The 54,525-nt window shown below is 38.0% G+C and overlaps 7 protein-coding genes and 1 non-coding gene across 10 annotated transcripts; 3 read left to right on the top strand and 5 right to left on the bottom strand.

Moving 5' to 3' along the window:
* The first annotated feature begins 1,596 nt into the window (after positions 1-1,596).
* Positions 1,597-3,243, top strand: LOC128202763 (14-3-3 protein homolog 2-like). Its single transcript, XM_052903895.1, has one exon. The coding sequence runs from the start codon at positions 1,706-1,708 to the stop codon at positions 2,441-2,443; it is 738 nt and encodes a 245-aa protein (XP_052759855.1). The 5' UTR covers positions 1,597-1,705; the 3' UTR covers positions 2,444-3,243.
* Positions 3,244-8,821: 5,578 nt separating this feature from the next.
* LOC128245331 (uncharacterized) lies at positions 8,822-22,801 on the bottom strand. The gene is made up of 2 exons (XM_052963456.1): positions 22,491-22,801; positions 8,822-10,923 (listed from the first exon to the last, which is right to left on the bottom strand). Exons 1-2 carry the CDS (start codon positions 22,518-22,520, stop codon positions 9,478-9,480), a joined length of 1,476 nt encoding a protein of 491 aa, XP_052819416.1. The 5' UTR covers positions 22,521-22,801; the 3' UTR covers positions 8,822-9,477.
* Positions 11,216-11,287, top strand: Trnae-uuc (transfer RNA glutamic acid (anticodon UUC)). Its single transcript has one exon. It is a non-coding gene; the product is annotated as a tRNA-Glu (tRNA).
* Positions 14,225-17,484, bottom strand: LOC128245330 (uncharacterized). Its single transcript, XM_052963454.1, has 2 exons — positions 17,365-17,484; positions 14,225-16,604 (listed from the first exon to the last, which is right to left on the bottom strand). Exon 2 carries the CDS (start codon positions 16,589-16,591, stop codon positions 14,597-14,599), a length of 1,995 nt encoding a protein of 664 aa, XP_052819414.1. The 5' UTR covers positions 16,592-16,604; positions 17,365-17,484; the 3' UTR covers positions 14,225-14,596.
* A 7,852-nt stretch (positions 22,802-30,653) lies between the features above and the next one.
* LOC128202776 (L-xylulose reductase-like) lies at positions 30,654-31,037 on the bottom strand. The gene has a single exon (XM_052903913.1). The coding sequence runs from the start codon at positions 31,035-31,037 to the stop codon at positions 30,654-30,656; it is 384 nt and encodes a 127-aa protein (XP_052759873.1).
* A 945-nt stretch (positions 31,038-31,982) lies between these two features.
* LOC128245499 (uncharacterized) lies at positions 31,983-35,501 on the top strand. The gene is made up of 2 exons (XM_052963680.1): positions 31,983-32,090; positions 33,626-35,501. The coding sequence occupies exons 1-2, from the start codon at positions 32,078-32,080 to the stop codon at positions 34,993-34,995; spliced, it is 1,383 nt and encodes a 460-aa protein (XP_052819640.1). The 5' UTR covers positions 31,983-32,077; the 3' UTR covers positions 34,996-35,501.
* A 2,003-nt stretch (positions 35,502-37,504) lies between these two features.
* LOC128246575 (14-3-3-like protein 1) lies at positions 37,505-42,788 on the bottom strand. The gene is made up of 3 exons (XM_052964839.1): positions 41,389-42,788; positions 39,663-39,772; positions 37,505-38,355 (listed from the first exon to the last, which is right to left on the bottom strand). Exons 1-3 carry the CDS (start codon positions 41,480-41,482, stop codon positions 37,813-37,815), a joined length of 747 nt encoding a protein of 248 aa, XP_052820799.1. The 5' UTR covers positions 41,483-42,788; the 3' UTR covers positions 37,505-37,812.
* Positions 42,789-42,924: 136 nt separating this feature from the next.
* LOC128246574 (uncharacterized) lies at positions 42,925-53,820 on the bottom strand. Of its 3 annotated transcripts, none has more exons than XM_052964838.1 (7): positions 53,544-53,820; positions 50,265-51,722; positions 49,745-49,861; positions 49,014-49,171; positions 47,203-47,327; positions 46,765-46,967; positions 42,925-44,796 (listed from the first exon to the last, which is right to left on the bottom strand). In XM_052964838.1, the coding sequence occupies exons 2-7, from the start codon at positions 51,676-51,678 to the stop codon at positions 44,693-44,695; spliced, it is 2,121 nt and encodes a 706-aa protein (XP_052820798.1). In that variant the 5' UTR covers positions 51,679-51,722; positions 53,544-53,820; the 3' UTR covers positions 42,925-44,692. The 3 variants fall into 3 exon arrangements, with proteins under 3 accessions (XP_052820798.1, XP_052820796.1, XP_052820795.1); XM_052964836.1 differs by having other exon boundaries at positions 53,562-53,820; XM_052964835.1 differs by having other exon boundaries at positions 53,566-53,820.
* Positions 53,821-54,525: the final 705 nt, after the last annotated feature.

Below are 54,525 nucleotides of genomic sequence, written 5' to 3'. Positions count from 1 at the left end.
AACAAAACATGCATACAGTTTGTTGTTTTGTTTGAGAATACTTTCAATGATATTACTAAAGACATATATATATTTTGTCAATCGTACCCATATTTTTTCTGAAACCGGCTTGTGACTCGGTGTAAACATAGTAATTTTCTGCCCATGTATTCAATCTATCGGTGCGTAATCGCCTTTTTGAGCAAATCAATATCGATGAGTATGTAGCCTTTTTCAAGCACAGTGCTTTCCCTTGACAAAGGGAAACAACCACTGCGTTTCACCAGCAACCAGACTAGACAAAAGGCGACGAATAAGTTTGTTGTTGTTCGTTAAAACTAACATTTCATTATGAAAAAAAAAAACAACACATTTTTATGAGTGTTTTAGCAATTCATGGATATAAAAATGCCCTTCTTACTGCAAGGAAATATTAAAGTTTAAGGCAGATTGAAAGAAATGTTTTTGATAAGAATTCACTTCTTTTTTTCAATACAAAAAATATCGATAGACCCTTGTCTCTTGAAAATTCTAAATAATTATCCTTATTGAAGACGCGGCTTTTGGACCGAGTCTAATGAAACTTACAGAGACATGCCCAAAAGTCAATATTCAAAATAAACCCTGCCTAGAGGCGTAAACTGGTCCAAAACACAAATGAACAATAGGCACAAACATATAAACACCACATACACGAATACAAACACCACATACACGAATACAAACACCACATACATGAATACACGAATACAAACGCCACATACACGAATACAAACACCATAAACAGACCAAACAGGCATAACAATGGCTTCACCGAAAAATGATGGGATTACCGCCTTGGAATGGCCGGTGAAACACGAGTCCACTCGAATATGCGTCATGCAGGGGGCTTAAGCTAGTAAACTAAAGAAGAATAACCCCATTTTAGTAGTACACCAGATTAGTACACCAGGTGACTATAGTGGCCGCTCCCGAACCTGATCATTTATTAGTCCCAAAATCATGGACCTATAAACCATAGGCTTATAGATCCATGCCATCATGGACATATATAAATAAAAATGTTTTTTAGGTACGTCGTTCAATAATGCAAACGCGTTGCGGTGTACAGGGTTTAATTTCAATCAATGTTAAAAAAAACATTTTAGCATAGTAGGGAATATAACTGCGCAACAGCATATTTGCATATCAAGTTTACAGTGTTTTTTTAATAATAATAATAATAATAATAATAATAATAATAATAATAATAATAGTAATTGACGAAAAAAGAATAGTGTACAATATATTGTACCAGCTAGTATTGATACAAATTTCCATTCTGCTTTACTTTAGAGACACATCTTTACTTGGTCCCGGTTACCGCATAATAAGATAGCTCATACACTATTAAGATATGTTTAGTTTTACTATAAATATGTACACTCTATGGTGTAAATGGATTTGTGGTATGGTATATTTGACATTCTATTTTTTGCTAATTTTATTCACAACCTCTTAATAAACTATTCATAACAAATGCAATACCGGAAGTTACATTTGCTTTACAATTATTTGGGCCTGTAAGTCCATGGAAGCCGGGCTTTACATCAGATTTTGCTTCGCGGTGATTACGGGCGCGTGTTGAGTCATTTCCGCCACACAACCGAAACAGGAAGCGTGTTGCCGACTGAATAAAATACCGGTTTTTCGCTGCTAATTCGTACAGTCGAAGAAGTAATTCAAGATGAACGACAAGGAACGAAACGTACAATGGGCCAAGTTGGCTGAACAAGGTGAACGTTTCGATGACATGGCGAAAGCCATGCGAGAGGTTGTCGAAAACCTCGGAGAGGCTGAACTTAGCGTTGAAGAGAGAAACCTGTTGTCAGTAGCTTACAAAAATGTTGTTGGTGCTAGGCGTTCGTCATGGAGAATGTTTTCTATGATTGAAGCTAAGGAGAAGGATGCTGAAACGATGAAAGCACAGCTGACGAAGAAGTTTCGTGATATGATCGAGGAAGAGCTGGACAAAATCTGTGGTGAGGTTTTGGACCTGTTGGAGAAATACCTGATCCCTAATGCTAACTCCTCAGAAAGCATGGTTTTCTACCTGAAAATGAAAGGTGATTACTACCGGTACAAGGCTGAGTACACTCACGAAAAGATGAAAGACGAGGTGATGGGCAAGGCTGAGGCATCCTACAACAGTGCCATGGAAAATGCCAAGCAAAATATGCCGCCAACTCATCCAAACCGACTGGGATTGGCTTTGAACTTTTCAGTGTTTTATTATGAAATTCAAAATGCTCCGGACAAAGCATGCCATCTTGCAAAAAGTGCTTTTGATGACGCAATCGCTGAACTTGATAGTTTAAGTCAAGAATCTTACAAAGACAGTACACTGATCATGCAGTTATTGCGGGACAACCTGACGCTGTGGACCTCGGACAACCAGCAAGAAGATCAGCAGGTTGAAAACTGAGCTGATCCTGCAAATGCTTGAACATTTTATTGTTGGAATTTTTAAGGCAAAGCTTACCTATTTGAAGTCCACATTTGTGATCATTTTTTACAGAACGGGTTATTTGTTAACATTGTGACTAGTTGATTGTTGTGATTTACAAGCGAGTGATTTAATCATGATAAAGGAGATGATGCAGGGTTGTTATCAGTAGAGAACAAATATTTTATTTGACATTGTTGGTTTAAAACTCACTTTTTTCAATGCAAATCTTGGTAACATCGTAAAATATTTATTGTTTGAATCATATGTTGTTGTTTTTTTAAACATTTTTTTTTATTTTGCACTACACATATTGTCAAATTGTATAAGGTACAAGCATACAGTTAAATTGTTAGTTTTTGTGCTGTCAGAATGTGTTCAGTTATGATGTAAATTAGTAATCACAGCAGATAAGCATCTTCAATCCACTTGCTTTTAGAGTGCTTCATGTTATTGTTAACCATTTTTGTATTCTTTAATTAGAGTAAAATATCTTTGGTAAATGTCTGTTTTTGTATTTTCATTAAAAATAAAATTGACATGAACGGGTGCCTCAGTGCATTACCAAGCAATAGTTGTTTAGTGTGGAATTGAAATTATCTTGAAGAAATAAACCCAGCATAATTGGAGGATTTAATAATCAGTAGGAGTACTAAGGTGCAGAAATTCCATGTCACTTAAAGAAATGTCATTTTATAAAGAATGTTATGTGCTTTAGTTATTTTTTAAATTTTCACAAAAAATACTGCTTTTATATGATATATAAAACTGCAAAACAATGTTTTTCTTGTGGGTTTGTTCGACTTCTTGCCGAGATAGTGGATAGTTTGGGCAACAGACAAGCTTTCTGTAATTTAATTAAAGGTATTGATAGAAGACTGAAATTTAAGTGCTGACTTGTATATATTTAACTACTGGCTGATGTTAATCTCAGCTAATTTCTTTCAATGTCATGATAAAATTGGTACACCATGGGGTTTTTCCTTCATGTTGACGACGATATTCTATAAATAATAATCAGCAAAATTCTAGTAAGGCCTATAACTAGGTCATAAATATAATCTGGGGGTTCTTATGTTCAAGATAAATTAGGACTTCGGATTGAGAGCTTTCTACTTCAGACCATTGTACAGTTGTAAAGATCACTTGCTAAAAATACTGGATGAACGAAGTTGACCCTGCAATTGGCTGGAAACCCAGGGCCACACTTGGACACATGGCATTTTTCCGGAGTGGCTATCGGCTGTTAGAACCCCTGAATCATGTACACATTTCTGTTGCCAATTATAATATTGCAAAGCCTATACCGGTAACTCTTGCCTTAATATAAATTTGATATTGTTTTAAAAAGATAGTTACATTGTTAGCTCTACTGGCCAAAGGACAGGTGTCCTCTGTTCGTGCGTGCATAGTAAAATTCCTCGAGAATGGTATAATTTCCTGTTTGGGTTGTTTCTCAATTAACCTTGTACAGTAGATATTCGAGGACTCGGTTACTTTCTTCAACCACCTAGATCCGCCCTTGCAGGACTTGGTTATGGCCCTTGGAATTGCTATAACCATATCAAGATTTCTCTTAGGGAGACAACCTGTACAGAGTTGAGCATTAATGCAGTGTTTCCTTTTTCCTTTGCCTGGCGTTACCAATAGGTAGAAGTGCTTTCCCTTGATTGTGGGTTCACGCTTTGGAGAAAAATAAGACCAGTAAAGTCATGCTTTTAGAGCATAGGGCCTCGTGAACATCTTGTTTTGAGTCAACATAGTGTTGTTCTTCTAGTGTATAATATAGACAAGCTGCAGGCTTATTTCAGGATGATTGCATTCCAATGGAGTGATGGGCGTTGTATTAGTCTTGTGTGCGAAGTGAAATTTTGGCCGAAACTAGAAAACTTAAACTCCGTACATGTGTTCACAATAATGATGTGCATCACATCTCATCAGTCTAGCTAACATACTTAGATTTGTTCCTTTTCAAACTTAATTTAGAAATGAGGAACGTTTCTATCTACCCATGGGGATTTAGCTCGAATTCCCATCAAAACAACACTTGGCAGCATCATGGGAGATAACTAGGGAAGAAGTTATGAATGTAATCCTTGTGTTCCCGCCCTTCAGAACACCTAATATGGAGATGGGTGCTGAATAGTTGAGCATCATGTTCCGCTAGGCAGGTGCATTTTACGCTCTGACATAGTGAGCTGTTGTGACGTCTCGTCGTTTATGTGAACACTAGCATGTGTATAGATCAGATTTGATGCGCGCATTCGTTTCTCTTTAAAGCTGCACTCTCACAGATTTACCATTTTTACAACTTTTTTTACTTTTTGTCTTGGAAAGAGCATTTTTGCGTATATATCTGCAAAACAATGATATCAGATTGCTGACTAAAATCAGATCGTAGATTTTCATATTTCCGTTCGAAAATGATTGTTTTTACTAATGGTTTAAGAAAAATGCATAAACCATCAATTTTTGAACTTAATATAAAAATCTGCGATCTAAGGTTTGTCAGCAGTCTTATTTAGCTCGTTTCCATGGATCACCCCCCCCCAAAAAAAAATAAAATAAAATAAATAATATATATATATATATATATATATATATATATATATATATATATATATATATATATATATATATATATATATATATATATATATATATTTATATATATAGGAGTATAATAATAAATAAATTAAAAAAAACGCTAACAAGGAAGACATTCTAATACTCTTAAGCATAAACCCTCTTCAGTTTTAAAATGCCATTTTGAACTTTTTTGAACTTCCATTTTTCAAAATAAGGTCCGGCTCGGGTCTATAGTTCATACGTGGAGCTACTCTGTTATATGTCAAGGTCGAGTATTTATGAAGGCTTGCAGGTCAAACATTTGAACAAACACAGAGGAATTCTAGTTCCGTCCGATATCTTTTCGTAAGGGACACGCTTGGGCGAATTTATAGGTTCGAGGCCGCCGTCTTTGTAGTTACCAAGTGATTGATTCAGTAAGCTGTATCTAGCACAGAGAAACAATGCTTACTATAGCTGATCTTCTCTTTATTCTGATATCAATAACTAGCTTAGCCCTCGACTTTGATGCCTATTTTTTCATTTTTCGAATTGATGCTACGCACATGCGAAAGTGCGTAACGCTGGCTACGCCCCTGAAAGCACTTATCTTTATAAAGACAACCAAATTTAACTGCTTTCTACAGAAGATGATCTATATAAGCTTTTAGCTTACGATCAAATTCTTAAAAAAATAATATGTAATATATGTTGTCATTTGTATATTTGCAGGAACTAAATATTGTTAAAGCAACAACTTTAAGGCCTGATTTCGCTTTGGTGTTCATGTGACCCATGTCCCCTTTGATTAAAAGTCAGTTGGGTTAATTCAATAACTGCACAGTCCAAATCACTTGAATATGAGGCTGACCTGAACTACGTTAAGTAAAAGGCATTCGATATTCGATCTTACGAATAAAACCTTTTCCAAGTTAAGGTAAACTATAACACTAATGTTTTGACTTTAAAAAGAAAATGAAAACGATGTAATAGTTGGTCCTTGACTTTTCTTAATAATGTTCTCTCATATTCTATATAAAACCATAGTAAAACACTAGAGCTATCACTGAATGTGATTAATATCAACGCACGCGCAAGTGTCGGAAATACTGCTTGCTAAAAACAATTGAAGAAATCCAGTTTCACTGAAGGTAAACGTACCACAGAATAATTACGAGGAAAATTGAAAAGTATTACTATAGTGTATTATATTTCCATATATAGCAGGTGACCTTGACATGGAAGGTAGGGACACCGGTCTTTAACGCGACACGTCCGCAATATTTTGACGAAACAATTTTAAAATCCAACCCTGTACAAGTTGAGAAGGTTGCTGTGACCTTGACCTCGAAGCTAGGGTCACGGGTAATTTGCGCGACACTGCTTCATACTGTATGGTGGTCACTTCTTTCGGTGTTTTTAGATCCGATATTGCATGACAATTATATGGACCAGTCATTTTACTTCTGCCGAAGTGTTTTTAAATCCGACTTTGCATGACAAAGATATGGACCAGACACATATTATTATCAGTAAGGCTTAGACAGCAAAGCACCCTTAGTTCAGAATGGTGCTGTGACCTTGACCTCGAAGGTAGGGACACGGGTCTTGTGACCGACACATCCTCGTCCTAAGGTGATTACTTCTGCCAAATAATTTCAAAATCCGACATGAATAAGAAAGATATAGCAAAGTCGGAACAGACGGACGGACGTGACGGCGCGCGTGATTCATATATTTGTGGAGCGGGCCCGGGTGTAACTAGTTTCATGTTCGAAATTATTAAATACTTTGTGAAGACACTTTTTGAAGCAATTGTAGGTTGTCATTAAAAGTTCAAAGAAAAATTGTTTTCTTCAGAAATAGTTTAAAATATGACGGAAAATACTTTATTTTACCGAAAAGCGTTTGTAACGCTATTTAAAATTGATAATTTCAGAATATGGTTGTTCATTTTTTGTTTGGCTTTCTTTGACGTCTATTTTGGCATTTAAATACACCTCAAGTCTTGATTTAAGTCGCATATGATGTGCTCATATTTGCATTAACAAGTACAGCTGAAACAATTGTCTCGATTATTGCTAGAAATACTGCAGAATACAAGTATATCCATTAACCTTCTAGACAAGCGAACATTTTAAAATAAACAACGATGTCTCGAATCAAGTTGTTAACTTTAACAAAGACCTGAACAATTGGCCCAATGTGCACCAAACTTAAACAGAGGTTGAGTCATGGCTAAATGGCTTTGCACAACGACGACGCCGGCTCCGACAACGCCAAAAAAGGCAACGACACAAAAGCAACGGCAAAAAGGTACCGACAAAAAGGCACCGACCCTAAGGGGACAACACCAACGCGACGAAACCAAGACAACGACACCAATGCATCATCACCAAGGCAACGTCACCAAGGCAACGACCCTAAGGCGACGACACCGATGCAACGACACCAAGGCAACGACACCAAGGCGTCGATACTTAGGCAACGACACCAAGGCAACGACATCAAGATAACGACACCAAGGCACCGACACTACGGCAACGACACCAAGGCACGGACACAAATGCAACGTCACTAAGGCAACAGCACCAATGCATCGACACCCAGACAACGACACCAAGGCACCGACACCAAGGAACGACACCAAGGCACCGGCACCAATGGATCAATACTAAGTTACCAACACTAATGTAACCGACACCAAGGCACCGACACCAAGGCAACGACACCAAGACACCGACACCAAGGCAACGACACCAAGGCACCGACACCAAGGCCCGGCACCAAGGCAACGACACCAAGGCAACGACACCAAGGCACCGACACCAAGGCACCGACACCAAGGCAACGACACCAAGGCACCAACACCAAGGCACCGGCACCAAGGCACCGACACCAAGGCACGGACACAAATGGAACGTCACCAAGGCAACAGCACCAATGCACCGACACCAGGCACCGACACCAAGGCACCGACTCCAAGGCAACGACACCAGGCACCGACACCAAGGCACCGACACCAAGGCAACGACTCCAAGGCACCGACACCAAGGCAACGACACCAAAGCACCGACACCAAGGCAACGACACCAGGCACCGACACCAAGGCACCGACACCAAGGCACCGACACCAAGGCAACGACACCAGGCACCGACACAAAGGCACCGACACCAAGGCAACGACTCCAAGGCAACGACACCAAGGCACCGACACCAAGGCAACGACACCAAGGCAACGACTCCAATGCAACGACACCAAGGCACCGACACCAAGGCACCGACACCAAGGCAACGACTCCAAGGCAACGACACCAAGGCACCGACACCAAGGCAACGACACCAAGGCAACGACTCCAATGCAACGACACCAGGCACCGACACCAAGGCACCGACACCAAGGCAACGACACCAAGGCAACGACTCCAAGGCAACGACACCAGGCACCGACACCAAGGCAACGACACCAAGGCAACGACTCCAAGGCAACGACACCAAGGCACCGACACCAAGGCACCGACACCAAGGCAAAGACACCAAGGCAACGACTCCAAGGCAACGACACCAAGGCAACGACTCCAAGGCAACGACACCAGGCACCGACACCAAGGCAACGACTCCAAGGCAACGACACCAGGCACCGACACCAAGGCACCGACACCAAGGCAACGACTCCAAGGCAACGAGTCCAAGGCAACGACACCAAGGCAACGACTCCAAGGCAACGACACAAAGGCAATAACACTAATAAGGTAATGACAATACCACGACATTTTGAGTTTCTTGAAACACATAAGAGTGAATTTTATTCTAATAGTTTATAAAAGTAAAAGCCTACAAGATAATAATTCGTTGTACATGTATATAAATAATAACAACAAAAACACCAACAAAAACAATTACTCAGTACAAAATGTAAGTAGTTCATTCCTATCAAATATCAAATGACTGTGAATGAAACCCGTGACCTCTTAGGCGGGGACAGTTTGGACTCGAGAGTCGCCATTTTTGTATGTGCAATATTGGCAGATTGTGCTATACCTAATGTGCTAGCTTTAGCCAGTTGTTTATATATAGTTTCTGAGATAACGTAATTTGAAACCAAATATTGACGGAAGCTGACGGACGACGATACAGACTGCTCACTAGCGAAGTTCGAGCTCAGGTGAGCTATAGATAATCAAGCACGAACATGCAACTTTCTTGCCTTGAAAACACGCACAGATCCTTGCAGACCCAAGGTTGATCCTTGATCAACATGCTTTTGCGCGAATGCTCACGTAGTGTTGATGATCTGATATAATATTGGAATGTGAGAATGAACATACTACTTCTAATAATTATATCAATATGAATTTATGTATATTCACGATCATTCAAATCCATTGTAGCGATTCACTATATGATTTCCGCGCTAGCCACGAAGACAATCATAATTTCCCTTGTCATGGTGAGTCAACACTTGACACGGACGAAAACTGTGAGCCTCGGCGCCGACGGAACAAGGGCGGGATAATGTAGAGGGAGCGAGGGGTGACGGCCGCACTGCCGTAGCCAGAACTGGGCGCCCTTCCATTTTCCGGAGACATTGGGGAGCCGGGGCGTCCGTGTAGGGCTGTGTTGACTCCCGGAAGTTGGCTTATGAAAATCACCATCTTTCGATGGCTCCTGATTTTCAGATCTGAGCAGTAATAGCCCATGACGGCCCAGGGCATGACGGTTGACGTCAGTCCGTAGCGGAACTGCGGGGACGCGCACGCGATCGTTTTCTCTAATAGGAAGAGGATGCCGGGCAGCACATGAGCCGCGTTCAGCGACTTAAGCGAGACGAGTGAACAGTTTCCATCGTCACATCTGTGCATGGACAGGAATATTTCAAGTAGGTCCTTCAAATCCTGCTCGTTTTCACATTTCGCGATGAATGTAGACAATAGCTCGTAAGTATCAAACAATGTTTTGCAAACAATGGGACATTCAGTGTGAATAACCTCCTTTATATTCACGTGACCTGTTGCCCTGTCTAAAGCCAGCTTGACTTTGTCATGGAGCCGCTCAAAAACAAGCCAGACGACATGCGTCCGCAAAGACCAGACGAACAGCCCAGCAAGCGTCTCCCGCCAGCTCGCACCCATGTAGCGACACGGGAGGCTTATTCCAAGCTCCCGAACGACCGTGATGGTCGGACGCTTTTTACACCTGTTATTCACTGGAATTATTTTGCACATCGGCCATGGGTCTTCCTCCAACATAAATTCAACCTCATGACGCCATTTCTTTCCGGCGAAGTTTGTGCACACACGTAAATAATGTATGTCAATGGCTTCCTCTACTTCCGTACTTTCTGTCATGTAAATCGGGCCCCCTGGTTTAAACATGTCGTATTTTTCAAACTCATTATGGCGCGTCTTCGTCACCAGAAGACGAGAAACGGATTTATCCTCAGCCGGGTAGTCTAACACCTCCAAGAAATAAATATTCATGTTGGAAAATATACTTTCATTGTCATGTGTGGCCAGCGAAATAGACAGTTTGATGTTGCCCAAGGAAGATTCATCGTCCGGGCCCAACCTTTCTTCCAAATCGGGCTTAAACCACAGACCTTGGATTTTGTGATAGTCTCTCAACACACTGTAATCATCGGTCGGCCGGAGAGTTGTGCTTTGGCTCGCGAAAATTGGCACAGCATCGTCAAAAGTGAGCGTACTCGTCACACAGTCGAACTTGGTGTAATACGACTGTAGCACAGGGGTCAAGGTCGAGTCTTTCAATGTGCCTGGTATGAGATAGTACTGTTTTCCATCATTCGAAGGCTTCCATAGTGTCAGGGTATCATCCTCTAGGAAAATATCTCGTATTTTGGTGTGAGGAGGCGCTCGAACATTATCTCCAACCTGAAAATACAGAAACGAAACATGGAACATATTTATAAAGGGGCAGTAAATCCTAACTGACTAGGCTTAATTATGATTAGAGTTACCTCTCTTTATTTACAAATTACGAAGGTCACACTGATGAGTATTGGTTTCAGGCTTTATATTACTTAATTATGTCATACCTAAAATAAAATACAGGAGTTCACTTTACGTGCCGCTTATTTCAATCAAAACAATAAAAAAATCATTTCATCTTAGCAGAGATGTTTGTACAATTATTTAAATATTGTTTGTGTGCTAATTTTCACAGTCCCGTGTGGTCTAGTGGTTAGGATTCCTGGTTTTCACCCAGGCGGCCCGGGTTCGATTCCCGGCACGGGAACTATCTTTTGTCAACTTGCAACAACTGATTTTAAATAAGACAACATCAGTGTGTGTTTACCACGTGCTAAATTGCGTCATAAATGCTACGTCGGAAGGCAATATTTTGATTTGAAAAAAAGACTTTAAACAAAGATAACTTCACTATTTCTTCACCATTTCAAATGAAATAAAGCGCAGTCTACGCCGCTTACAGTGCCCCACCTTCGTTTTTTTACCAGAGTTTGAATGCGAGTTTAGTTTCTTAAAACACTTCGACAAACCTTTTCACAATACGGCCGTCTGACGGAGCACTGTCAAAACATTATTTTGACACAGGTTTGTCGAAGTGTTTGATGAAACTAATGACCTTATCAAATTTCGGAAATAAAACAAATGCGGGACTCTTTAAGCAGCATAGACTGCCCTTTGTTTCATTTAAAATGGTGTTGTAAATGAAGTTATCTTTGATTTAAGTCTTCATTTTAAGCAAATTTTTGCCGTCCGACGTAGCATATATGACGTAATTTATCACGTGGTATATACACACTGAACATGTGCATAAATGCGATGTCTTGAATAACATTATTTCTGAGAATGAATAAATATTCTCATATCTTGCGAATGAAGTATCTTTGAATAGTTAACATGTATTAATATTTTGATGAGGAGACTTTTTATAAACAAAACGCTTAAGACTGTAATTTAACTTTTTAAAGGACCCCCCCCATTACTTGCACCATCTTCATTCATAAGATAATAACCCCAAGGGAAAATATTGGGCCTATAAACGTAGCATTAGAGACATAGAGCCGATTGTCCAGAACTTTGTTTTAGTTAACAACGTTGTTAACGTCATCGTTGTTAACTTTCAAATCAATATTTCTCTGTAAGTTTAACAGGTACACTTACGATCTGTAGTATTCTTAACTAGAGTTGAGACAACAGGTTCAGCTGTACTTGTTTTATTTAAATACATGAGCCCATCATCAACTATTTCACCCTGAAAAGTTAACAACGATGTAATTAATCGCGTTGTTAACTTTAACAAAGTTCTGAACAATCGCGCCACAACATGATAATGGAAATACTCGGAAATGGATCGAGCGTTGGTTTTCGACACTGAACTTATAATATTAACATATAATTGAAGTTTTTCTTCTTCTAATTCTCATAATAAAAATGATCATTCATTTATTCACAACGGTTTGCGTGATATTTATGTGTGATTTTTTTCGCATGCTTGTCACTACACTATGCTATTTTGTCAGTAGCAGACGAAATAGCTGCCCGCACCTTGGTCAGGCAATAACAGACGGTGTCAATGTCGTTTGCTGTGAGAATCTGTTCTTGGAATAAGTGATGCATCAAGTCTTTCGGTTCAATATTGTCTAGCAGTTAACAACAGTGTTTCATGTTAATGGAGCATAAACCACTGCTTAAAATCTCTGTCTCAGTAAAATATTAAAAAAAAAACACTCGTGCACTTTCCGGTCCCCGCATAATTCCTTCTGAAAACGGTGTATTTGAATGTAATCCAATATTTGTTTAAATGTCCACTGATTAAGCTGTCTTTTGTGGCTTTATTTTCTTCGCTTTTATCTATATAAACTAAGCTTTTATCTATATAAACTAAGCTTATATATATTTACAATGGACTTTTTTGCGTATAATGTATGATGAATTCTTTATATTCATAAAGAAATAAAAATATTTCAACTTCAGGGCTATCTAACGGGCACTTAGGGAAAATGAACTAATCACACACGCTAACAAGACGATAATCTGGGAAAATTCCATACATATTAATGATAAGTTTTGATTTTTTTGGACGGCCATAACAACATGCTGCTGTTACTACTATGGCAACGACAACAACAGTAACAACAATGATGACGATAACAACGAAAACAACAGCAACAATGATGATAACAACAACAACAACAACGATGATGACGACAACAACAACAGAAATGATGACGACAACGGTTACAACAACATTTACATCACCTTAAACATACTGAACAACAGTTAGCCTTCATAAACGAGGCTTTTACTGTTTATAAACGGGGCTTTTAATGTTTATAAACGAGGCTTTTAATGTTTATAAACGGGGCTTTTAATGTTTATAAACGTGGCTTTTAATTAATAACTACGTAAGATATTTCATAAATCATATATGCTTTTTTATTTTTATCATTTAAGTCAAATGAGTTTAATAAAATAAAGCCCTAAACTAATACGTTTCATTTGTACATCTATCAATGTTTTGTTCCCTTAATTTAACTTCACTCGTTCGACCCAACAAATGCAAGCGAATCTAGCGGGAGGGGGCACCGGCGCCTCTTCTCCCACCTTTATAATTGTCTAAGTCAACTCTTCATGTCAGTATGTTTGGCAATATGGCAGAAATATAAATGAAACAAAAAATGCACCGTATAAGACTGTAGCCGAAATGCCCCCGACCATGTTAAGAGCCTTTTTTGGGGTGGGTGGGGGTTGTGGGGCGGGGAATAGGGGTCCTGAAGAAGGGGGCGCACTCTTACGTGGAAATCATGGATCCACCCCTGACTACTGCTTAAAAAGATATATATATATATATATATACACCATTCTAAATTGGCGGGTTTCCAATTTGTTATAAATGTTACATACTTTTAGTAATTCTTTTTTACATTAAGAATTTTGTTCTCTCTTCGCATAGTAAATAATGTTTATGCTGTTAAAATGATATACGCAACACGTTATACATACGAGGTTCAGGTAATGCACGTCACCTCTTAAAGACGGTCGCTGCATTGGTTTATAATGAGCAGCTTGATTGCACCGACTTCTGATCCGATATGATATTGGATCAGTAAATGTCTATAAAATATTACGTTTATATTTCATAACGAATGCATCCAGGAGTTAACCACACCATATTAAAACGTTTGGAAAGCAGAACACACGATTTTATTATTTGTTTTTATTGATTTCATAATGGCTGAGTTTTTTTTTTACACACAAAGCTTATGACTGTAATGCTACTTTTTTAAAGCGCCCATACCTTTCACCATCGTCATTCATAAGATAACATCAGATGCATGTTTATATCGGGCATGTAAACGTAGCTTTAGAGAAATACTTGATCAAATTGGAAATGGATTGAACTAGTGTAAACGCCAATAAACTGGCAGATATAATAAATAAATAAAATAATTTGTACATGCGCATATATAAACAACCGTTTTCATAATGCCTTCACTTCAGATATTCTATACATCAAACATAAAAGCACACATATTTAATCGCAGTTTTGTTCATATTTACTCAATGAAGAAGAGTTAATTTATTCCTTGATATTTGTTTCCCCTTCGCTCGTTGAATCTTCGAACAATATCCGGTGGACATCTTCTTCCGAAATGTCCTCGTCTGGCCCGGTGAGTGTTTGTTTCGAATTCAGAAATGACATTCTGTTGTGCGCATGCTCAGTGAACTCCAGTAAGTTCATGGTTGTTGCGAGATTGTGAGCCTCTGTAGCGTGCTCGAAGGCTCGTGTAAAATGGTTTCGATGAAAAAAGTAATCACATTTTGCTAATCTCGAATGCATTTCGAGTATTTTTGGAATCGGAATATCTGAGTCTTCCAAATGTCGCATGTATTTTTCAGCGGAAATGACGTCATCGTCAGGAGGTTTGATAAGCCCCATAGTGCGTCCATTATCTCCGCATCTCAGCAGCAGAATCACCAGACGACACAGAGCGTACCCGAATCCGAATGGTCCGTCCTTTCCGCCGTCCCGTTTAAAGTTAGTCATGGATCGCTGGAAGCTTGTTTTCGCAGTGTTGAATATTCCATTGTAGACATTGAAAGCGCCTGGCTTACTGAGATTCAAACACGAGAGTTGAGCTGTCATGTTCCTTGCGTGGTTGATATAGAGCCACCCAGCCGCTCTTCCGGTGCACCCAAGCGGGTCGGTCTCCAGAATCATCATGGCTTCTTCGAGTGTTGTCTGCAACTTTTCCAGTTTCTTCTGCGTAATGTACATTCTCGTCTTTGCTGTGAAAAGTTCTAGTGTGAAATAACGTGGATTGGACGTTTTTGGAACAAGAGCCATTGTGTCATTGATGCGCCGTTTAGCGGAATCGAAGTCGGTTTTGAACAAATCTCTGCTTGCCTGCAGGTAGCCCAAAATACACAACAGGTCGTAATTTCTTGGAAACCGAACCCTTAACTGAGTGGTTGTATCTTCGAACTTCGTGTACTCTCCTTGATTGATGAGCGTGCTCAGATAATTGAAAGCCACTACAAGTCTTTTTTTCGGCTTTTCGGTGTGGATAAAGGTCACCTGCTTACAAACCTGCTCACTCTTTGCCTTGTCAGACTTGTCAATTTTTCTCTCATTGTGACATTTTTTCACAACACTCAATGGCGTCTCATGACTTATCGCCGTATCGACAGCCTTTGATCCATCGGTAACGTCTGTTTCAATACCTTGCACCTCCCGTAACTGTTTTACGTCCGTTTGCTCACAACCAAAGTACTCTTTCACTCTTGTGCGATGACTTTTATATCTCCTTTCTCTGCCGTGGCTTTCTGTACTATTTGCCAACTCGTCAGTCGTGCTAACCTCTTGCTGTTCACAGCGGGGTTCAATGGTTTGCACGATGTATGAGTATTTTTTTGTCAAGGATCTCTTCAGACTTGTCACTACATCATGATCTTTTGCCAGTAGCAGACAAAATAGCAGCTCGCACCTTTGTCGTCTGGTCAGGCAAGAACAAACGGTGTCAATGTCGTCTGCTGTGAGAATATGTTCCTGGAACAAATGATCTATCAAGTCTTTTGGTTCAATATTGTCTAGCAGTAAACAGCAGTGCTGTTCGATAATTGTGAATAATGCACTGTTTGAAAGTGTGGCACTGTTCTCTATTTCAGTGAAATATTTTAAACAACTTGCGCACTTTCCGGTCCCTTCATTATTCCGATGTCGTCTGCGATTTTGGGAAATTCCAAGCTCATCATTTGTCGTTGAACTTCCAAATTCGGCTTCTGGAGTTAACTCGTCGTTTTCAATGCTTAGCTGGGTCGCTAAAAACTCGTAATTTCCCGCGTTGAGAGCCTTTTGGAAAGACCCGTACGCCACCGGACCGCGTGTCGGAAGCACCGAAAGTAGCGCGTGGCAACGTTCTTTCCTCGTGCGCGCAGACGACACGAGTTCTACGTCATTTTCTGTGAGTATTCCTTCCTCAAAAAGTATGTCAAGGACACGTCCACGAGGTTCAAGGTCATTGACGATCTTAACGCGGTTTTCGCGCAGACGATATATTTGCTGTTCGTCCATAACATTTGTTTATCTGAAAAGCAACAACAAGAGTTTACGTAAGAAATTGCCTCGATTTCTCTAAGTTTTCGTTTACATAGACCTCTTTGGTTGAATGTTATCATAATTATTAAGTTTTTTAAATGCGCTCTCACAGATTAACCGTTTAGACAACTTTCTAAAAACAATCTTGGAATGGACCAATTTTAGCGAAAATCATCCTGAAAGCAGTGGTACAAGACTACTGACAAAATATCAGATCACTGTTTACGTTTTTTGCGACAGGTGCGTGATTACTTCAAAATAAATCATATTTACGTTTGAAAAGTGATGTTTTATGGCTTAAAACGTTACTAATGCTGTATGAAAAATGAAGTTTTCGGCAGTTTTTCGAACAATTGAGATCTATTTTATCGTGAATTATCTTATATGACTGCATTCAATGCATTGATACCAAAATCAGCTGATTCTGAGACAAATAAATAAATTAATTAATGTCAAAACTGTGAGAATGCAGCTTTAAAATAAGATGTAACTTTCAAAAACAGGTTTATCTATCAATGCAACACGATATTATACACAAACAAATACCATTTATGATAACGTTTATCTATATCAATGGCAAATCAAAATTGTTTACAAACAATCCTTTATTGAATCAAACATCCTGCTTATACTTTTGTAAAAAAATAGTAACAAATAATTCTCAAAACGTTATATGAATGAAACTATGTACAAAATCTAATAACAGCTTTTTGTAAAAGTAAAAAGATGGAAAATAATTGTTTACTTACAATTCGTGTATATCCCGTAACACTGCTAAACTTATAACCAAGTACGGCTCACGTATTGCATCACTGAATTTCCCACTATATATCTGGGTTTTCCTGAACGCACGCTACAATGACTAGAACGGCTATATTTAGAAACATGTTAAGTGCAAAATATTGTTCTATTTTTATTGTTTGTTTAAATATGTCCTCAGATATCAATTAGTATATACTATCGTAGATCTCCTCTATATAATATGGTTGTTGCTTGTTCCCCCTTTTTATACATACACTACGATAAGTTACAAGGATTTTGCATACATACATGTATATCGTTCGCTTGACTTTCTATTTTTATACAGATAGTTGACGTTTATATTTAACTGCTAATTTTGTCATACGAATATGAATCAATGGTTTTTTCAGTCGATCCTACAAATGAATATGTATAATAAATCATTTGTAGGCTGTCTTATTCATAAGATGTTTTACTGCTTTAAAGGCCTAGTAAATATATCTGAAATGTCTTTAAAAAATGTTATATATTGGAGCCTGGTGACCCCATACCAGGGGCGTAGATAGGCCTCTATTAATGTGGATTAATAATTGTGCTAGGGGGTTTAGGGCATGCACCCCCCCCAAAAAAAAAAAAAAATAAAAAAAAAAAAAAAAAAGAAGAAAGAAATAATAATAATAATAATAATAATAATAATAATAATAATAATAATAATAATAATAATAATAAAAAATAACAGACACATAGGCACCGATTATGTTAATAATTTTCCGTCCCTTTTGCCACTAAACTGTATAATTACGTGTTCGGTGTCACTGTCCATGTCTGTAACAGCATGTATTGTTAAGAACGAATACTGTAACTTTGGCTGATTTTTTTTTTGTCAGAATCATGTTGATTCAGCCGTGTACTCGCGTAAAGGTGGCTACGCGCCTGCATACAGTGATACACTTTCGTATAATTAAAAGGACGTTAGATAAAACATGTTTATTTTACAATGATTGTGAAACAAGTTATTACATACTCTCATTGGCACGATTTTACGCGAGTGTGTGGTCTTGAGTTGAGGGAAAACCAGAGTACCCGGAGAAAAGCCACATGTCCGGCTTGGTGATCACTAAACAAACTCACATGCGCCCCGGTTAGGAATCAAACCCGGGTCGCGTATATGAGAAGCGAGTGCGCTTACCACTGCGCTAACCGGACAACCAATGAAAGGACGTTGCTTGTTGATAATTTGAACGTAAACGTTTGATTCAGGGCATACATGTTTGTTTCCATATAAGAACGTACTATATTTCGCTGATTGAGCACCAAATGCTATATTTCAAGAGTTGCGCAGTCGTGAGTGAACTATTTTTTTTGGTGTTCAAAAGGTAAAAAATAAATAAAATATTATGCGATCCTACACGGAAACAATCAATGTTTCTGTTTATGACATGCCTTAAATGGAAATAAACTTAAAGTTAGACTTTTTTTGATGCAATTTACTGCCTTCTGAAGGCTGTTTCCCCAATTTTTTTATATTGTTTTCCCACTTTGATAAATAAGATTACGTAAATGAATAAAAAAGCAATGAATTTCTTGAAATATAAAAAAAAAATCTTGACAATACTTACTCTTTCACAGCATAAAGTATGCGTAAAAAAGTTAGATCATATATATTTACCATTATATTAGCTATTTTGGCCTGATTTGTAATTTTCCCTAAGTCAATTTGTTTTCTCAATTTGCAAGGCACAGGCGGTAAAAATAATTCCAAAAACATCACTTGAAGTAGTTCTGAGTTAACACCAAGGCCCAAGATATTATTTTATATATAAATACTTAAAGATGCACTCTTACTCCCAAATAAGATTTACCACAATTAATAATGTTGTTTTAATATTTCAAAAGGGATGAATAAAAGTCGAAAACAATGGATATTTTCCATAAATGCATTATTCAATAAGTAGTTATAGGTTTATCAGTCAAAATTGATTTGCTATACATGTATTTTTGAATCAGAGTGTCACTTTAAAAGTCAGTATGGTCACAAAGATGCATGGCATAAATACAAAGAGAAGAGAAAAGTGTAAGTTAGTTAAATTAAAGAACATACAAGAAAGTATCAAAATGAAAAGAAAACTTAAGAGACACATATAAAAATCAAACTGTGATATAAATAGAGTAATAAAATATTATGGGACTTTATAAACATTATTACCAATAGTAGGATTAAACGATCAGCTTATCAAGTGACAATCAAAACATGTCAGTCAGTTCTTTAAAATAGTGTCAGGTGTTTTATTGGATATAAACAGGCGAACATTTTAGAGCCGATATGAACATAAAATATATATCCACATTTATATCAATGCACACAACGTATTAATCTGCAATTAATACTTTAAATTATGCACAATGCCAGTTAACTAATGTTAGGTACTAAACAAACTCATAATTTATATAGTTACACTCAATAAGTACGTGTCTAATGTCAAAATGGTTTTAATTTACAATTTATTAGCATGTTTATTTAAGTCATATTTTTCATATACATATATTTATGTATAGCATTCCTTTTTTATATTTATCGACGAAAATACATAATTTCATGCCTTCCCTGCAATGGTTTTATCTTTCAAGATAATGGTATCAAACTTATTCAGAAGAATTATCGAACTAAACCTTCACGACAGCATATCGAGTTATTTCAGTGTTTGATTGGATTGATTAAGTTGACAATGCGATACATTTACATTTACATTCAAGTATGGGCTCTTGATATAGACTGAAATCTAAGCCCTTCCATTTAGTCGGGCCAGCAAGTACGGTAGATATGTCATCATAAACTTATTAGACTGGAAAAATAATGCAACTGACAATGTTTTGTCCGGTCCAGGGGGCTTGGGTGGGGTAAAAGCTACTCCCAGGATATTTAGATCGTATTTGAACATAAATTTCTAAATTCATTGTTGTTAAAGATCAATGCGTCTGCCTCAGATATACAATGTACTGAAATAAAACGTCCTAAGATTTCGGTATATCTGTAGGTTGTGCCAACCCTCCACCCCAAAATCGTAAGCCTCCAGTCCCCGGATGTATATTATACATGGTTTTATATAAATCATGCAGCCCGTCGCATTATACGCTGGCAGTCGGATCGGGGATTATTTTCATTAGATTTAGAATTAATACATGCTCATGTTTTTTATTTATAACTAAAACAGCAAAATTCAACAGTCATTTGGTGGGTTTGATATATATTCTCAATGCGTTCAAATGACACTGACGTCTCCAAATAACTTTTACGTAAAACTATAGATCGTCAACATTAGACTCGAACTTATTTGGTGTTTGTTGATGGATTCCCCAGAATCCTTCTGCGTAAAATAAATGAATAATTTAAAAAAAATCCTCAATTGTCATTGGCCCAAACTAAAACGCGAACACCAATAGCATCACCCACAGACACATGGATGTATGATGCTGTATGGGCATGAACTTGTATGACCCTAGAGGATATTTAGCTATGCTAGTATGTGGCAATGTTGACGTGGAATCATTGTAAGTTGTTATATTATGTTCCATGACGAGATAAACAGACCATATTTATTATTTTTATTTCCAGGGTCAGGATTAACTATACCAAGCAGAGGACAACTATACAAGAAAGCAAAGGTGTGTGTGGCATTACCCTCAACATGACATCATATAACAATGGATGACTTGGTCATAATTGTGTTAAAAATGAAAACAGACAAAGTGGTGTACTACGAAGTTAAACTTTAATGTGAAATATCCTGGATCCATTTAGCTGAAAACGGTGTATATGTATGCCATGTTTTTATGTATTCCACTATTTGTTTAAATGTCCACTGTTAAAGCAGTCTTTCATGACTTTATTTTCTTTGCTTTTATCTAAATAAACTAAGCTTATATATATTTACAATGGTTATTCCGCCGTATAATTTATTATAATTTATGATAAATTCTTCATTTTCCAAAATAAACGAATTGCGGGCTATCTCCGCGAGTGACCTCGAACATTGATAAAGAATAGCTTAGAGTAAATGTACTAATCACACACGCTAACAAGCCGATAGTCTGGGAAATTCCATATATATTAATGTTTTAAAATTATTAGTTTTGATTTATTTTGACGGCCACCACTACCTGCTGTTGATACTACTACTTTGGCAACTACAACTACAACAATGATGACGCCAACAATGACTACAACTAAATAAACCGCAACTCTTTGCATCTTATTTTATTTCAAAGGTACAAAACTTGAAGCTAAATGTGTTTTTTTTTTCAATTAATAGCTACGTGGCCACGTTCCCCATTTTGTTCCTTTAATATAACTAGAATTGTTCGACAAAACAACTACAAGCGGATCTAGCGGGAAGGGGGTACCGGCGCCTCCTCTCCAAGCTTTTTGTCTAATTTAAACCCATGCACCATTTTAGACTTAAAGGTAGCCCAAATGTCCCCCCAACATGTGAAGAGCCTTTTTTGGTGGTGGTGGTGGTGGGGGGGGGGGGGGGGGGGCAGTGTGAAGAAGGGGGTGCACTCGAATTTCAAATCCTGAATTTGTCTCTGACTTCTGCTTTGAAAATATAAAACAGCCAAAAAGATAAGTGTGTTTCCCATTTTGTTTGATAAATTTAACATTTGTTTAATGATTTACTTTTATAATAATGATTTTTGTTCTCTTCTTGTCATAGAAATGCTGGTATGTGATACGTGTATTCAAAACGTTAACTATGCGGGGTTCAAGTTATGCGAGACACCTCTCATTATGGACGGACTACCTTAAATGATCGCATAGTTTATTAGTAAGCATTGCTTGTAGACTTTGATTGCACCGACCTCTCATCCGATAAACGTATTATGCATATTTCGATTGTAATCTGTAATTGACTTTAAATTGAAAATACGATATTGGATCGCAAAATGTCTGAAGAGATACCACATTTCTTAAGAACGCTATCTTGAATTTTAAAAAAGAACTAACAATATATCTATCGATAGATCTATATCCTTCCAAAGAATCCAAAAAAATCAAGAACACAAATTGGCCTTAAAAACGACAAATGCAAATAAAAAATACGTAACTTAAAAACCAAATATTAAAAATAAACTGTACCTCAAAATCTGGATCCATGTTTATATCCATGATTTTCACTTAGTTTGCAATATGATGTTGTTTTTTTATACACTGATTGTAGTTTTGTTTCATTCCTAAGAAGAAAAATTCAAATCCATGACGCCACGTAAAATCCACAGACGGACCTAATTAGAATTGGATTAAAATTTAATGTGCCTAAATTATCGCACGGGCTGATCTTAAATTGGGCGTCGGTGTTTCACATAACACGCGATATTGAACCTTTTGTTTCTTTCAATCTCTGCACATAGCTCTTAAATTCCATTACATTCTGGCTATACTATCTTGGCGTGAAGTTAACCTTATATTTGACTGCCAATTTTTCCTTTAATAACGCCGGGTAGATATACCAGCCTTGGTGGTTGAACCAATGTATTTGTAAAACAAAATCGAGGCCTTTTAAAGCCAACCGCTATTAGTCCACTGTAGTGATTTAAATAAAATGTTGACGGAACAAAATGTCCTAAAATTTATAAAATATTTTCGAAAAGGCTTATATACGTATAAATTTGCATGTATTTCACTGTTGACATATAATTTGTAATTAAAGTAAATAGTGTTTTGTATACCGGTGTGTTTGCTTAAGCGAAATGGAAAACGGACTGTTTGTTCATTTACCATACTTTTCAGTTTGTAAATTATACCATGCGTAAAACAGCACCGGTAAGTGACTTGTTGTTTTAAGGGTTTTCGGAAGCCCATTTCATGAATTTTGTTTGATATTTTCTTTCAAGAACACAATATTATCATATGTAATGAAATGTACCACTTTACCTAAAAGCTTGCCCAATTAATGACTTAGTTAAGCAAAAATGAACAATAACGATTTTAGTGCTTGGCGCGAAAGGCTCTATGTAAATAAGCGCGCGAGTGCGATCTGCTAAGTAACCAATTAAGAACTGAATTATAATCCGACGGTTGTTTATTTCGAACTCTGTTATCGCCATGTTTTGGTTTTGTCGAAGTTTTTTCGAATGAGTTGAGTTGAGTTATACACTTGTTGTACTTCAGTTATATAGAAAGTTCGTTATCTCGAAGTATTTCCCGAGGTTCCGACGACTTCGACATAGCGAGTTATGACTGTAATTGCAAAATACTTATGTCAAGCATAATCTCAACTTATATTAAAAGCCGAGGATACTGGTCTATCAGATAATATATTGATGGAATATCTTTTGCATTGATGTATACATGTATAATTCTACTGATCAATTATCTTATCTTATCTCCTGAACTATTGTAAATATATAATCCTTATTTTACCACCATGTTTGTTTGTCTGTACGATAATGATGGCAATCCTCTTTTGGTACTTGGCAATGAAATATTTTCTTTCACTTGAATCGATTAAATCAGAATCCGTCAGTCGATGCCATTGGCGGAAACATAAGCGTCAAAACTAATTGATGTTACAATGATGTCATTTAACGGGCAAAAATGTGATTGGTTCATGAGTTTCGCTTCTTTAATATGACGTCACATCATGTATGAATGAATGATTTGAAAAAAGTGGTTATAACGCTACATAAAGACAATGCCACATGTATATGAATCAGTGCATTTTTATGCTATTACGCACCATGTGTTTTAAAATTTATATCAAAAGTCTAAGCTGTGCCGTAAGTTCGAGATATGTTCCATATGAAACACTAGCGGATTATACAGAAGGGTTGGGTGCTACCCCCACGCCACCCCATATAAATAGATAAATTAAAAAATAAAGTAAATGATAAATAAATAACCAAACAATAAATAGTTAAAAACAAAAGGCAATTTTGGTAAAAAAACAACAACGAACATTAAATTAAATACAATTAAATGCACCATTTCAGAGTAAATTTAGCTCATGCGAAGGTCTAAGTTTGAATATCAAATGACCCATCGCATGACATTGTAATGATGACCCTGGGACGTGTGTAGGGACTAAAACATCAACATCTTGAGAATTTTGAAAATGATATATGGCTACTATTGTTTATATATCTTACTTCGTTTAGCCAAAGTACTCACGAAAACTTGTTTTACAACATGAAAATACTCTGTCCTCGACGTCATGTAGATAATTTTCCTAAAAATGTCATAGAACTCTTCACAATGGGAATTTAAAAATTGTACCAAAACAAAAAATATTGTACTTCAAAGACTTAAAGCTGCACAGTCACAGATTTACCGTTTTGACAACTTTTATTATATTTTGTCTAAGAAAGAGCCAATTTTGCGTAAACAATCTGAAAACAAGGGATAAAAGACTGCTGACAAATGATCAGATCGCAGTTTGCCCTATTTCCGTGCGAAAACTTTTGTTTTATGGCTAAAAGCGTTACTAACGCTTTAAGAAAAATGCATTTAACATACGTTTTTAACATAAATATGAAAACCTCCATCTCATTTTTGCCAGCAGTCTTCTATCACTGGTTTCCATGCATTTTCGCAAAAATTGGCTCGTTCCAAGACAAAAAATAAAAAAAAGTTGTCAAAACGTTCAATCCTGGAGAGTGCAGCATTAAGAATGTTCGGAAAGTTTAGGCCGCAGTGCTACGCAATTTTCTAAGACCACGGCGAAGACATGGGGCCAGGTTTCAGCGTCTTCATTCTAAAGTAGATTTAGGTTCATACAATCTGTTGAAATCAAACGGCATTCTTTTCTACTCAAACATTGCCCTGACCCGAAATGACTTTTCAGTCACACGATATTTATCTTAGATTTAAAAGTTAATTCGTCAAATGCATGTGAAAAAGTTACTTATTGATAAGCTTGTTTCATAATACCCTTTAAGACCCGTCCTTAATCAAAGATAACAAAAGTATCGTGCAGATCTTAATTTCTTTGATTTCTTTATCACATTTAATCCTATAAGATTTAATATTGTAAATTAGTTTTGGCAGAGCTTTTATCGGGATCATGTAACAGTCACCAGCAAACCAATCAATTTCTTTATGCTTTCCTTATAATGCCATTATTGGCAGGCACTTGAACAGCTAAATTGCACACTATTCTTTACTGGTTCAACATGTTAACGTTTAATTGAGAGGGTTAGTAGTAAGGGTGTCCACCTCTCATCCAACAGCTTGGGGTTAGATCCCCACCAGGGTGAGACTCGCCTAGTAGTACAGGTGTCCGCCTGCCTCTCACCCAACAGCCAAGCTGGGTTAGACGCCCACCAGGCTGAGAATGGTTTAGTGGTAAAAGTTTCCGCCTCTCATCCAAGAGTTTTTGGCGGGTATGGTCCCCACCAGGGCGTGAGTCGTGTAGTGTCATACATGACCGCCTCTCACCCAAAAGGTTGTGGGTTCGGTCCCCAGCAGGATGAGAGTCGTCTTGTGGTATAAGTTTCCGTCTCTCGCATAAGGGCTTGTGAGTTAGATCACCACCAGGATGAGATGGTCAAGTGGCATAGATGTCCGCCTCTCACCCAAGAGGTTGTGGGTTAGATCCCCACCAGGGTGAGAGTGGCCTAGTGGTATAAGTTTCCGCCTCTCTCCCAAGGGTGTGTGGGTTAGATCCCCACCAGGGTGAGAGTCGTCTAGTGTCATAGATGTCCGCCTCTCAAACAAGCGGCTGTAGGTTCGATCCCCACCAAGGGTGAGAGTTGTCTAGTGTCATAGATGTCCGCCTCTCAAACAAGCGGCTGTGGGTTCGATCCCCACCAAGGGTGAGAGTCGTCTAGTGTCATAGATGTCCGCCTCTTACCTAAGGGTTTGTAGGTTCGATCCCCACCAGGGTGATTGTCGTCTTGTGGTATAGGTGTCTGCCTCTCACCCAAGAGGTTGTTGGTTTGATCCCTACCAGGGTGAGAGTGACTTTATTGTGGTATAGTGGCCACCTCTCACCCAAGAGGTTGTTGGTTTGATCCCCACCAGGTGACCAGAGTGACTTTATTGTGGTTTCAATTGGAATGGTTTTCCTTTTTTACTTGAAAGCACCTTAAACTGAAGAGTGACATAGGTGTCCGCCTCTCACCCAAGGGTTTGTAGGTTCGATTCCCGCCAGGGTGAGAGTCGTCTAGTGATATAGGTGTCCGCCTCTTACCCAAGAGGTTGTTGGTTTGATCCCCACCAGATTGAGAGTGGTCTAATGGTAAAGGTGTCCGCCACTCACTCAAGATATTGTGAGCTTGATCCCCACCAGGATGAGTGTGGCCTAGTGGAATAGTTGTCCGCCTCTTACCCAAGAGGTTGTTGGTTTGATCCCCAACAGGATGAGAGTCCGCCTTTGTCCCAAGAGTTTGCAGGTTCGATCCCCACCAGGGTGAGAGTAATCTAGTGATATAGGTGTCCGCCTCTCATCCAATAGTTTGTGGGTTCGATCCCCACCAGGTTGAGAGTCGTCTAGTGGTATAAGTTTCCGTCTCTCTCACAAGGGCTTGTGAGTTAGATTACCACCAGGGTGAGAGTGGTCAAGTGGCATAGATGTCGGACTCTCACCCAAAAGGTTGTGGGTTCAATCCCCACCAGGGTGAGAGTGGTCTAGTGGTATAAGTTACCGCCTTTCACCCAAGGGTTTGTGAGTTAAATCCCCACCAGAGTGAGAGTGGCTTACTGGTATAAGTTTCCGTCTCTCACCCAAAAGGTTGTGGGTTCAATCCCCACCAGGGTGAGAGTCGTCCAGTGGCAAAGATGTCCGACTCTCACCCAAGAAGATGTGGGTTAGACCCCCACCAGGGTGAGAGTAACCTAGTGGTATAAGTTTCCGTCTTTCACCCAAGGGTTTGTGGGTTCGATCCCCATCAGGGTGAGAGTCGTCTAGTGGCATAGATGTCCGGCTCTCACTAAAAAGGTTGTGGGTTCGATCCCCACCAGGGTGAGAGTGGCCTAGTGGTATAAGTTTCCGTCTCTCTCCAAAGGGTGTGTGGGTTAGATCCCCACCAGGGTGAGAGCCGTCTAGTGGCATCGGTGTTCGCCTCTCAAATAAGTGGTTGTGGTTTCGATCCCCACCTGGGTGAGAATCGTCTAGTGTCACAGGTGTCCACCTCTCAAATAAGTAGTTGTGGGTTCGATCCCCACCATGGTGAGAGTGGCCTAGTGGTATAAGTATCCGCCTCTTACCCAAGAGGTTATTGGTTGGATACCGTCTCATAGCATCTCAATAAATACACCATTAACTAAACAATTTTTGGTGATCTTAAAGCTGCACTCTCACAGATTGAACGTTTAGCCAACTCTTTTTTTTTTGTCTGCGAAAATGCATGTAAACCAGTGATATAAGACTGCTGACAAAACATTAGATCGCAGATTTGTATATTTAAGTTCAAAAATTGATGTTTTATGCATTTTTCTTAAACCGCTTTTAGCCATGAAACATTATTTTTTGAACGGAAATATGAAAATCTGCGATCTGATCTTTAGTCAGCAGTCTTATATCACTGGTTTGCAGATATTTACGCAAAAATTTTGCTAATTCCAAGACAAAAAATAAAATAAAGTTGTAAAAACGGTAAATCTGTGAGAGTGCAGCTTTAAAAAATGGACCTTTGTAGAGCGATGCCAAAAGTCAAGCTAACCCACTCTGTTTTCAGTAAACAATGATACTAACGTACGTTTCCGTATAAGGAATGTCATCATGGGCAACCATTGTACTGTCTTTCAAATTCTGGCGATCTGGGGGACCGAGTTCAATTCGATCTTTGGCTAGAATACTTTTTCTACAGTCTCGTTCAACAGAGTTATGATGTTATGCGTACCACATACGTTAGATTTATCACTATCAAACCTCTGATGATGGAGAATGTTTTATACGGCAAAACAATGGAATGATTGTGTGCATATTTCCGCGTATTACCTCACTGGTTCCTTGCGAAACCCATGAAACTGCCCCATTACTCATGATTACCAGATTTTCCTCGCCAAATCGCCCACGGTACACTACGAAGCAAGGAACGTGTAATCAAGTGACTCTATTGCGGCTTCAATTGGAGTGGTTTTCCTTTTGAATTGAAAGCACCTTAAACTGAAGTGGCTTGGGTTTATTTGCGCTATTCTCTAATATCATGTAAATACATTTTTCGATTATTTTTTGGTTTGTTAATGATCATCGCCTTTCGCCATTTCATTAACACATCTATTTAATATATGTCCGTGGATTATCTTAATCTGTCAAATTTAGCTGGAAAGTTAATAAAAGACCTTGGTGGATATTTTGATTATTTTCACAAGTACGTGCGAGTATTCCTTCTTAGTGATCCGATTCCATGTGAACTTGTTCTGAATTCAGTTAACAATACGGAAACGAACATAACAAAACAAAAGAGGATATACTTTTTTCTTAAGCGCATACAGCATACCGATTTATCAACATCAGTTATAAGCACAACGTCAGTTAATGAGGAAATGAAATACTGAAACATGATTATGAAAGCATACGGCTCAAGACCACAGTTATCTGCCCCCCCGTTGACCAAGATCCGGATGTGAATACAGAAAAAAGAGTGCTTGTGTTCAAGTATCAATATTTTATTAAAGTTGAATGAAAGAGAAGAAACAGGTGGCGTTTTTGCATAGAGCTTTAATAACATAATTGGACACTTATTGCAAAAACTGATAGTTTTCAATGTAAAAAATGGAAAAATCATTGCCTGTGGAACTATGTAAATTGGTTGTTTGCAGCCTTATTCCGTCCTGACCTCAGGGTCATGTATTACTACTCAATTTTGTGAGAAAACGCAATAGTCCACCCTATGTTTTCTTGTTATTAAATTTTGTGTCTTGGATTGTTCTACAGCAGCCAGTTACTTGTTTTTCAATTGGGACTGTTTTAAAATGAAAAGCCAGGTTAGTGTCTATATGAAACATATATAGTAAAAATAACTGTGGTCTCACTTCATACACACACAGCAGTTGTTCGGCTCTTCAGTAATAAAAGTAAAATAAAATATGTTATATTGCACTTAGCCAGCTATGTATTAGTGTGGTTCCCTGCTTACTGATTATATAGTGATATAACGAGAGTGTTAGGGGAAGGTACTCCAGACAAGCTATGTATTTGATTGTTTCCAAATAAGAACATTATGTCTGGTGAAATGACATAATAACAATGTACATTTACCAAATTTATGCAATATTTAGTTTATCAATAACATTGTGCATAACAGATATCTGTTAATACTCATTTTGGGAGGTTATCAGTAGTGATTTAATAATTATAATCAACCCCAAAATAATATTTATAAAACTTTTAACAGGAGACAACATCAAAAAGAAGGCATTCACTGACTCATCAATTGACAATCATTATTTGTTGTCTCCTGTTAAAAGTTTTATAAATATTATTTTGGGGTTGATTATAAACATGATTCCCATTAGTAAGTTATAATCAGACTTAAACATCAACTCTGGATTTTAGTTAATGGTATTTCATGATTGTCACTTATCACAACAATTGAAAACACAATTTAGTAAGGCATAAAAGGGAATGGAAAACATGTTTAATAATTTTCCAAAATGAGCTTATGTTATTTGTGTTAAAAAAGTCAAAATGAAGCCTTATTTACATTTACCAAATGTTACTTTATTGTTTCAAATTATTTTCTGCATTATGTAAACTGTGATTAACATGTCATATAACATGACCCATGATTGAAAATAAAATTTATCTTATCTATCTTTTTTTACAAAAAAAAACTACTTATCGATCTACATGAGGTTAGGCCAAAAATGGTTTGGTAAGGGTTACGTCATTTCCAAAAAAACAGGTAGCCGGGTAGGTTTTTTTTTTACTAGGCTTCATTTCAAAACGTTATTATAATCATTAGATAATGGTGTTTAAGTAATTTATCGTATAAAGCTTTAAAGGTTTTTATCTATATTTTAAAACATTAAGAACAACTTTTTTACCAACTCACTATAAAACGGAAGGGTGGACGCCTTTTTCGTTGGTAGGGTCGGGCAAAATTGGTCCAAAAATGAATGCGAACATTTTATGCTAAATTAGCACTACAATAATTATATTGCCGCTGCTCAGTTTATCGGTTGAAATACAACAAATCACTACAGTAAAGCATTACGTTCTGTACATATAGTCTGGAACCAATATTATATTCCGCAAGCAGCTGCTTGCTACTTTAACATTGTTTGATGACACTTTAGTGTTGACTATTAACATACATAAGTATGGCCCGACGATCAAGTACAGCACACGACTTGGTTCTATACTGGCACATTACTGAGAAGACCTCCGTCCACCCGATGAACACTTCCGGTGACCATGCGTGAGCAGTCGCTGAGCAGGTAAAGGATTGGCTGTACAACATCTTCCATTTCCGCCGGGCGGCCCAGCGGCGTGTGGAACATAAGTCGCTCAAGGTTTTTCGGCGGGTTGGTCCAAGCGCGCATGCCTAGCGGTGTGGTGACAAGAGTCGGGTTGACGGAGTTCACCCGGATATTATGCGGCCCCAGTTCTAGGGCAAACTGTCGGCTGATCGTATCCAGAGAAGCCTTGGACATGTTGTACGCTAGCGAATCCCGGAAGGCGCTCAGCGACTTCACACTGGAAACGTTAACGATAGATCCCGCGATACCAGCCTCTTTCATTTTTCGTGCCATCACTTGTATGACGTTCAACGCGCCATAAACGTTCAGAGCGAATAAATCCTCGCACGCTCCTTTGTTTACATCCAGAGATGATTTCCATGGCAACGCGGTCCCGGCATTGTTCACAACTCCATGCAAAGCAGGTAAGTTCTCAAGTTGTGTACGAGTTGCTTCCCATTCCGTCAAGTCAGCTACTACAGGAAGGATATTTTTACAACATTCCTGAACTAAGGAATCCAAGTCATCCTTACTCCGTGCAAGCGCGTAAACAGTTGCCCCACACCCTACCAGGGCTTAAGCTAAAGCACGCCCTATACCACGAGAAGCGCCCGTCACTTAAATTAGTTTTCCTTTGAAATCAAAAGACATTTTATATATACTAAAATCTTGACCTTTCTCAAGTACGTTATGCTTATGCTGCAGGGGAAGCAACCGCAACATAACTCATACCATCGCGAGGGGGTACTCTCCCCTATTGCGTACCGAATTGTTATGTAAGCCCATTGAGAATTGCACTATTATTCGAATGTTCGCCTGTCTTTATTCCTTAGAATATGTTGAACGAAACGGTTGTCAAAGTGTCGTTGTCATTATTTTTTCAGGCCAATGTTCTGATTAGAACATACGACGGAATAACCAGTGTTACCTGTTTTCCGGAAATCTCCCGATGTATCAAGGAAAACATATTTCGTATGTTTTCAAAAATAGTCATTTCAACACGTTAAGTAATTATTTACTTACTTCACCGTCGGTGATAACGAAGAAATTTTGTATATTTTAGCGCTCTACAGAAAAGGAGGCCTCGTTTCGGCTGCGACGACACTTTAGGCTCACTTTGGGCTCTTATATTGTTGGTGAATGTTTAAAAGATACAGTATTATTTAGATATCCACATCCTGCACATCTAATATAATTACGGCTATTTTTATGTTGAGAGGCGAAATACTGCAATCGGAACACCTCGATCATTTTCCATCGAAAACAAACTCCGACGGCTGTAGGTGAACGATTTACGATGTCAGAATTCTTCAGATTTAACTATGCTGCAAGTAGGTAGAAATTTCAATAAAGCCAGTTTGCCTAAGGATTTTACTCTTAGGAATCTTATTTGTTTTTAAAAGCAACAATACACTTCATTGGAAATCCATTTGAATTTAGTTATACAAATTACACGTTAAAGCACTACAAGTAATAATATTATTAGAACTACTTCTTCTGATATTCAGCATACATCCGAGGTTATTTTTAATTTGCCTAGATGCAAAACGGCCGACGAGTTCCGATTGGCGAATACTGATTTGGGGCGTTGGTGGTCACCCCTATCGCGGATGCCTCCGTCCGTCTTTAAGCCCTGTAGACCACTTGATAACTCATTACAGATACTCATTGCTTTGGAATTTACTTGTATTGTTTTGTATGTAATTATTTTTCTATTGAAATTTCACTTTCGAAGTATGATTTGATGTGTAAACAATGTTTGTATATTTATTGTCTTAACGCCAATGTTTTGTGTATTTATTCTTAAAGCCAATGTTTAAACAAAGCATGTGTTTCAACATACACTCATGATTCGTTAGTTGAAAGATGCGAGTTTGTATCATTTGATAAAGCCTCACGAAAGGACGAACTACAGATTAGTTCCTTAATTTCAAAACTTAAAGTGATTGGGAATACAAACAAAATATTTAGGACATATTATATTGTAAGTATACTTTAAAACTTATTTTTTAATTACTTAGTAATTTCTATGAGTCAGCCGTAATCAATAATAATCATATCATTTTGTCAACTAATAATCATTATAAGTGATATTGAAAAGTTCAATGTGCTCGCATTGTAGTGTCGAACTTAAACCCTCTGTAAAGTATTAAACACACAAAACATCAGTTCCATGCACTAAAGTCGAACCCCGTTGACTCGAACTCCCAGGAACCGGCGAAAATACCTCGAGCCTCGGGGAATTCGAGCCAAGCGGGTATGCTTACCTTAAGTATAAATAAGTCGGGTCTTTGCATCCAGTTCGAGCCAGCGAGGAACTCGAGCCACGCGAGTTCGAGCAAATGGGGTTCGCCTGTAAGTGATGTTGAATAGTTCAGTTCTGCTTGCATTGTAGTAAAAGTAAACCCTATGTGCATAAAGTACTAAACATACAAATTCCATTAGTTTGAGAATTTAAAGAAACCCTTTAATACCTTTTTCAAATTTAGCATACCTCGGTATATCTACAGTCAAACCCCGTTGGCTCGAACTCACAGGGGCCGACAAAAATACCTCGAACCTCAGTAAAATCGAGCCAAGCGGGAATGTTTTCCTTTAGTTTAAAGAAATCAGTTTTTTTACATCTAGTTCGAGCCAAGCGAGTTCGAGCCATCGGGGTTCGACTGTATATATGAGTTTGTCACAACTATTTCTGAAACTCTCAAGGAAACTATGTATACATGATATATAAACAGTGTGTTTGGCACTTTGGCTTTGCGATAAATGTACAACATATCCTACTTCACATACATATACGCCCTTTTTTGTGTATAGTCTTATAATACAAATCATGCAAAACATCTCACGAACTGACTCTATTTTCCAGGTAGCCATTCACAAAAGAAACATGTCTCTTCTCTCCATGGGGTTTCTACTATGCGCAATCCATACGATCTTTGTACGGCCAATCTCCACCAAGACGGTCGAGTTCCAGTCTCGTTATTACACCAATACCACCCTACATTGTGACATTGAGGGGCTCAACCTTCCCAGGGTCACCTTCAAATACTGGATCCTCCCTAACGGCACAACTCTGCAGTACTGGCACAATAACGGGTCAAAGTTCACCGTCGGGGAGTGGCCTATTTATAACCTCACTATCGCTGACGTCACCGCTGAAGATTTCGGATACTACTATTGCGTGATATTCTGGGACCCACGTTTGTTCTTAGCAAGTTCCGTGAAGATCGGACTCAACACGGACGGAGCGAATTTCGATGACCTCAAGGCGCGGTACGTGTATCATGTGTACATCGGAAGCGTCGTTGCCGGGGCAACGGCATTGGCAATATCGTCCTTGTGTCTGCTGTACTGGTGCAAATACAGCGAACAAAATACTGTTAATGAAGTAAAAGATGCGAACCTCTCTGATGAGAACAATAGCGAAAGTAATGCCCACAAGAAGGACACAATGTTGATAAGAAGGTGCTTTAAAAGGAGACAGTCATCGAACAGTTCTGTTGTAAGCGGGATAGAAGAAAAGCGAGCGGTTTATGAACTGGATAATGTCGTAGAAGCCTTTGATGATGGCTATTCCAAGCCAGGCGATCTCTCCTACCTCCGTTCGCTTGGCGGTGACAGTCAGCCGCCACTGGAAGTAAGAGGAATTATCGAGGAGCTTCGCGCTGAGTTTGACAATACCAGTGGTTCAGACATCACGCCACCGCTGCCGCCGCCTCCACCGATGGACGACGATGCCGAACATTGGACAGAGGGTGGTGTTGAGCCACCTGCGGTCCGTGACGGAAATGATGAGACGGACACACGGCCTGATGGTTCCGTCTACGATGTTCCAAGGAACAGTAGTATACTACTTCATGATCAGACGATCGGTTCCATTGGGGCGGATGGGTCAATGGGGTCATGTGACCAAAATGAGAGTACTGACAGGGACTCCCTAGATGTTACTCAGCCGGTCATTGTACTGAAGGCAGAAGTGGACGACGCTGACCTCAATAGGCCGCTAGACGGCTTCGAAATTGACGAAGATAGTCTGATGGACGCCATAAAGTCGGCTTCACTTCAGTTTTATTTGGAAGAGGATGCGGACAGGGACCTCGATTTAAAGAAAGTGAGACGTGATGAGGCAGTGGAGTGTCGGCCAACTTTAGATTATGGGGACTCTGTTGAGAGGGACAAAAACAACGATGACACGATGAGAGCAAGCTTTAAAACGCATTACGCCGGTATTCATTTCTAATTAAAAATGAGGGTATGCCTAATTCCGTGTGAATTATTCAAAGTGTCTGTAGTAAAATATTACTACATTGAATACATTTGTATGTTTTTGTGTAAAATCTTTATATATTTTAACGTGTGAGCACAAAAAGCTATATTTCACAAGTGATGTAGCCATGAGTGAAATCTTTTGTAGTTTTATAGTAGTTTTTCATGAAATCTTGGATAATTTGTATGCGAACATTACGTCATTTCGGAAATGATGTCGTTGATATTGTTACCCAGCCCTGAGAACGCTGACGTTAAATTTGAGAGCGGGCTAAAATTTCAAAACAATGTTTTTCACTGTCTTAAACATAAAATAAAAATGTTATTTCACCGAAAAATCTCTGTAAACCACCGGAAAGCATATAATAAATTGAAAAATGAACAGGTGACTTTTCGTGTGCTTTCTTTCAGTAAACGTGTCATTGAACCATTTACGACTTTACATTTTAAGCGACTCCAACAACGACAGCGATGCCGTAAAAGGCTATGGTATATATCTGGACGATTTTACACTTGGCCAACGCGCTTAAAATGAGAGGACATCCTTATGTTTGCTCAATCCTACTTGAAACTTGGTCGTAGCATGGATTTTCATACCTCGCACTACACAACATCAGATACAACTGTTAATAACTTAGCAATGTGCCTGTTCTATGCTTTAAAATTGCGGGAACAACCTGTAAATAATATTCTACCATAACCGTGTTAAAAACACTATACTGTGGAAGTATTATTTATTTACGAATATAATGTTTTTTTTATCCTTTGTTTCTGATGCTAAATATCTAGACATGATATTACATGCACCTTTATCACTTCATTTATTGTCTGTCATCTTTGACATATGACTGTGTTCACCATTCACCTGTAATTGCCTTATTTGCATTTTTTGTACATAATGATTGTTTCCGAACGTTGGCCTTTATCAAACAAATGATTTTAAATGAATTTGAGTTGAACCTTCCACTATATGGAATCGTGTTAATTTTGCTCACCATTTTGATTTCTGAATTTATGTATGCTTTGTAAAACATGTTTTAAATAAATATGATAATACTTCCTATTTCTTTCTACTGTAAACGTTAACTCAATATTCCTCTTAAGACATGCACAGTTACAATACAGCCTCCTCTGTGTTAAAGTATGATTACAATGGACAAAGTGTGTGCTATGCATAGAAAATTCTCATAAATAAACAAACTATGGCAGCCTAAAGTGGACACCCGATACTGTGTCCATAATAATGTTTTTAAAGTTGTCTTGTTTTACATTCTGTCGAAAGGCTATAAAATAACACAATGCCACAATGAAAACAACTTACAGTCGAATCCCGTTAGATCGACATCACAGAGACATGCGAAAATACTTCGAGCCTCGCGAATATCGAGCCACGCGGGAAAGCTTACGAGGAGTTAAACAACATCGGTGTTTTACATCCTGTTCGAGCCAACAAGGAAATCGAGTCAAGCGATATCGAGCCAACGGGTTTCGACTGTACTATGCTGTCTTTGCCTTTAAGGTGAAATTATTTATGTTTAAAGCTGCGAAACTGAGCTTGACAAATGGACTATGTATAACATAATGCACACTGGCAGGATGCCATAAGTACGTACAATCACATGGCAAGACAAATACATATGTCTACCATGACAAGGTCATGTCAATGAACTCTTTAAAGTTTTAAAGCTGCATTCTCACAAATTGTAAGTTTTGAATACTTTTTCTTATATTTTGTCTTGGAATGAGCCAGTTTTAATATCTGAAAACCAGTGAAACCAGACTGCTGACAAAAGATCAGATCGCACGTTTTCATATTTACGTGTGAAAATTGATATTTATGGCTAAAGCGCTATTAAAGCTTTCAGAAAAAGAAGAGTTTTTTTTCGGCAGTTTTTCAAACGTTTGGGATCGGGTCTATTGTGAGTTATCTTATAAGGCTTAATTTAAGGCAATGATACCAAAATAAGCTGATTATGAGACAAAAACGAAAAACAAGTCAAAACTGTCAAAGCTGTGAGAGTTCACCTTTAACATTTCAATATATAAAAAACCGTACACATTAATTATTTTATCTCACCAACTGTAAGTCCCCATATTTTGTTAAATATAAACTTTTCAAGGAAGTTATTCACGAAATATTCATGATTAACTTTGTTAATGGTAATCAAGCTTAAGCAAGCAAAATATGATACTTAAATATTTTACCAGTAGGCGAACACTTCTTTAGGTATTCTTCTAAATTGTTAAAATATCTGAATATTCGTATATCATTTACGTTTAAAGGCTCCTTTTCTGTTGGCAAAATCCCAATTAAGTCAAAATAAATAACTTTTTGGCTGTATGAAAAGGGTCAAATTAAGACATGTGTTCGAGAACTTAAAGCGAGATTTCAGAAAATTGCCCTTTGTATCGGACAATAGCTCATTGAGCTAATGTTTCTTATTAGCACATACCCAACTTTAAATAAAGAATCTTCTATTACCCAAACTACATAATTATTTATTAAACAAAACACAATTATGAACAATAGGGAACGAGGCAAGAATGACAACTCTGCAACGAAATTTCGGAACACTTCGGATAATCCCGTTAGTCTCCGTTAATATGTAAAACTGTTTCTTCCTCATGAACACAAAAAAAAATCAGCAAAATGTTTCTTTATGTTTTTTTTTCTTTTTATTTTAAGCTTGTTGGCAGTGAGTTCTGCACGGGAAGATAAAGTAACTTGAAGTTGATGTTGGCGTTGCTCGTAGTATTGGCTTGAGGTGCTCCGAATGCATTGTCGTTTGTATCAGTCATCGCCCGTGTCCTGTTGTTCCTCATCATCGTCGAGTTCTGAGCGCCAGAGAGTTAGATTGTCTCTAAGTAGCTGCATAATCAATGTACTGTCTTTATAAACATCCTCCGAGACGTTTTCAAGGCCTTCAATCGCCTCATCAAACGACTTCTTTGCTAGATCGCAAGCTTCATTCGGACTGCTTTTGATTTCATAAAAGAACACCGAGTAATTCAAAGCGAGGCCGAGGCGAATTGGACTAGTTGAAGGGAGTTTCTCCGTTGCAATGTCCATTGCCTCCTGGTAGGCTTTCTCGGCGGTTTTGATGAGCGTTTCGCGGTTGGCGGCGTCGTCTGCAGCGATCTCCACCATATAGCGATGATAGTCGCCCTTCATCTTGAGGAAGAAGATTTTGGCCTGCACGTTCTCCGGTTGGAGAATAAGCCTGTCGTCAAGGAGACGGATGACGTCACTGCATAGACCCACGAGCTCGTCCTCTACCTTTTTCTTCATGGCCTCGACAAGCGCCCGCTGCCGCTCCTTCAGATCCTCGCCAAACTGAAAACACAAACAAATGGCCGATTCAGAACTTTGTTAAAGTTAACAACGTTGTTAACGTAATTGTTGTTAACAATTAAAGTTGAAATAGTTTATGATGTGCTGATATGTTTAAGTAAACTACGCAAAGCTCAATCAGTTGTCTCAATATTTGTAAAGATTACAATAAATCACAACAGAGCACATGTGTGTCCATCAGTATTGAATACAGTCGAACCCCGTTGAGCAAAGGGGGAATGATAACATTGAGTATAATGAGATCGGTCCTTTTGGTCAAGTTCGGGCCAACGAGGATATCGAGCCAAGCGAGATCGAGCTAACGAGGTTCAACTGTATTTGAAAGTTATCAACTTACGAGTTCACATCGTTGTTAACATTAACAATGTTCTGAACAATCGGCACATGGTCTTCCTTGAAAGTAACGTCATAATTCAGGGGATGACAAATCTTACACTTAGGAAATACATAACATAAAAACACACCTTGATGGTAAACGACCAAAGAAATACAATTTTATGTTTTCGATTTCCAGTGGCAACAAACATATTGTAGGTAGGTCCGGATTTATATTTTATATAATACCAGGTCACACTTAAAATCGGCACTCATTGGTCCGGATTAACGATAAGTAGTGCGCTGTATTAAACAATACATTTCTACCAGAAACTATTGCCCGATGGAAACAAATCATGAGGGTCGGGCGGAAAAACATAGTATAGATCGAAAAACCGGAAACAAACTAACTTCATCAGAACTTGGTATAGAAAAAATATAAGTTAATCTAGCCATGTTCAATCATCGTATGTGTATCATACATACATGCATAAAAGTTAGAACCCCTGCTGTTATAAATATGGCGCAACCTGGTTCAAATTTGATATTGCTGATAAATTGGTCATTTTCTTGAAACCTTATTTAAACACAAAGTATCATTTGTATAAAAAACAGTCGTACTGAATTTCCTAAACGCCGGATTTCCAGGTACGGCGAACAATTGGTACGAGTTGTCAACAAACAGGATGTGAATCTTTTAACAATGTGACGTCATTAATAGCTCTTCTTTCTTCAATGAAATAAAAGTCATATTGTCATGACATCGACCATAACCCAAAATCTTCTTAGATATTCAAATGAAATTTGGCGAACGACATAACGCACTTCATTATCATGGTTTTAATAATACTTGAGTAAGTTTTCCAACTGAAAAACATCATCAGCAACAGACGATCAACCAAATATAGGCACTGATGCTTCTCTTAAGCCTCATTTTGAAGGTTTGTGAATCGCCGACTCCATTCTTACCCTACCTTCGCATTAAGGACCCGCCAGGAGGACCGTCGACCCCCAACAACATTCTTGTAAGCCACGGACAACAGGTTCCTTTCTTCTTCGTCCAGCGGCTCATCCTTGCTGGAGACTGAAACAATACCACCCTTGTTATCTTACTAAGTATGTCGACTACTACTGCTACTGCTGCTACTTCTGCCATTCCTGCTGCTACTGCTACTGTTCTTGCTACTGCTGTTGCTTCTACTACTGCTTTTACTACTGCTATTCCTGCTGCTTCTACTACTGCTTTTACTACTGCTATTCCTGCTGCTTCTACTACTGCTTTTACTACTGCTATTCCTGCTGCTTCTACTACTGCTTTTACTACTGCTATTCCTGCTGCTTCTTCTACTGCTTTTACTACTGCTATTCCTGCTGCTTCTACTACTGCTTTTATTACTGCTATTCCTGCTGCTTCTACTACTGCTTCTACTACTGCTATTCCTGCTGCTTCTACTACTGCTTCTTCTACTGCTATTCCTGCTGCTACTGCTACTGCTGCTACTTCTGTTATTGCTGCTGCTACTGCTACTGCTTCTTCTACTGCTATTCCTGCTGCTTCTACTACTGCTTCTGCTACTGCTATTCCTGCTGCTTCTACTACTGCTATTCCTGCTGCTTCTACTACTGCTATTTCTGCTGCTTCTACTACTGCTTTTACTACTGCTATTCCTGCTGCTTCTTCTACTGCTTTTACTACTGCTATTCCTGCTGCTTCTACTACTGCTTTTACTACTGCTATTCCTGCTGCTTCTACTACTGCTTCTACTACTGCTATTCCTGCTGCTACTTCTGCTATTGCTGCTGCTACTGCTACTGCTTCTACTACTGCTATTCCTGCTGCTTCTACTACTGCTTCTGCTACTGCTATTCCTGATGCTTCTACTACTGCTATTCCTGCTGCTTCTACTACTGCTTTTACTACTGCTATTCCTGCTGCTTCTACTACTGCTATTCCTGCTGCTTCTACTACTGCTTCTACTACTGCTATTCCTGCTGCTTCTACTACTGCTATTCCTGCTGCTACTGCTACTGCTTCTACTACTGCTATTCCTGCTGCTACTGCTGCTCCTTCTACTACTGCTATTCCTGCTGCTACTGCTGCTGCTTCTACTACTGCTGCTACTTCTGCTATTGCTGCTGCTACTGCTGCTGCTTCTACTACTGCTTTTACTACTGCTGTTGCTACTGTAACTATTACTGCTGGTGCTACTTCTGCTGCTGCTGCTATTGCGTCTGCTACTATTGCTGCTGCTGCTTCTTACTCTACCCTTAGTGAATAATGCTTATACTCCAACTGTTGCTTCAGCAACAACAACGACAGCGACGACAAAAGCAACAGCACCATCACCAAATAAAACAACAACAACAACGCAACAACAACAACAGCACCAATTTCGACTCATTCCCGGATTTCTATTACAACCAGTACAACCTCCACTATAACCACTACCACTATCCCCCATCACCAACTCCACCACTACCACTTCCAGTAATATTGCTACTACTTCTAAAGATACAAATAATGTTTATAATAATGAAAATGATCAATACATGTAATCATACTGTTATTATTTCAGATTAAATTAATAGAATTTACATTAATATGATATGAAATGTAATTCTAACATTGCATTATCCAACTTAAATGGAAAATGAAATAGTCGAACGTAACCTTCCACAGTCTGCGACAGACGTACGTACCGTCCACGAGCGCCTTCATCTCGTTCACCATGTCATCGTACCGTTCCGCGTGTTCGCACCATTTGGCTTTCGTTCTCATTATTTCTCGTGCCATTTCCGTCTGTTTTCTTCCGTCTTCACAATGCAGTAATTATGCTAATGATTCGAATTGTCGGTATATACTTAATCCTTTAAGATTTAAGACACAACCAGTGTTTAAAAATAAATGATCGTATCGTGTATTCACAATTAAAAAAGGTAGATATGTCTTAAATTACTGTAGCATTTATTAAATAACCAAATACCACTTTAGAATGCGTTTATTTCGTAGACAAACTGAAATGTCCTCATGCTCCAGTTATATAATGAGGAAATATTTAACATTCATTCACTGTATAACTAGATGTTTGCTTTAACCTAGTTTTTTAGTATCGCTTGTATAAAATACTCCCTTGTAACTCGGTTATGATAAACGTCCTTGAGTGAAACTATAATCTACGTCAGCAGTCAAGTTTATTTTGACTGAGAAAGCAAAAAAAAACCGCTCACATTTATAAGTGAAAGAATAATGTACATTACTGAATGTACGACTTTTTTCTCTCACAAAAGCATATTTAAGAGTATGTATAATTTTAAATTATCAATACAAAACAAGACGGCCCCGTTCCGGAGAATGATTATGTATAAGAATGATCGGAACGATATTTGAGATAGTAGTGTCACTCTAGGGAATAGTATACACTGAAATACAGAAGACTGGTTGAAGGTTATGTGCTATATAAACCAGTTATCGGGGGCAGATCCAGGAGTCGACGTTAGAGGGGGCGTAACTTAGGGGCGTAACCTTTTGACTTGCGCCCCTCCCTCAGAAATGAAACTTATTTGGTTTAAAGTGTTGGCACGGGGTATCGGGGGTATTCCCTCAAGAAAATTTAAACTATTTCTAATCCGACATGATGCATTTTGGGCGTATATTATTACTTTTTTCTCCTTTATTGAAATAAAAAGTAAACTTTGACCTTTATTGGGGGGCGGGGGCAGGGGGCTCCGTTTGCCGCTGCCGCCCCCCCCCCCCAGATCCATCGCTGGATTAATAGTTTTGGACGTGATGTTGAAAATTGGATGTTCATGAAAACAGGTGTGAAATAAGATTTCGGAGTAATAAAGTAAGGCAAGGTTAATTTTCAAGGTGTTCGTGTTTCGGGAGATAAACATAAAAATGAGTATCCTTTCTGCTTTAAAGAGGTATACATTTGGAACAAAAATAGTTATTGAAAAAATACTGTAAGATATTAAACATCCTAGATCATTCTTGCATAAAATTCTCGTTATAGGAACACACCATACTTTTAGGTGTTCTGTAGCAGGACATACATGTATAACGTACTTATAGGCCCATACGCCATAAGTTTTGAGTCAATCGAATCTAAATCGTTTAAGACAAATTGAAATTTATTCAAAAGAAGGTAAGAAGTTAGACACCAGAATATACCATTAAAGACATACCACGTTTGAACCCGTATTTTGTTTCCTCCGGATGGGGGCGCAAGTCCTAAGTTAAAAGTTTCAATTTTATTTTACACTCAACATACACTTATGCGAAAAGAAATAAATACATGTGTTTCAAAATGCAGATTAAATATAAAAGGTGTAACTAAACTGTAAAGTTTCTAAAAACAGGTAACACATTCAAATAAAGTACAAATCAAATTTCATTTACACCTAACATTAACATTTACTTTTAATGTTACAGATTATCATATTCGCTAACATTAATTCACGTTAATACATACTTTTCGCTAATATAGTCAAACCCCGTTGGCTCGAACTCGCTTGGCTCGATTTCCTTGTTGTCTCGAACCGGGTGTTAAGGACCGATTTCTTCTACTGAAAGAAAGCATTCCCGCTTAGCTCGAATTTTCCGAGGCTCGAGGTATTTTCGCCGGTCCCTGGGAGTTCGAGCCAACGGGGTTCGACTGTACTTTATATAAAACTGACACTATTTTTGTTTAGATAAGATAGGTTATGGAATCCATCTCCAATTTAATTTAGTTAACAAATGTTGCATGATGGTTAAAAAAGATACAAACCAAACAGAAGGTTATTTAAAGATATGTTTTATGGTAAATAAGGCTTTTAACAATTTTATGGTCATAATTTTAAACGAATCTTCAAAGCCCGCAATTCATCATAATTATACATATCGTTATCCTTAGAAATGCCTGGTGTATTGGTGGATTTAAAGCTGCACTCTCACAGATATACCATTTTTACAACTTTTTCATTATTTGTCTTGGAAAGAGCAAATTTTTGCATAAATTTCTGCAAACCAATGTTTTACAGCTGCCCTCTCACTGATTTTTCGTTTTTCCAACTTTTTTTTATTTTTGTCTTGGAATTAGCAAATGTTTGCGTAAATATCTGCTTACACGTGATGAAAGACTGCTGACAAAAGATCAGATCGCAGATTTTCATATTTCCATTTCAAATTTAATGTTTCAATGACAAAAAAAAATAAAATGTTTAAGCAACGGTAAATCTGTGAGAGTGCAGCTTTAAGACTGCTGAGAAAAATGCATAACACATCATTTTTTAACTTAATTATAAAAATATGCGATCTAATTTTTGTCAGCATTCGTATATAACTGGTTTCCATGGATTTTCGCAATAATTGGCACGTCGTCAAACCGTTCAATCTGTGAGAGTGCAGCTTTAAGGTCCCATGATAGATTCGCAGTTAATTCATTATATTTATATCAATCTATGATGCGTATACAAATCTTTGGTTAATTAAACCACATAAATCGAGGTACATGCTGTAAGCGAGTTATTAGTTAAGCCAAGTATTTAAAGAGTTAATGAGCATATCTTCACGAATGAGCTGGGGACGACATTCGATACCACATAGGTATACAATCAGTTGTACTTTGAGCATATACAAGTTCTGCTGAACAGCCATAATTATAACTGCAGACATGTCGTACAAGGCCTTGTTCTAGCGCCATTTGAAATGACTTCACCTCGTTAGAACCGCTTGACCGATTAAACACTGTTTTATAATAAAATAGAATGGTTTCTGTTCCGTTCGAGAACAGCACATACACATGAGCACACAAAATTCACATCAAAAATCAAAACAATTCATCAAGTTCACCTATCAATGAAAACGCAAGCCATGTTCCATTACACATGTACTCATTGGGGTAGCTCAAAGTAGGCGGTATGGGCCCAATAATTGTCACCAATCTCAATTAGGACGGGCCATATTCGCATTAAATTACACATGGGTCAACACACTTTGCGCTGTGTCCGTCAAGAACGGTAACTACGAGTCACCGAGATATTTGTTTACTCCGGAGTATTGTCCCTTATCCACCGAATCCAAATTGCTTGCTCGCCTGTTGATCAAACAGTCACTTGGACGTTTTGCTGAAACAACAACAACAACATTATTTTAATAAGGTCTTAAGTTAAACTTTAAAACATTGTGTTTTATCTACACTGAAAAGCAATCTGTATGTATTTCCCTTCAAAATGTTTACCAAAACATTTAATTACACAGTAACATGGAAAAAACGGAATGTGATTACACAGCTACAAATAAACAACGGAATGTCATTACACAGAAACATTTAAACAATGAAATAGCATTACACAGTGACATGGAAACAGAAGGATATTACACAGAATTCGTTACATATGTTTGCGTATTGATTTTGCTTTCGGGATGTATTTAGATAATGAATGTCTGTCAACAATGTCTCAAAACACTGTAATCATTATAAATCAAAATATTCCACAATTATTTTCACAATTCATCGACACACTTTTTGTTGACAAAGCATTTGGTTGTTCTGTTTATACATTTCTCAGATTTCGTTTCTTTTGTTAAGTATTCAAAGGTGAGTAATTTCCTAATTTCAACCGATTAGCTTCGGTAAACGTTCAAAGGCCATTTACCAAACATTTATTGCCAAATATATCTTGATGCCTGTGTGGTCTGCCTGTTTTATTTGTATTTGGGTGTGTCACTCGTTCAATGTCCGTTAGGTGTGTGTGTGTGTGTGTGTGTGTGTGTGTGTGTGTGTGTGTGTGTGTGTGTGTGTAAGCTTATTTATACTCGCACTCGGGCCTTGTCCATTCGGCGAGTGCTCCGTTAAGAGTGTTAGTCATTTTAGGTTTTTGGAGCATAGTGCACAGACAGAATGTAACCCTGGTTAGAGCTACCCCGGTTCTTTAACGTGCACCAGTGTATAGCACTATCACACGGGACCCCAATTTAACGTCCCTCCCGGAAGACGATTAGTATTTTAAGTGATGCGACGGGGAATCGAACCTGCGACCCCTGGATTGATAGTCAAGTGTGTGACCACTAGACCACGGATCCGCCACATGTCCGTTAGACCTTTGTCTTGTGCCTTTATACGGGGTCTTTGTTAAAGTTTTGGCTAATGGGTGTCTATGTAGTTTTCCTTGTATTATAATTATCTTTTTTATATATTAAAATGATAACTCCGAGGGTGGCATGTACAGCTACAATAGCATGACATGTTCTATAACCAAAACTTGACATTCTGTTTCGAAAACAAACTGTAAAGCTAACTGAGCTGAGTAATGAAGCAGTGAGAGTTTGCCGTAAAATAGTTTGCTGCCCTGTGTAAATTTAATAGTTTTAAAAAAAATTCGCTTGTTATTTTACAATATATAGTTTTCTATTATCTTTATTAAGGACAGTACGTTAAATGTATTGTGGAGATGAATTGGCACATTGTTTTTGTCTTTAGTCATTGGTATGCAGTTTGAGCATTACTCAACCCAAAGGGCATGTGCATGTACTTACAGACAATCTCAAATATAATTGAGCGGGTGTTTATTAACTTCTTATGAACTAGCCATTTGATTAATCATGTTAACCGATGAATCGATTGATATACGTTAAAAGCCTATGTTTCTGAGATAAAAGTAGCTGACTGCCTTAAAATAGTACAGAAAGTAAACAAACGTAAACGCAAATTAAACCCATTACCTATTTTTCATAAATATATGGATAATTCCATTTGACCGACATATACATATCCTCTGAAAATAAATATCATGAGCATATTTTCTCCTTTGGACCTCAGTGTCTCTCGTTGAATATTTGTTATGCATTAACCTGGTATTTGTTAAATATTTGGCTACTGGACCTGTCCCTTTGGTTTCCATAACATCAATATCTGATCTTGATTTGCGGAAAACATTAAATGAATATAACACAAACTATAGCGACAAGACTTCTATGCTTGCACTAAATTACACAGGGGTCACAGCAAAAAATCAACAACATCATATAAGAAACACAAAAGAGGTTTTACACCATAAGATATAACACAATATTATCAATGTTATAATACCTACCAAAGTTAAAGATCACCGGTTCGTCTTCCTCTGTTAACGCGGCCTTAGGGGACAGGAGCGGTAGGACCTGTCGAGCATCCGGCGAGAGGGGCGACATAGGAGGACTGCTGGAAGTCGAAGAAGACACAGAAGAGTTGCTTCTCAAACTCGCTTTCTTTGTGATCTTAAATGTCGTTGTCCCGCCCACTGCCGGCTTCGAGGCGCTGCAATAAAGAACAACAATTGAACGTATGATTAGATATTGCATACACTGTCGACAATGATGGAGCTACCAAACTTAATCATACATAATGCAACATTCGTTAACAATTATATCTTTATATTGGTTCAGGCCATGCTGTTGGAAGCAAACGGTAAGACTTTCTTGTCATCTCAACGTGTAGCGATACAGTTGAAAAACCTAACCGCTGCTAGCATTAACCAACCTTTTCAACTTACACTGGTGGTTTGGTTTGACGCTTGTGCTCTTCAATCCTTTCTTGCACGTGGCGATCGTAGTCAAGGGAGTACGTTTGCAAATCCTCGTTCAAAGGCGTCTTTCGCATGTTATCTGTGTCCTTTATCTTTGAAATAAAACTATATTTAGTGATACTTAGAGAGTGATTAGAGTTGTTAATTGTTCTGTAAGCGTATCTGAATTTACTTCTATTTATTTCCTATCGGTGCGATAGTTTTATTTTTAGAAAATGAACACCTATTCGCTCATTCTCTCCACACTTTGTCTGTAAAATTGGTGGTAAAGGAATACTTTATTGAATGCATTCTGGTTTATGGAATGTTGATAGCATAAAGAACTAGTACGAACATATATGCACGATTTCTTAAGTGGAGTAATATTGCACGATGTCAGGGCGCCTGAACAAGTACATGTATTTTATATACAAATTTCATATCTTTTAACTATATGCGATTCAGACATAATTGAATGAGGGACACTTTTCAGTTTAAAGTGTTCAGTTCAATTACAAAACGTCATATGGCGAAAAAATACCGAAAACTCAACATGCTGAAAACTTAAGTATTTTTAGCTCAACAAGCGCGCACATTTAGAAAATTAGAAAATGTCACGGCTGTGATTGGTCATATTTCAATGCAGATTTTAGGGAAGTACACGAATGATAACATTTTGCTGTTATTCAAATCAGACGGTAGAAATTTCTAATCAGCATGTTAATATGTAAGGGGCAGGTTTTCTGTTGCAGTTGTGCAAAGTAACTGCTCTACATCTTTCAATTCAAGGTAAACAACACATGGAACTATTGGTGTGATGAGTTGACATATATTTTTAGAACATTGGAGGTGTATTATTAATAGCTGTCACTCTCTGGATGCATTAAATCTAGTCATCACATGTTATCTATAAATGACCGTAAATAATAACATAATTGTAACATTGCACAAACAAACCCAGAAGCTGAATCATCTATCGTCTCAGCCGAGATGCCGGTTGACATTTGAATTTCCTATATAAATTGAGTGTTCCAAGAGAATGGCGCATTTAAAGATACATATTCACACCGAAAACATTTTGAGACACAAATATATGTACTGCCCATTTCAGTTTGTTTATTTGGATATTAAGTATATAATTAAAATAATGATGTAAAATATTAAAAGTCTTTGCTTATTTCGATTTGGGGTTAGGCGCTGGGTAACATTGTGCAGACAGCAGAAATATACAGGGAATTTATTCTGCGTATGTAATACCAGATATATTTGTCAACATTATTCCCTCTCAGTGCCGCTTTGTCAGATAATTCAAATGCATTGATTATTAACGTTTGACTTACTGGCTTTAAAATAAATTTGTGTCATCGGTTGGTCAATGGTAGCCTGTCATTGAAGGTCCATGGTCGTAGTTCAAACCGTTCTCGAGGCGTTGTGGCGGCAAAGATTCACACGACTGTTTACCAAGACCTTCACTTTGATATAATGATTTAGAAATCAACTGAAGTCACCTGATGGTTACTGAAAACCTACCACTGCAGCTCCATGGTCGTAGATCAAACCGTTCTTGAGTTATTGTGCGGAGACAGTTTTCTTAAGACCATGACCGGGACTGTTTCCCAAAACAATAGGTGTTATCTTACGGTCAAGAGCAAACTACCACTGAAGTTTGATGGTCCTAGGTCAAACCATTTTGTAACGAACGGATACAAGAATGGACAGCGATAATTCTATAACATTTTTGATCAAATATATGTTTGGGAATACTCTAAACATTTCAAAGTCTGTTCTTAACTACTTACTTCAAGCATTTTAAGTTTTGGAGTACTCTGGTCCTCCCCGTTTGCATGTCCGTCCTGCCGACGACGCCGAGCGATCACGATAATGATCACCACCAAGATGACTATGATAATCAAAGATGCTGCCAATAACGGCAGTCCCAACCGCCCCAATGCCGAGTCTGACGTAAGAAATAGAGAATAATACTTACAGGAAAACTGCCTATATCGATGCATACTTTTAAACAAGCATATATTCGTTACTTGATGTAAATGCTGGTATCAAAATACTAGCATCACAAACAAAGCTTTGTATTCTGTATAAGGTCATTATTTATTTCAATATTGCGATCCAATTGGATTAGTGCGACGCCCTTTAACCAATGATATGCGACGTTACAAGAATAAACTATTTTTTTACACAGACGTATGTTGTCGGTTTTATTTCTTTAAAAAATAAATTCTCAATTGCAGAAGAAAATAATGATGAAAAATTATCCACTAACGTAACTATAAGTATCGATCGTATTTATTTCTTGCGTTTATGATGTATGACCTCAGTAGGGCAAGCTAGCAAATGATTAACAGCACTAGTTAGCGCGCTTTATGTTGTTTGCTCTCGTGCCCTACTGCGTTCTTACAGCATATTCGCAAGACAAAATGCGATCAATCCTTAAATATGTTTTGTTTGCAGTTAAACAATAAAAGGGTTTAATCCATATCATGTTGGAATACCGTAACAAGACCTGACGTACCTCCCGATCTTGAATTCGCTTCAGTACTTGACTTTGAGTTTGTCACGAATTTTCCAGTGGATGTTGCTTTTGTTGTCGGGAGCCCTAACGTTGTTGTTGCCTGTTGTGTTTGCGAAGCTAAAAAGGGAACACATGTCATTGATTGTTCTGTCAGCGTAGCTTAAATTGGAACACATGCAGTTGTGTGTTTTGTCAGCCTAGCTAAAATGGAAACATGGCATTGCTTGTTATACAATACACATTTTCTTACTAGTACCAGTATTGTGTCACTGATTACTATTTTGTATCAAACAAATAGTGCATTCGCCGGCCACTACGGCATTATATAAGACAACTAATGGTATTGTCGTCCACTACGGCATTCTATAAAAACAACCCCATGGTTTTACCGAACAGTACGGCACCCTTAAAGGCGTTTATGGTTTTGCCGGGCACAACTGCATTCTATAAAAGAAAGTAAAACAAGAAAGACATTCAATAAGAACGAGTGTTTTGAACAATAAAAGAAGCTTGTATTTACCTGGCGTAGTTTTGTTGTTGGTATCGGTAGTCGTAGGTACATCCTCCGCTGGCGTTAACGTTGTTGGCAAAGTTTTATTAGTTTGTATTGTACTGTTCGTAGCTACCATCGAGTCGGTGTGATTTGGAGTGATGAATGTTGGTAGGGTCGTAGAGAGTGACACGGTTGTATCATTAACAACTATGGATGAAGATGAACTTGAAATATTTGATGTGGTGTTGGTTATTGTTTGTGTGGTATTGGCCATTTCGATTGTAATGACCCTTAAGTCTTGCGTGGTACTGGATATGTTTTGTGCAATGATGCTTAAGTCTTGGGCTGTGTTGGTTATTGCTTGTGTGGTGCTGGAAACGTCTTGAGCGATATTGCCTGAGTCTTTGGTTGTATTGGTTATTGCTTGTGTGGTATTGGAAATGTCTTGTGCAATAATGTTTAAGATTTGGACTGTGTTGGTTATTGCTTGTGTTGTATTGGAAACGTCTTGTGCGATGATGCTTAAGACTTGGGTTGCATTGGTTATTGCTTGTTTCGTATTGGAAACGTCTTGTGCAATAATGCCCGAGTCTTGGGTTATGTTGGTAATTGCTTGTGTGGTTTTGGAAATGTCTTGTGCGATTTTGCCTGAGTCTTTGGTTGTGTTGGTTATTGCTTGTGTGGTATTAGAAATATCTTGTGCGATATTGCCTGAGTCTTCGGTTGTCTTTGTTATTGCTTGTGTAGTATTGGAAACGTCTTGTGTGATGATGCTTAAATCTTTGGTTGTGTTGGTAATTGCACGTGTGGTATTGGAAATGTCTTGCGCGATATTGCCTGAGTCTTTGTTTGTGTTGGTTTTTGCTTGTGTGGTATTAGAAATATCTTGTGCGATATTGCCTGAGTCTTTGATTGTCTTTGTTATTGCTTGTGTAGTATTGGAAATGTCTTGTGCAAATATGCCTGAGTCTTTGGCTGTGTTGGTTATTGCTTGTGTGGTATTGAAAATGCCTTGTGCAAATATGCCTGAGTCTTTGGTTGTGTTGGTTATTGCTTGTGTGGTATTAGAAATATCTTGTGCGATATTGCCTAAGTCTTTGGTTGTGTTGGTTATTGCTTGTGTGGTATTAGAAATATCTTGTGCGATTTTGCCTGAGTCTTTGGTTGTGTTGGTTATTGCTTGTGTGGTATTAGAAATATCTTGTGCGAAATTGCCTGAGTCTTTAGTTGTCTTGGTTATTGCTTGTGTTGTATTGGAAATGTCTTGTGCAATGATGCTTAAATCTTGGGTTTTATTGGCTATTGCTTGTGTGGTATTGGTAATGTTTTGTGCAAATATGCCTGAGTCTTGGGCTGTGTTGGTTATTGCTTGTGTGGTATTGGAAATGTCTTGTGCAACGATACTTAAGTCTTGCGTAGTGTTGGCATTTTCTTGTGTCATGCTGTTAACATCAGTAGCATCGATCGGTTGGACGTCTATTTTTTCTACAATAAATAAGTGTAAATATTACTATAACTATTTCTAAAAGAAGAAATAACTAGAACTGTAAGCCATAGGCTAACGAATACCCCCACCCCTCCATGTCTAGGTTGTTTGCCCTGGAGTTAGGCCGGACAAAGCTAATTTTGCCTACAAGGGGAGATAACTCCAGTCAGGGTCATGTGACCTGTACCAAATTCACAGAGGCGAAAGTTTACAACATGGCCATTAATTTCTGAAAGTTTGATAAAGATTTGTTGAATAATAACAAAGATGAATCCCGGACAGGGCTTATTTTGCCTACTTTAACACATCAAGGGGAGATAACTCCAGTCAGGGTCATGTGACCTGTACCAAATTCACAGAGGCGAAAGTTTACAACATGGCCATTAATTTCTGAAAGTTTGATAAAGATTTGTTGAATAATAACAAAGATGAATCCCGGACAGGGCTTATTTTGCCTACTTTAACACATCAAGGGGAGATAACTCTGGTCAGGGTCATGTGACCCGTACCAATTTCACAGAGGCGCAAGTTTACATCATGGCCATTAATATCTGAAAGTTTGAAAAAGATTTGTTCAATAACGACAAAGATGAATCCCGGACAAAAAAAAAACGGACGGACAGACGGACAGACAGACGGACAACCCGATTCCAGTATACCCCCCCCCAAACTTTGTTTTGGGGGGTATAATTATTGCAGAGTAGCTAGTTGTAATCCTATAGGTCAGCGAAACATAGTTTATATAAAAAACATCGAAATCCATAGTAATATGCAAAATGTTTTGATATCAATAATGTTTCACGAAATTGTAAGTACAAACACATATTGCTTGCTACTAATATAAAACCACTTATAAAAACACTTAACCACGGTTTTCGGCCGCTGGGTTTGATTTGGTTGTAAAATGACATCTTTACTATCGTTCTTTTTTAATTAAATCGACGTTATTCTACCGTTGGAGTTTTTCGTCGAAAAATGTTGGTTTCTATGGCACTTACAATAAGACAATAAGACAAAGGCAATTCAGACGAACCGTATCTGATTCTGATAAAACTAAAAGTAGAAAATGCGTACAAGTTCATTGTTTAAGTAAGCTGGACTTCCGTTATGCCAGTGCATACTTAAGGATCCTTAAGGACTTAGATGCAAGTTGACTGTGAGTGCGTATTTGAGAAGACGAAGTAGTATGCATTCGTAATTCAAATTTGTCCAACATTGAAATAATTTTTACAAATAATGTTTTAAATTTTATTCTTTTATGCGACGTTTTATGTATACATTGTGTGCACGAAGTAACCTCATCTTTGGCAACTTAACGACCAATAGGATATGGTACAACTGTTGTAAATATGATGCTATTATGATTTTTTTTTGAATTGCAAATGTCACAATAACATGAATGATAATTAACTGACTGACTGACTGACTTGACTTAGTGACTGACTGACCTACTGACTGACAGACTGACTGACTGTCTTAAGTAAGTTACTAAGTTACGAGTATAACCAGTCCGGAAACTTTGGAACTTCTTGCACCCCGTACTTACTTACTAAACTGAGTTTAATATAATTGTATACAAATTACTTTCTATAAAGACACTAATTTTAACATGATAACCCTGGCAAGTAAAGTGTCGATCAATATGGAATAGAAGAATGTATTGTAATAAAATACTGCATTCTGATTGGTTCAAAAATGACTTTAACCATTATAATATTCTACACGTGATGTGTTATTCCGGTGTTTTTGTTACTTGTAATTATTCACTCTGGAATAAAAACGTGATTATTAAATGTTAAATATATTCAACGAATACGTACAGTTTTTTTTTAACATACCCACTTATATTTAGCTGCATTTAAACATCTAAACATATCCTTTCGCCTTCATAAACAAGCATTTGATGTACTCCTTTTATAACTAACACTTATTCTGTCCATTGTTAAGAAATCTGCTCACACAAATGCAACAAAGAGCGTTAAAAGTGGTGAAAACTGCAGATAAATGGTTCACTGTACATCCTAACAACGGTCATAAGTGACGAGTTTATTACAAGCACATTTAAAGCAAATTTACAATAATATCCGTCTAACACCGTGGCATTCTAACAATTTCGTATATGACTGAAATGATTATGCAAGTATTTCCTTCCGAAATGATATCTGTTTCCGATAGATAAAACAAAGCATGTCGATTAATAATGATGTTTAATGCATTTTATGGTTATGTTAACACTGGATTCTGGTGTGGTTTTTAATGTGAAACTACTTTTAAAAAATAAAGATGAAAGTGGAAATATTGTAGATCATTAACAGATGAAGAGAAAACACTAAAATCTTTATGATGTATATCCCAAAACACTTCGTTTATATGATTCTGCGTTTCAAAAGTATATATTACAGAAATCGGGTTGACGCTAAATTTTAAGCCGTACTGGAAGCTTTTACTTTGCTATTGATACTGTCGGGCAAAACGTTATGTAAAAGCCCGATGACTCGAACTTCTTGGGACCGGCGAAAATACCTCGAGCCCCGGAAAATTCGAGCCAAACGGGAAAACTTACGTTCAGTGTAAAGAGATCGGTCCTTAACATTCGATTCGAGCCAACGAGGAATTCGAGCAAAGCGAGTTCGAGCCAACGGGGTTTGACTGTATGTGGTTATAAGATGGTGGCTATTGATACTGTCGGGTAAAACGTTCTGTACGTGGCTATAAAATGGTGGCTATTGACATTGTCGGGCAAAACGTTCTGTACGTGGTTATAAGATGGTGGCTATTGATGCTCTCGGGCAAAACGTTCTG

The sequence above is a fragment of the Mya arenaria genome, chromosome 9 (assembly GCF_026914265.1).
Source record: "Mya arenaria isolate MELC-2E11 chromosome 9, ASM2691426v1".
Classification (NCBI taxonomy): Eukaryota; Metazoa; Mollusca; class Bivalvia; order Myida; family Myidae; genus Mya; species Mya arenaria.
This window is presented reverse-complemented; position numbering and strand designations above follow the sequence as displayed.

Coding starts and splice junctions, on each gene's coding strand:
- LOC128202776 (XM_052903913.1), bottom strand. CDS start 31,037: ATGAAAGAGGCTGGTATCGCGGGATCTATCGTTAACGTTTCCAGTGTG.
- LOC128202763 (XM_052903895.1), top strand. CDS start 1,706: ATGAACGACAAGGAACGAAACGTACAATGGGCCAAGTTGGCTGAACAA.
- LOC128246574 (XM_052964835.1), bottom strand. Junction 49,172..49,744: donor AGCGAATTCAAGATCGGGAG/GTACGTCAGGTC, acceptor TTCTTACGTCAG/ACTCGGCATTGGGGCGGTTG. Junction 46,968..47,202: donor CGTCAAACCAAACCACCAGT/GTAAGTTGAAAA, acceptor TCTTTATTGCAG/CGCCTCGAAGCCGGCAGTGG.
- LOC128245330 (XM_052963454.1), bottom strand. CDS start 16,591: ATGGACGAACAGCAAATATATCGTCTGCGCGAAAACCGCGTTAAGATC.
- LOC128246575 (XM_052964839.1), bottom strand. CDS start 41,482: ATGGCACGAGAAATAATGAGAACGAAAGCCAAATGGTGCGAACACGCG. Junction 39,773..41,388: donor GATGAAGGCGCTCGTGGACG/GTACGTACGTCT, acceptor GTATTGTTTCAG/TCTCCAGCAAGGATGAGCCG. Junction 38,356..39,662: donor GGCGGGTCCTTAATGCGAAG/GTAGGGTAAGAA, acceptor TTGTGTTTTCAG/TTTGGCGAGGATCTGAAGGA.
- LOC128245331 (XM_052963456.1), bottom strand. CDS start 22,520: ATGGATATAAACATGGATCCAGATTTTGAG. Junction 10,924..22,490: donor ACATGGATCCAGATTTTGAG/GTACAGTTTATT, acceptor CTGTATTTTCAG/GTTGGAGATAATGTTCGAGC.